The following is a 72,089-nucleotide window of genomic DNA, read 5'->3' as shown; positions in this document are numbered from 1 at the left end:
GTCGGCCTCGACTTTCTTAACGTGAGCAAGAATCGCGAAACAACCCTTGCGAAGTAGCTTTCAAACTTTAAGGCACGAAACGAGATTGAGTCCGGTGCAATTTTTGTCGCCATAGACAATCAATGGTTCACCATTCTCGATAGGAATTCGGATTGTATAAAGATCGCAAAGAATGTGAGATTTATTTTTGACCATCCAATTCATACCGATTATTACATCAAAACTCCCTAATTCCATGGGTATCAAGTCAATTTCAAATTCCTTACCCAAAATGTTCAAAGTACACCCCCGGTAATATGTGTCGGCACTTAAGAGTTTTCCGTCGGCCACTTCGATGGAATAAGTAGTATCTAAAGGGTGTGGTGGAGTGCAAAGGGTAGGAGCCAAAGTCTTAGACACAAAACATTTATCGGCACCCGAATCGAATAAGCAAGTAACATAAGAGTTGTTGAGAAGAAACGTACCCGTGACTAGTTCATTGTCATCTCGGGCTTCCTCGGTGTTGATGTTAAAGGCTCGACCTCGGTTGTTGGGGTTGGCTTTCTTTTTCGGGCATTCGTTCTTATAATGGCCCGTTTGGCCACATTCGTAACAAGTGACCGTTTTTGGAGGATTGGGCCCCTTTCGAGCAACGGGGGCGGCGCTTGTGCAATTGTTGGCCCTATGACCAACACCTTGGCAACGGTGACAAACTAGTTTGTTACATTCACCGTGATGATGCTTGTGGCATTTGTTACAAAAAGGTAAGTTTCCGACATAACCCTTCTTGCCGTCGTTGTTGAAAGGCTTTTTGGTGAAGGTGTTGTTGTTGTAGTTGGTTGATGGAGTGGCTTCCCATTTCCTTTTGTTGCCACCCGACTTGTCCTCGGCCTTAGGAGCCGGCACTACGATTTCGTCAACCGTTTCAATTAGTTGGCGAGCCATGTTCATAGCGGCTTGATGAGTAGTGGGTTTGGATGACATCACCCCTTGTTTGATGCTCTTTGGGAGACCGAGCATGTAGAGCTCAATCCTTTGAGATTCGGGGTTAACAAGATTAGGACACATCAAGGATAGTTCGGCGAAGCGTTGATTATAAGCTTTAAGATCGTTTCCGACCGCTTTCAAAGCTCTTAGTTCTTCCTCAAGCTTTCGGGTTTCTTCGCGCGGAAAATATTCAACAATCATCTTTTCCCTTAGATCGGCCCAAGAGAGGGCATGAGCTTCATCGGTACCCACCGATTGAACATAGGTGTTCCACCATGTTAGAGCAATTCCGGAGAAAGTGTGGGTGGAGTATTTGACCTTGTCTTGATCCCGACAACCGCTTATGCTAAAGACGGCCTCGGTTTGTTCGAACCAACGAGTAAGCACAACCGGTCCCCCGGCTCCATCATAAGTGTGAGGTTTGCACCCCATGAAAGCTTTGTAGGAGCACCCTTAGCTAGAGTTACCGGCTCCTTGGTTATTGTTGTTGTGGTTGGTGTTATTGTTGTTGTTAGACGAGTGACCGGCCATGGCCGCATCCACGGCGGTGGCTATCATGCGTTGTAAGGCTTGTTCGGGAGTTTCATTGCGTCGTACACGGCGAGGAGGCATTGTTCCTTCAAAACAAAAGAATACCGTTGGTTAGTATTCTAAATAATACTAACCGTGATATAGAATAATGATAGAGAGAAAATTATCCTTGACTCGCCTTAAATTCTTTATGGCATAATGTCGGTATGTTCATATGAGTCACCGTAATATATTATCCGGAAATTATATTACCCTAATTCATATGTGCATTCGACATTACATCATATAGTCAAGGTGGCGTGTCAATTAAATTATACAACACAAGATTTAGATAGAATAAGAGTAGATATGAGTAGAAGAGTTAGAGTATAAATGCACAATTTGCCAAGTAATTCCTATGTCAAGTCTATATGCCGGTTGTAGTCTAGACTCACCAATGTACCCTATGACTCGGGGTCGACACCAATGAACTCTAAATCCCTACAACCAAGGCTCTGATACCACTTGTAGCGACCCCGACAAATCGTCAAGTGACGGCGTCGTCTACGTAGGTCCCATTGCATGGTCATAAGTCTTTAAGACAAAGTTTGACCAAAATATGTCGCCTTCATTTCAAAATAAAGATGTTTCAAAGTTTACAAACGTAGTTTCCATAACAAGTACATAACAATGTTTAAAGTTTGTATAAAACACGTGCGACACGATTAAAAGTAGTCAAAAAGACGCTCCACATATGCAAGTATACTCGACATCCAATGCAAGTATCAAAAAGTATGAGCGGAAGCATGTATCACCTAAGTTCAAGGACCTGAGAAAAACATAGAGAATCTGTCAACGAAAACGTTGGTGAAATCATAGGTTTAAATAAGTAAGTGAGTAAAAGTAAGTTGAACCACAAGATTTGCAACATCGATAAAGTCATAGTACATTCTAAAAGTTAATATTCACGAGCACTCAATTATCAAAGCTTAACATTCCGTCCGTTGAACCCCGTAATAATAGTGTTAGAACATACACTGTTTCCCGAAAATATATTTCACCCGTAGACGGTAGCGAACCGTCCGAAGTGAGGGTTTGTCAAACCCATATGGCCATATAACATAAGTTCTCGCTTACACCATCTGATGTAACTAATGATAATCGAATTGAGGATTTGTGTTCAAACTCGTATGTAGAATGTTTGTTTTCCCTGTACTTGTGTTCACGTAGTTTAAAAGAACGTTTATGTTTTCTCATCCCAAAAGTAAGTTCAAAAAGAGTAAAAGTGGGACTATGATCTCACCTTTGATTGCAAGAGTGTAAAAGTACTTCAACAAGTAAACGTGCAAGGAACAATGCTAGTCTCGACCTAAACAAATAGGTTGTATCAATAACGATAGTCACGAAGGGTCAAAGATGTTCAATTAGTCCTATGGCTCGTTACGACTCGATTAATATATCATGTGAATCAATTTGTCAAGTTTCATGCACGATACAAGTAGTTAAGCATGTTAGAACGATTGTATAATCGTTTGGTTAAGTTTGACTAAAAGTCAAACTTGGTCAAAGTCAAAGTCAACGGGGTCGGGTCGGGTGTCCGACAATTTTCTCATGATGAGAAGTCATATACGAGCATAATAGTCAAGTTTCATGTTAATCGGAGTTACGGTTAAGCGGGAAACATTTTGGGAGCGTTTAAAGACAAGAAAGTTGGCATGGGCCATTTGCGCGGTGCGCAATGGGTTGCGCGGCGCGCACCCATGTGCAATACCAGGTCAGAACTCGACCAAGGGAACCATTTATTTGGTTTTTCTGATTTGCGCGGTGCGCAGGTGCACGCGCGGCGCGCATAACCTGGGGAATTGCTGATTGCAGAAAAATAACTTAAGTAACGAACCAAAACTCATTTTAACATATTTCATGCACCGAAAACACTTAAAACGCATATCATATATCATGAGAAAGGTAATTTGACAAGGAGAATAACTAAACGCATTTACTCAATCAAAACCAAACAACTTATATCAAAATCACCATTTATGCTCATCATTTATTACTCCAAGTTCATAAATGCCATATTATGATTCGGTAAATTAATGCACATGTGTAATACGCCGTTTTGAAGATAATCAAGCATACAACACAACTAGACACTTACAATTAACATTGCTAAGCATTTAATGCATCAAATATTCAATTTACTTTTATCAAACCCTAACCCAAAATCATAAAATCAACAATCTTGCTTATGAAACTAATCCATGTCAACCTACATACCAATTTGAAGCTAGTGATGTTAGGAACACAATTAAAACATGAACTTTCATCATCAACCAACATATGTACACCTAAAACTCAAGATTAAACAAGCATTCTTTCAATATGAGCTAGTTACACCAAAATAGCAAGAACAAGCATACAAAACACATAATCATACTAGACTTGAGCCATAGACACTAATTAACAACCTTTTTAACTCAAAAACTCAAGAACACATAAAATTAGTGATTTTAGAAAGTTACCCAAATTTGATGAAGCCGGTATGGAATCGAAGAGGAGATCACGAGGAGTTCAAATATGTAATTTGTTTGGCCCGAAGCTTGATCGATTGAATATGGATGATGAATTGCTTTTTGATGAATTAGAGAAAAATATGAAAGTGTTGAAAGAAAAGAAAAAAAGAAAATGAGGAAAGAGGTGGAAGATGGTTGACTAGTCAAGTGCTAGTCACCATTTTGGCATGTTGGCAAAACAAGTCCCTCTACTTCCAATCGGGTGCGTTAAATTACCTAAACAAGATAATTTAAAACGTATATTAACGGGAGATGTTATAAACATATAACGGAGTTTAAAATAGGTAAACGGAAAAGTTGACTGAAAAAGGCGGGATGTTATAACGATGAGTGATGATGATGATGAGAGATGAAGGGTGATGGTGAAGTGTGTGGAAGGTTACGGAAGGAAGGTTTTTTTTGGGGTTTATTAGGTTGTATTCTCGAGTTTTTTATTGAGCTGAAAAGAAATGAGAGGAATGGATAAAATACTAATAGATGATTCTTGAGTTTTTTTTTTTTTTAGTAAGGAAAGGAGATGAGAGGAAAGGGTTTGAAAGTAGAATATAAAACCCTTTTACCTATATTGTTATCTACCCATTTTTGGGATGATTACAATGGAAAGCAAATTATTACTACTATATGGAAGTCAAATAATTTACGTAATATAAATGTACAAAGCAACCAAACTTTTCGTTAAGCACTATCATCTTGAGTTTTATTTTTGTATAAATATATACATGATACGATATACTATATAGACTCCAATATTCTTGATTTTCCTAATATACTAGCTTTAACTGTTATTGTTTATTACCAGTTTATAAATTATAATAATTAATATTTATACTTATGATTATAATTATAATTATAATTATAATTATAATTATAATTATAATTATAATATATGTAATATAATAATATATATTTTAAATAGGTAATTAGTATCCTTTCCTTTCTGTTATTTTCCTTCCAACTCAAGTATACACGTAACATATGTAATATTACACTCATCTCCATCATTATTCTCTCTTTCCCATTCATCTCCATTCTTTTCCGCTTAAAAAAAAAAAACTCGAGAACACATGGATTTGTGAAGAGGTTGGGGGAAAAATGTGGAATTACTGAAAAGGCCATATACTATTCATCATTTTTGTCTAATAGTTAATATGATAATTAACATAAGTCAAAAGTCATTTGATTAAAAAATCTCGAGAACAATGATTACTTGTTTTAATATTTATAATAATAACTTCTTAGTTGTATTATATTTTACGTATTGAGCATATTAAGGTTTATAATAACTTATTTTTATATATCGAATATGAATATATAATAAATGAGATCCTGTATTTGTTCGACAATATATTAGCACAGACTAATTAGTATTAGCCCGGCCCATTTGTGAGATTAGGATTTATTAGGGTGTAATGTAATCTATAAATATGTAATCAATAATAATCACGAGATTATATTGTTCTACATGGTATCAGAGGGTCTGATCACGAGACCTAGCTGGCCGCCAAAAGCCGTTACCTCTAGACCGCCCCGTCTAAATCAAATCACCCAAAAACCCTAAAATCACCCCTCTGTCGTCACCTACTTCTTGTAATTTAGCCGACCAAAACCTCAATATCTTGTATAAGCCCGATCTTGCTACTACCCACCATCTCATTTATCCTAAAAAAAAATATGCAGCTGCCGCCAAATTCTTTTAGTTTCTTATTCTATTCGACGATCCCGTGAAGAGATCTCGGGATGACACCATATTTTTTTTCTCACCCGGTGCAATAACATTATTCAATACTTACGTCCTTTTTTTTTTCTTAACCCATAGTCAAATCTCAATACATCTACCGCCCCAATTAGAAGCCGTTGCATATCTCACTAAACCTTCGATATTTTCCCAATACACCTTTGAGGCTTTGATCTCTATTTTTTAATACTGTTTTTTTTTTTTAACATGTAGTTAAATGTTTAGTTAAAATAATAATCGGCGTAGGGCTGAGCCGCCTAGCTTGACTAGGTTCCAAACCCTAAAAAAAGAGGAATAAAAAAAACTCTCTTTTGCAGCGTTGAAGAATATTGTTATCGTCGACAAAAGTAGCATATCAAAGCGGTACTTGATCCTCAGGCACAGCAAGCCACGACGTAAAAAAAATGCTACGAAAAATGAGAAGCCGTCAAGAAATCTGCAACTCTATAGACGAATATCAGTCTATTTAATGTGACAAATAAGAAAAAAAAAATAGTTACTTTTATTTGTTTTATCAGTGTTTTCTTCCAGTCTCGAGCTTTCGCGATTTCGCCGCTCGGACTGCGGGTGAGTGTTAGACAATATATTAGCATAGGCTTATTAGTATTAGTCCGGCCCGTTTGTGAGATTAGGGTTTACTAGGGTGTAATGTAATCTATAAATATGTAATCAATAATAATCACGAGATTATATTGTTCTACAGTATTTAAGTAATTTTCTTCATTTAGTTGAGTGGTTATCGCTTTTTTTTGGGTGTTCGGGAGGTCTTGAGTTCCAGTGTCAATTGTGAATTTCATAATTCAATTTGCTCGCAATTTAGTTTGCAATTAATTATGGAGTCATATAGGGGTTTCTTGCAAATGGTGGGTTATGCCCCATATCTAGCAATATCCCATATCCCTCGTAGGTTTTCCATGGGTGAAATACTTAAGGTTTCTTCCTAACGAGTGTAGGAATTGAACATGACCCGTGACTTCCTGGATATAATCGGGTGGGTGGCTTATGACCCCCGTCAATTACCTTAATACCGTGGTCAAAGAAAAACGACAATGTAATTTAACTAATTAAATAGATAAGTTCATAATGGATAGTAGATGATTTACACGTTGCTCCAATAAATGGTTTCACTCCATATATTTATAATTACAATTACAGTTAGCAATTAGTACATATCTTTTATAATTACAATTAATAATATATAACAATTGGTACGAATTTTTTATTAAATGAAAAGTTTAAAATATACATGTATACTCTATTAAAGTCTATATATAAAAATGATGTAATAGATAAAATACAAAAAAAAAAAAAAAAAAAAAAAAGTAGCAATATTTTTACTTCAAAAGAGAAAGTTTATATGAAAAATGTTGTAATAGATTTCATATAAAAAATACAAAAATAAAAAAGTAACAAAATTTGAAGAGGTGAAAAGAAAAAAAAACAAATTAAAAATGTTGTAATAGATGTCATATAAAAAATACAAAAATAAAAAAGTAACAAAATTTAAAGAGGTGAAAAGAAAAACAAAACAAATTAAAGGTTACTATTATTCATCATGGTAGGGGTGTTTAATATTTGGTTTGAAATCGTTTAAACTGTTTGCTGAAATGAAATCAAATCGAAAACAATTAAACCGTTTAAGGAAACTTATCAACCTTGTGATTGTGAGTTCGAGTTATGTCATGGACAAAAGAGATGTGTATTTGTTGTTCCAAAAACAATAAATAAAATAAAAAATGATGTAAAATTGAAATCGTTGGAAGACAAAAAGTGAACTAATATTGTGTCAAGTGAATAGCAATTTCGACCATTGCCTACTAAGTTAATTATTTTAGTTTTTGAAAAGATAATGAAGGAATAAAACCCTTATATATAAATAATGTTGTCTTTAATTAGTAAAGAAGTGTGATTTGTTCGACTTTATATGTATTTTCTTTTTCAGTTGGATTAGATAAGAGGTAAATTAGATATTAGTCTTCACTTTATGTCTCGTTGCAACTTTGTTGTTTTGGCTTCTTATAACCAAGGTTCGTTTTAATATATATATATATATATATATATATATATATATATATATATATATATATATATATATATATATATATATATATATATATATATATTGATGTTTGAAATAAATAGCAAAGAAAACTTTTCTTTGACACGTAAAAAACTCACACACCTTACACTATAATCATTAATTAATATACAATTTATATGAAAATGTTCATTGTTAAACTTAAACCAACAATCTCATAGAATTAACTCAATAAAGACAGACCATTAACCTTTGATACAAAGATGATTAGCAAGACCGTTGCACAAACATGACACAAATAATTCGAAAAATAGTCCAAAAATTAACCTTCAAAAGTTAACCAAAAAAAAAAAAAAAAACTAAATCTTCTTTGCTTAAAATCAACAAGTCTGCAAGGTTGATAGAAAACCCACTATCGCATTTAATGACTTGACAATTTCAGTTATGAATCTGAATCTGAATAATTTATATATATCATAAATAGCGTAAGTGAAACAATTTTGATATATTTTCAAAGTTCAAACCAATTACATCTTCAACCCGATCCATTTTAAAATTTTTTTTGTAAGGACTAAATGCGATAAACATGGAAAATCTCAGGGAGCTAAAATGTAAATATTTTATTATTATTATTATTGTTGTTGTTGTTGTTGTCAGGGGCGGAACATTTAAGGGACAAAAGGGGTATCCGCCCCCCCTCGATTTCGGGAAAAAAATAATTTTACACTAAAAAAAAAAATTTTTTACGAAATAATAAGGTTTTTTTTAGTGTTTACCCCCCTTCGATTAGTTTCTTACTCCCTTCAATTAGTTTCGCCCCCTCTCGAGTCGGGGTCAAGTTCCGCCACTGGTTGTTGTTGTTGTTGTTGTTGTTATTATTATTATTATTATTATTATTATTATTATTATTATTATTATTATTATTATTATTATTATTATTATTATTATTATTATTATTATTATGTTTATTATGTTTATGTTTATTACTAATACTATCACTATTACTTTGCAATTTTGAAAAAGGGCTATGCAAACAATATGCATTTTAATAATAGCTTTTCATTTTCGAATAAATGCTACGAAAATTTTCAAATAATGGTTATGAAATTTCAATTTAAATAATAGTTATCCATATTCGAACAAATGATATGTTATTTCAAATAATATCTATGTATCGACTAATGACTATGCGATTTTAAATAATAATTATGCAATTTCGAAATGGCTACGCAATTTCAAATATTAGCTATGCAATTTCGAATAATGAAAATGCAGTTTGAAATTGCATAATCGCTTAAAATAAATTTCATAGCATTATGCCATTATTTGAAATATCATTGCCATTATTCGAAAATTGGATTATCATAATTCGGAATTACGTTATAATTAATGGATGTTTCGCAGACACGGTTAGAAATTGCATAGTTATTATTAAAATTTGCATTTTTTTAAAGACAAACGATATAAATTACTCACGAGAAAAGATATAAGAATACAAGGGCCAAACAAAAGGCGACCTATAAAAAAATAATAAAAAATAACAAAGCGAATGATACATGAAATTATGATGAAGAGATTGCAACACAAACTAAAACCTAAACTAAGAAAGTATCCGGTTTCGTTAACCAAGTGTTCCAATCGATGTTGAGATTTTTAACTCTTCGCGATATCCACTTGAACGTTATGACTTGAATTTCGTTAAGAGTGTAACATCCCGCCATTTTCCGTTTACTTTTCCGTTTATTTATTTAAACTCCGTTATATGATTATAACATACTTCGTTAATACGCGTATTTAAAATATCTCGTTTAGGTAATTCACGCACCCGCAACCGAACTCGAGGGACTAGTTTCGCCAAGGGAGCAAAGATGTGACTAGCTTTTGACTAGTCAACACCCACATCCTTTCATTTCTATTTTCCATTTCCATTTTCTTTTAACACTTCCACATTTTCTTTCAATTCTCCATTACAAAGATTCATCATCCAAATCAAATCGAGCAAGCATCCATCCAAACAAATTGCATATTCGGAATCCTCTCATCTTCCTCTTCGATTCCATACCGATTTCATTACATTTGGGTAACTTTCTAAAATCACTAGATTTTGTGTTCTTGATGTTTTTTAACTTATAAAGTTGTTAATTAGTGTCTATGGCTCAAGTCTAACATGAATATATGATTTATATGTTCGATCTTGTTATTTTTAGTAACTAGCATGAACATGAACTTTGGTGTGTTTGATTTGGTGATTTTGTTGCTTGAATGTTGTTAAATGTTATAAATGCATGTATTAAATGTGTTCCTAACATCACTACCTTCAATTTGATGTGTAGGTTGTTTTAGAAAACTTCATAAACTCAATTAGTGGTTTTGATGATGTTGGTTAGGGTTTGATAGATTTAAATGTGAACATTTAATGTATTGAATGCCATGAATTGTTGTTGGTAAGTGGTTAGTTGTATTGTATGCTTGATTACCTACAAAACGGCGTGTTATAAATATGCATTAAATGCCCGAATCAAGAATGTGCATTGATGAACTTGAACATTAATGATGAGCATTTATTTGATCATTTAATTTGGAAAGTTGATATTTACAAATGATGTTTTCGATTGGTGAAATGTGGTTAGTTGTATTCCTTGTCAAAATACCTTTTCAACGATATAAGATACGCGTTTTAAGTGTTTACGGTTCGTAAATTATGTTTGTTTGAAGTTTGGCTCGTTTGGAACATTTGAAAACTGCCAGACTTGCTGAACCGAGAAATGGAGCGGCGCGCCAAAACCCCGCGCGACGCGCCATTCTAGACTGTCCCAAATTCTTTTGATTTTCACGTTTTCACCCCCGCTTACTCGTAACTCCGATTAACATGAAACTTGGCCGACATGTTTATATATACTTTCTCATCATGGAAAAATTGTCGGATACCCGACCCGACCCGACCCCGTTGACTTTGACTTTGACCAAAGTTTGACTTTTGTCAAACTTAACCAAATGTTTTTGCGATCGTTCTAACATGCTTCTATACTTGTATCTTGCATAAAACTTGACAATTTGATCCACATGCTATGTAATCGAGTCGTAACGAGCCATAGGACTAATTGAACACTTTGACCGACCGTGTTTACCGATATTGATACAAACCTATTTGTTTAGGTCAAGACTAGCATTCGTTCTTGCACACGTTTACTTGTTGAAGTACTTATGTCACGACCCTACTTTTTCCGTTATCTTTTTCCGTTAATTATTTAACGACCGTTAACTGTTAGTGTGCCACGTCATTTCTATGACCTATATTATTATTTTTGTAATAATATATATATAATAATTATTATGTGTTATGTGAATATATGTATTCATATTTTAATTTATACGTTTCTACGTCTCGCGGATTTTCATCCGGCGAATCTTTTCGGTTTTTAAACCAACGGTCGAGCTTTCGGGATTTTTAAATCCTAAATATTTTAAATATGATATTTTATGACCATATTATTATTAGGTGTATTTATATTTATTTTTCGTGGCGCGTTTGTTATCTTTCCGGATTTTTAATCGCGTAAGTGTGTTTTCGCGTTTCGGGATTCGTTCGGGCTTTCGGGCCATCAGGAATTGCACGTTTTTCAATGTTGGACAAGTTGGCCCACTAAGGGGTCCACCCCTACCCAATTCGGCCGAATACTCCCAAGGGGAGGGAGTATTGGCTCCTTGTTTTCCCATTTTGCAATTTCATTCTATTTTCATCAAAAACCTACACTTCAACTTTTCTCTCCTCCTCCCCTTGCCCTAGCCGTCGCCCACCACCACCATAAACATCATCACCATCAATCAAAATATTACTTGGATCATCAAATCGTTTATACAATCGTGTTCCTCTCTTCGTTCTCTACGCGATCATATACTTTGATTCTCGATTTGGGTATAAACCCTAACCCTAGCTTTTTGATTTTTCATATATATTACTGATTTTGTATGTTATATTATTAGTATGATGTATATTAGTTGTTGTAATGTTGTTTGGATGCGTAGAATTACTCGTTTGCTTATGATTTCGGTTTGTAAATTTTGGACGGCAGCATAATTCGTATTTTCTGACTTTGTAACTGATATGAATGTTAAAATAAAGTACATAAATGAGTTTCTCTCATCAAGACATTAATTTTAGACTCCGGATTCATGTCGTTTCGATTCCCGGAGCCCTAGATATGCTTAATTTGATTTTTGTTAAAGATTGAACAGTGTTCTTGGCATGAACAAGGTTGGGTCCGACTTTGTGACCATCCTTGGTGTCTTTAGGGTGTGTCATTTGGTTAGGACTGATGGTGAGACGAATTTTCATGTTCGGGTCACCTAAATCCGAGCCACGGTTCACCCGTTGTGCCCGAATTACTGTTTTGAGTAAATTGATTTTCCCAAGTGTGGTCATGGCTGATATCCACGACCTAGGGACTGTTCTTGGAGTGTTCTTGAGTTCATAATTGTGTTGGGTGGTTTGAGTAGGCGGAAATGCATATGTGGCTCGCCCGAAACCGACACCCGGGGCTCAAGATACGACCCGATGAACTTTTAAACTTAAAACTTAGGGTTAATTATTAAACTTATGTTAAAATTAATGGATTTCATTATTAATTAATTACTTATGATAAAAGAAGTAATTATTATTATTTAAAACTTATGTTATAAATATTTATTATATTATATCATTTAATTGTTAATTATAATTTAATTAACATTTTAATTAAACTTATGATTAATAATACTTTTATTATTAAAGGAAAATACTTATGATAAGTATTAAATTTGTTTTTGAGAAATTATTAAAAGACTTATAATAAAGATTAAATAATTATTTAATTATTATAAGACTTAATTATTATTTAATTATGAGTTAATTATTAAATACTTATGATTTAATAATTTTAATTAGAAACTTATGATATAATTAATAATTCTTTATTAATTAAAAATACTTATGATTTAATTTAAAAATTATTATTATTAATAATACTTATATTATGATTAGTATTTAATTAATTTATTTAAATACTTACGTCGTACTAATTATAACATTTCAACTTATATTAACTTTAATAATTCATTTTATTTAATTAAACTTATGTTAAGACATTATTATACACTTTTGACTTTAAATAACATTATAACCTATGTTATTATTATAACTTACACTTTTAAAATTAATGTTGACTATGTTTGACCAAGGTTGACTTTTGAGTTGACTTTCGGTTGACTTTGACTTTCAGTTGACTTCTGTTGACTTTCTAAATAAGGAAACTTTCCTAACTTCAAAACTTTCTAAAAATAGAACTTTCTAAATTTGGAAACTTTCCAAAAATAGAAACTTTCCAAAAATAGAAACTTTCCAAAAATAGAAACTTTCCTAAAATAGAAAACTTTCCAAAAATGGAAACCTGCTAAAAATAGAAACTTTCTAAAAATAGAAAGTGTGTGTCCTTATGCTGTTCCAATCAAACCGATGCTTGATGAGTAATGTTCTATGTCTACTTGCAACATGTACAATAGCTATCATACTAAGACTTGACCTAAGTTAGTTATTTATATCGACCTGCTTTATTTATAGGTCGGCGTTGTGGTCTTTCTTGATCACTTTACTTTACTTGCTGTTCGCTTGTTTGTGAGATTTCTTCAGTTGCTATTTAAGGTGAGTTATAGTCCCGTTTTTACATACTTTTCAAAGTATACTTTTTAGGATGTGATTACATGCATATTTTTATTTACGGTTAGACACAAGTAACAGTTAAATTTAATTATTCATTGTGAGTTGGACAAAAATATTCCCTAGTCTGGTAACTGTAATCATTGGTTTCTACCGGTGAACGCGAATCATACGGATAGATCTATCGGGTTTGACAACCCCATTTCGAGCTAGTCGCGCTAGCAATTTATAATCGGAATGTTTAGTCCTTCGTAATTTGTTGTAGATACACTGTCCAAGTGTATATTGTTATTGTGTTTGGCAAGGGTAAATAAAGGGTTAAGTGGTTACCAGGTGGCTCATTGATAATGGAATAATGTTTAATGTTTTCTAACATTTTTAAATCTTGTGGTCTAAAGTTCACTTATTTATTTAAACCTATAATTCACTCAACCTTTGTGTTGACAGTTTACTTGCATGTTTTCACAGGTACTCGAGTTATTTGATGCTTCCGCTGTCGTTAGAAGAGTCTGCATGCATTTGGGCAGATTTTATGAAACTATTTATGAAACTTAAGTTTGCATTCTATTTTGGATAATTTAAATTGTGGGTTTGTTGGCAATGTTTTGTGTCAACTTTTGGTTCATTACTATGGTTGGTTGATTTTAAACTACTTAATTGGGTTTGTTTCCTTTTTGGGCAACATTTTGAAATAAAAGAATGCAACTTTGTTTATTTAATTCATTTAAGTCCGATCAAGCTATGGGACCAACTGACGGATCCGTTAAGTGTTTTGACGGGGTCGTCACAACTTATACCTACGTGCACACAAGGTGAGATCATAGTCCCATCTTTCAAACAACTTTTATGCTTTAAACTATGGGATGAGAAACATATACGTATCATACTTTTACACTTTGAACACAAGTACGAAAACAAACATTCCACGTAAGGGTTTGAACAAAAATCCTCAATTCAATTATCATTAGTTATACTTGCAGGGTGTAAACGAGAACTTATATTATGTGATCACATGGGCTTGACGAGCCTCATTCGGACGGTTCGCTACCGTTAGCGGATGAAATATATTTCGAGTATAGTGTATGTTCTAACACTACGTAACAGGGTACAAAACAGTTAAGTTTGATAATTGGGTGTCCGCGAAACAAATAACAACTTGAGAATGCAAATGATTTTGATAATCATCTTATATTAAATCTTGTGGTTCAAATGCAACGTTTACTAAAACACCTATGATTTCACCAACGTTTTCGTTGACAGTTTTCTATATGTTTTCTCAGGTCCTTGAATGCTTAAGGATACATGCTTCCGCTTACTTTTTGAAACTTGCTTGGATGTCTAGTATACGTGCATAGTTGGAGCGTCTTTTGACTACTTTTATAAATTGTGTCGCATAGGTTTCATTTGTACGTTAAACAATGAAATGTAACTAGTCATTGAACTACTTTTGTAAACTTGAAACATCCTTTTACTTATGAAATGAATGCGACATATTTTGGTCAAACGTCTTGTTAAAGACTTACGACCACGTAACGGGACCTAAGTAGACGGCGCCGTCAAACATGATTTGGTCGGGTCGCTACAAAGAGCTACCGGAGCATTCCATGACTTTCCTTGGAAGGCCATATTGTTCCGATTCTTCCAAATTAAGTACGTACTTACCCCAATCGAGCGATAACTCTGTTGCTGCTCCTGCTCCACCGTCTCCTGCTAGACGCCGTGCTAATCAACCAGAGATCGATGATCCTGTTCATTACTATTTTTATACCATTACTCATATGAACCGGGCTTATAATGAGGTGACACGTATTAACGCCCTTAGTGATTGTTTGCGCACCTTGCCACATAATGAAGTTATGGACGAGATCCGTGCCGACATGGGTAACTTTATCACTTTCAAGCATAGGGTTGAGGATGCGAACCGTAAGCGTGATTGAGAAGTTAATGCTAAGTTCGAGGCTCTCGAGAGCACTGTTCGTGTGTTGAAGGAAGAGTTGGATGTTGTGAAAGGGAAGTTGCGTAAGTATGAGGATCCTGCTGAGACTCATGCTGGACCAGCTTATCACACCCGCTCTAAGCGAATGTGATGTGATTATTCATATTGATTATCTATTTCATCAGACTTAATGTCCTTTTTATACATACATTTTGGGTTATGTACGGCGTTTTGCCGAGGATTTTATTAAGATTTTGTTATGGGATATTTTTTTCATTATGTATGGATGGTTATTTTTATGACATCTATTATCATTATCATGTTTTACTTCTAATGTTGTGGCTCTTGGCATGTTATATTATGCGTAATATATGTTCATGTATGTTAGGTGCTATGTATGTTGTATGATGTTATCATAAAATATGTATGCATGTGATGGTTATTTCTATAACAATCATAACTGTCATGTTATTACTCATAGTGTTAGTTGACTAATATATTAATGGTTAGTCTTTTCGTGTTTTGATCTATTCCTTTATGACACTAGTATTATTCTTGGTACTAACGGATGTGTTATTCTATTTTGAAGATCATGCCTCCAAGAGAGTCCACTGAAGCGCGTATGCAACGCCTGATCAATGAAGGAATTGCTGCTGCTATGGCAGCAAATGCTAATGTTAACGCCAATGTGAACAACAACGTGGGATGCTCCCACAAAACTTTTATGGCTGGTCGACCCCAAGAATTCAATGGTACGGAAGGACCAATAGGGCTTACTCGTTGGTTCGAGAAAATCGAATCTATTTTCAGGGTCAGTCGGGTCCGTGAAGAGGACAAAGTTAGTTTCGCTAGTTGCACTCTCAAGGATAGTGCCTTGACATGGTGGAACAATCTGGTTAGTAGTTTGGGAAGCGATGTAGCTTATGGTTTGGCCTGGAATGATTTTAAGGAAAGATTGATCACCCGCTATAGACCTCGGGGTGAGCTTAAGAAGCTAGAGGTTGAGCTCAAGAATTTAAAAATGCATGGCACCGAGTTAGATGCCTATGAACGAAGGTTTTTCGAGTTAACTTTGCTGTGTCCTAGGGTTTATGCGGATGAGGACCGCAAAATTGAGGCTTACATTGATGGTTTGTCCGAGAAGATTGAACACGGGGTTGAGTCCAGTGAACCCCAGACTATTGAGGCAGCTATGTCTATAGCCCACAAACTTAATGACAAGGTGTTGAGAAGAAGCAAGACTACAGTTGTTGAAAGTAGTGAGGAGGTTGTCAAGAAGGCTGATAATGGAAAACGAAAGTGGGATAACAACCGCAATCAAAACCAGGGTCAGCAGAAGAAACAGGATACCTCAGGTGCTAATAACAGAAATCAGCGTGTGTGTCCTCGTTGCTATAAAGCTCATGATGGTTACTGCACAGTTACTTGTAAGAGGTGCTCTAAGCAAGGGCACATTTCTAAAGATTGTACAGTGTTTTGCCGGGGTCTGCTACTCCCGCGACTGGTGGTAATAATAATAATGTTGGTAATAGAGGTGGTAACGGTAACGGTAATGGGAAATCGAATAATGGAGGTAATCCAAGGGTTTGTTATGAGTGTGGAAAGCCGGGGCATTTTCGAGATGCTTGTCCCAACAAGAAGACTGCAGAGACTGCACGCGGCCGAGCGTTCAACATTAATGCTAAGGATGTGGAGGAAGATCCTAAGCTTGTTACTGGTACGTTCTCAGTCAACGATTTATCAGTTTATGTATTATTTGATTCAGGGGCTGATTTAAGTTTCGTGTCGAGTAAATTAAGTCCGAGAATCAAAACGCCGTTAGCTCTCTTATACAATACTTATGTTGTTGAAGTAGCTAATGGTAAGGAACTTACTGCTAAGACTGTACATCGTAAGTGTAACATTAATCTGGGTGGCAGGGATTTCGAGATAGATTTGATACCGATTGAACTTGGTAGTTTTGATATTGTTATTGGTATGGATTGGTTGTCTGCGAACCGTGCTGAGATCGTGTGTTATGATAAGGCTATTCGTATTACTGATGTGATTGGAGAGCCACTGATGGTCTTTGGAGATAAGAAATGCGCACAGTTAAACCTTATTAGCTGTATGAAAGTTCGTAAACATCTCCGCAAAGGCCGTCATGCTATCCTTGCTCATGTTGTTGATCCTAGTAAGGAAGTAAAGAACGTTGATGACGTTCATATTGTTAGGGATTTTCCCGAGGTGTTTCCCGATGACTTACCTGGCCTTCCGCCGCAACGCGCGGTAGAATTTCAGATTGATCTTGTTCCTGGCGCTGCTCCTGTAGCACGTGCTCCTTATCGTCTTGCGCCTTCTGAACTTCAAGAATTGTCAAGTCAACTCCGTGAGTTGTTAGACAAAGGTTTTATTCGTCCTAGTTCGTTCGTCCCCTTGGGGAGCTCCTGTTCTGTTTGTTAAGAAGAAGGATGGTTCTTTTCGTTTATGCATTGATTATCGTGAACTGAATAAGCTCACTGTTAAAAATCGTTATCCTCTTCCGAGAATTGATGATCTGTTCGATCAGCTTCAGGGTTCTTCTGTTTATTCAAAAATTGATCTTCGTTCTGGCTATCATCAGTTGCGTGTTAAAGAATCTGATGTTTCAAAAACTGCTTTTCGCACCCGTTACGGTCACTTTGAATTTCTTGTTATGCCGTTCGGATTGACAAATGCACCTGCTGTGTTCATGGACCTCATGAACCGTGTGTGTAGACCCTATCTGGACAAGTTCGTTATTGTTTTCATCGACGACATCCTTATCTATTCTAAGAGTGATGAAGAGCACGAAGAACACTTGAGGTTAGTGCTTGATTTGTTAAAGGAAGAAGAGTTGTACGCTAAGTTCTCTAAGTGTGCTTTTTGGTTAAGAGAAGTTCAGTTCCTTGGTCATATTGTTAGTAAACAGGGAATACAAGTTGATCCTGCTAAAATTGAGGCGATTGAAAAGTGGGAAACCCCGAAAACTCCTACTCAGATTCGTCAGTTCTTAGGGTTGGTAGGTTACTATCGAAGGTTCATTCAGGATTTCTCTCGTATTGCGAAACCTCTGACTGCTTTAACGCATAAGGGGAAGAAGTATGAGTTGAAGGATGAACAAGAGAATGCTTTTCAGATTTTGAAGAAAAAGTTGACTACCGCTCCGATTTTGTCACTACCAGAGGGTAATGACGATTTTGTTGTTTATTGTGATGCTTCGCGTCAAGGCTTTGGTTGTGTTTTGATGCAACGAAAGAAAGTTATTGTGTACGCATCACGTCAGTTGAAGATTCACGAGCAGAACTATACAACTCATGATTTAGAGTTGGGGGCCGTTGTTTTTGCACTTAAGATTTGGAGACATTATTTGTATGGGGTCAAGAGTACTGTGTACACAGATCACAAAAGTCTTCAACATATCCTCGATCAGAAATAGTTGAACATGAGACAACGAAGATGGATTGAGACGTTGAACGATTACGATTGTGAACTTTTGTATCATCCGGGTAAGGCCAATGTGGTGGCGGATGCATTGAGTCGTAAAGAAAGGGCTGAACCTCGCAGGTTTAGGGCCTTGAATATGACAATTAGAACAAACCTCGCAAGGCAGATTCTTGAGGCACAACAAGAAGCCTTAAAGGAAGAGAATTTTGTGAAAGAGAACGTAAGAGGTATGGCTAAGAAATTTGAGATTCGAGCAGATGGTACTAGATACTTTGTAGGACGTCTTTGGGTTCCGAAGTTTGGTGAACTGCGACAACTTGTTTTGGATGAGGCTCATAAGTCTAGGTACTCCATTCATCCTGGTTCAGGAAAGATGTATCATGATCTTAAGGAGCTGTATTGGTGGCCAAATTTGAAAGGTGATGTGGCTACGTATGTGGCTAAGTGTTTGACCTGTGCTAAGGTTAAAGCTGAACATCAAAAACCGTCTGGACTGTTGGTACAACCCGAGATTCCCGAGTGGAAGTGGGAAGGAATTACAATGGATTTTATTACTAAGTTACCGAGAGTTGCGGGTGGCTATGACACTATCTGGGTGATTGTAGATCGACTCACTAAGTCGGCTCACTTTTTGCCAATCAGGGAAACAGATTCAATGGAGAAGCTCACTCGTTTGTACTTGAAGGAGATTGTTTCTAGGCATGGTGTTCCTGTGTCCATTATTTCGGACCGAGACAGTCGTTTTGTATCGAGGTTTTGGCGATCTTTACAGGAAGCCTTGGGAACTAGATTAGATATGAGCACCGCTTATCATCCTCAAACGGATGGTCAAATTGAGAGGACCATTCAGACATTAGAAGATATGTTGCGAGCTTGTGTGATTGATTTTGGGAATGGGTGGGATAAGTATTTGCCGTTAGCTGAGTTTTCTTATAACAACAGTTATCACGCAAGTATTAAAGCCGCACCGTTTGAAGCTTTGTACGGTAGGAAATGTAGGTCTCCTATTTGTTGGAATGAGGTTGGGGATGCTCAACTTGCAGGTCCAGAGATTATTCACGAGACTACTGAGAAGATTGTGCAAATTAAAGAAAGGTTGAGAACTGCTAGAAGTCGGCAAAAGAGTTATGCCGACAAAGGAAGGAAAGATGTTGAATTTCAAGTTGGTGATCGTGTTATGTTAAAAGTTTCGCCTTGGAAGGGTGTTATTCGTTTTGGGAAAAGAGGGAAGTTAAGTCCTCGTTTCGTGGGACCGTTTGAGATCATTGAAAGAGTTGGACCGGTGGCTTATCGTTTGAAGTTGCCACAAGAACTCAGTGCTGTTCACGATGTTTTCCATATTTCGAACTTAAAGAAGTGTTTGGCTGAATTTGATCAGACTATTCCTTTGGAGGAACTTCAAGTTGACAAGCAATTGCATTTTATTGAGGAGCCAGTTGAGATCATGGACCGAGAGGTTAAGACTCTTAAACAGAGCAGAATTCTTATTGTTCGGGTCCGATGGAACGCTAGACGCGGTCCCGAGTTCACTTGGGAGCGCGAAGACCAAATGAAGCAGAAGTACCCGCATTTGTTCTCAGATGCCGAGTCAACCCCTGCGCCTGCTTAAATTTCGGGACGAAATTTCCGTAACGGGGAGGTACTGTCACGACCCTACTTTTTCCGTTATCTTTTTCCGTTAATTATTTAACGACCGTTAACTGTTAGTGTGCCACGTCATTTCTATGACCTATATTATTATTTTTGTAATAATATATATATAATAATTATTATGTGTAATGTGAATATATGTATTCATATTTTAATTTATACGTTTATACGTCTCGCGGATTTCCATCCGGCGAATCTTTTCGGTTTTTAAACCAACGGTCGAGCTTTCGGGATTTTTAAATCCTAAATATTTTAAATATGATATTTTATAATCATATTATTATTAGGTGTATTTATATTTATTTTTCGTCGCGCGTTTGTTATCTTTCCGGATTTTTAATCGCGTAAGTGTGTTTTCGCGTTTCGGGATTCGTTCGGGCTTTCGGGCCATCAGGAATTGCACGTTTTTCAATGTTGGACAAGTTGGCCCACTAAGGGGCCCACCCCCTACCCAATTCGGCCGAATACTCCCAAGGGGAGGGAGTATTGGCTCCTTGTTTTCCCATTTTGCAATTTCATTCTATTTTCATCAAAAACCTAAACTTCAACTTATCTCTCCTCCTCCCCTTGCCCTAGCCGTCGCCCACCACCACCATAAACATCATCACCATCAATCAAAATATTACTTGGATCATCAAATCGTTTATACAATCGTGTTCCTCTCTTCGTTCTCTACGCGATCATATACTTTGATTCTCGATTTGGGTATAAACCCTAACCCTAGCTTTTTGATTTTTCATATATATTACTGATTTTGTATGTTATATTATTAGTATGATGTATATTAGTTGTTGTAATGTTGTTTGGATGCGTAGAATTACTCGTTTGCTTATGATTTCGGTTTGTAAATTTTGGACGGCAGCATAATTCGTATTTTCTGACTTTGTAACTGATATGAATGTTAAAATAAAGTACATAAATGAGTTCCTCTCATCAAGACATTAATTTTAGACTCCGGATTCATGTCGTTTCGATTCCCGGAGCCCTAGATATGCTTAATTTGATTTTTGTTAAAGATTGAACAGTGTTCTTGGCATGAACAAGGTTGGGTCCGACTTTGTGACCATCCTTGGTGTCTTTAGGGTGTGTCATTTGGTTAGGACTGATGGTGAGACGAATTTTCATGTTCGGGTCACCTAAATCCGAGCCACGGTTCACCCGTTGTGCCCGAATTACTGTTTTGAGTAAATTGATTTTCCCAAGTGTGGTCATGGCTGATATCCATGACCTAGGGACTGTTCTTGGAGTGTTCTTGAGTTCATAATTGTGTTGGGTGGTTTGACTAGGCGGAAATGCATATGTGGCTCGCCCGAAACCGACACCCGGGGCTCAAGATACGACCCGATGAACTTTTAAACTTAAAACTTAGGGTTAATTATTAAACTTATGTTAAAATTAATGGATTTCATTATTAATTAATTACTTATGATAAAAGAAGTAATTATTATTATTTAAAACTTATGTTATAAATATTTATTATATTATATCATTTAATTGTTAATTATAATTTAATTAACATTTTAATTAAACTTATGATTAATAATACTTTTATTATTAAAGGAAAATACTTATGATAAGTATTAAATTTGTTTTTGAGAAATTATTAAAAGACTTATAATAAAGATTAAATAATTATTTAATTATTATAAGACTTAATTATTATTTAATTATGAGTTAATTATTAAATACTTATGATTTAATAATTTTAATTAGAAACTTATGATATAATTAATAATTCTTTATTAATTAAAAATACTTATGATTTAATTTAAAAATTATTATTATTAATAATACTTATATTATGATTAGTATTTAATTAATTTATTTAAATACTTACGTCGTACTAATTATAACATTTCAACTTATATTAACTTTAATAATTCATTTTATTTAATTAAACTTATGTTAAGACATTATTATACACTTTTGACTTTAAATAACATTATAACCTATGTTATTATTATAACTTACACTTTTAAAATTAATGTTGACTATGTTTGACCAAGGTTGACTTTTGAGTTGACTTTCGGTTGACTTTGACTTTCAGTTGACTTCTGTTGACTTTCTAAATAAGGAAACTTTCCTAACTTCAAAACTTTCTAAAAATAGAACTTTCTAAATTTGGAAACTTTCCAAAAATAGAAACTTTCCAAAAATAGAAACTTTCCAAAAATAGAAACTTTCCTAAAATAGAAAACTTTCCAAAAATGGAAACCTGCTAAAAATAGAAACTTTCTAAAAATAGAAAGTGTGTGTCCTTATGCTGTTCCAATCAAACCGATGTGTAACAACCCAAACCGTAACCGACCAAACACGACGAAATTTCAAACAAAAAAAAAAATTTTGGTGCAGGCCATCTGCGCGGCGCGCCAGGTGGCCGCGCGGCGCGCCAAACCACCTGGACAGCCCGCTGTCCCCGGAAGTCAATTTAATGAAAATGTTTGACTAGTTCCCGACACATTTAGCTAAAACGCTTTTAACCATGACTTCATATATGAAAAACTAGCACGTTTAATTAATAAAATCAAATTTACGAAGCGGGTCCCACATCGACCCAAATTACCCCTTGAGTACCAAAATACAATATTTGACCATAAGACTTTTAATACAAAACGAAGCCGAGCATGGCGATTGGGGATACGCTACCCAATCCTAAACAATCCAAAAGCAAGTCTCTAAAGCAAACTATGCAAGTCTTCTAGTCCTCGCGCTTACCCGAGCCACCAAACCGCATGCAATCTATAAAAAGAGTCAACAACGAGAGGGTAAGCTAATGCTTAGTGAGTAGAATAAATATATACATGCATATACAACTTACCTACTCGCATCCACGACATCACATAAATACACATAAATCACTTACCTCATCGTACCAAACGCTAGTATCATCAAATCGTATAACTAGCAACCTCATAAGCAATCAATAGCTAGTAACGTCAAACCGTACAACTAGCAACATCATTAGCATAAATAAATATATATAATAAATCAAATTAAATGCTAGCATCAACAATTACAATTCATGGTTAACCAATCTCTTCGCTAGGGGAACGACTTCGCGAATCAAGTCATCGATGTTCATAACATTCGTTAGCTTCCAAAAACGGCTATGGCATGCTAACCCCCCGAGGTGTTCCAAAAACGGCTATGGCATCACCCCTCAAGTGTTCCAAAAACGGCTATGGCATCACTTGCTCAATGTGAGTAGAACACGGCTATTACTCACGCTTTCGTACACCAACACGGCTATGTGTACGGGTAACTCAAATAACAACGTGGGAGTAAAACACGGCTATTACTTGCCACTAAATACACAAACACGGCTATTACTTGCCACTAAATGCACAAACACGGCTATGTGCCTTAGTACAAAACATGGACTAATACGGCTAAGTCCCACAACCTTGGTCACAAAACGGCTATGTGACACCATCAACACGGTACATAAATCATATACATACATATATACATATTCCACTCACAATAATCATTATGGACAAGAACGGCTATGTCCCACCACTACGGTCACAAAAACGGCTATGTGACATCATTACTACGGGCAACTATCAATGTGGACAAAATGTCTATATCTCACAACTATGGTCACCAAACGGCTATATCCCACAACTATGGTCACCAAACGGCTATGTGACACCATTTCCACGGGCACATAAATCATATACATACATATATAGATATTCCACTCACAATAATCATTATGGACAAGAACGGCTATGTCCCACCACTACGGTCACAAAAACGGCTATGTGACATCATTACTACGGGCAACTATCAATGTGGACAAAATGTCTATATCTCACAACTATGGTCACCAAACGGCTATATCCCACAACTATGGTCACCAAACGGCTATGTGACACCATTTCCACGGGCACATAAATCATATACATACATATATAGATATTCCACTCACAATAATCATTATGGACAAGAACGGCTATGTCCCACCACTACGGTCACAAAAACGGCTATGTGACATCATTACTACGGGCAACTATCAATGTGGACAAAATGTCTATATCTCACAACTATGGTCACCAAACGGCTATATCCCACAACTATGGTCACCAAACGGCTATGTGACACCATTTCCACGGGCACATAAATCATATACATACATATATAGATATTCCACTCACCTTGAAGTCTTGAAGAATGCTTCCAAGTAATCCGCAACTCGCCAATGGAAAGTACCTATTCCATTACCACAATTACAATAATACACTTAGAGTGGATTTACAAATCAACCCAATTCGTCACTAAGTTCAATTTCGACCCAAATGCACATCCAAGCACAAACCGTGCCCAAACTAACCAATAGTCACTAACACAAGTGAGAATGGTCCTAATATGCCAATTAAACCCGAACTCAAGTGTTAAACACGTGTCATACCCATTTTGACACTTAAACCCTAATTTTGACCCATAAAGGTCAAAATCTCATTCTTTGCAAGTTTTGACACCAAAACACATTTAACTCGGTTTTATACTTCAACTTAATCCATTTTAAGTTTATAAACTTCATTAAATCGCCAATTGGGTCATAATCACCACGAAACCCTAATTTGACCCAAAGTCAAAGTTAGTCAACCAAACAACCTAAAATGGTTTCCAATACTTCCATAATCACTAACTTAAGTGATTAAACTCAAATTAAAGTTCTAAACATGGCCAATTAGTTCACCAACCCAAAATCCACCAACAATTAACAATAAACCCGATTACTAGTATCACTAAACCCATTTCATCACCAAAAAGGGTATTACAACAAATTAACTCAAAACCCTAACTTGAATATCAAATTAAATAGATGAAATTCGGAGTTTGAGCTTACCAATACTATCACCGTGTAGCCGAGAACGAAAGGAACAACTTCAAAACCCGAGACTTTGAACGATTCGAGCTTCTTCTTCACCAAAACCTCCAATCTCTCTCTAAATATTTGGAAGGGATGAATGGACATGAAAAATGATCCAAAACTGATCCAAAGTAGCTAATATGGCACACAAATCCGGCCCCATGTGATTTTACCCTTTTACCCCTCATTTAATTTAAATAAAAACAAGGGAGTTCTGTCAGCAGCAATCGGCGCGGCGCGCCCCTACCCCGCGCGGCGCGCGGCCTCTCTGAAACAGATTCTTTTTCATTTTAAACTTTATATAAATAATCCGCGAAACCCAATCTCGAATGTCTTAATGCACAAACAAGCAAGATAAATATTCGGGTCTTACAACTCTCCCCCACTTAAAATCGATCACGTCCTCGTGATCCTCGTCACTTAACCAAACGGACCACACTCCACGGTCCTCAACATAAGTCTCAATCCGACTTTCCTAAGCAATTCTTCCCGACGAATCGCCTTCCACAACTAAATCGTCATCCACGATTTTTCTCAAATCCACAATCCGAGCACTAAAACCATACTCATTCCCTCGCATCGGGAAACTCATCCCATCTCTAACCGAGATATCACTCCTCTAGCGTACCATTACCAAGTACCGTGCTAAAGCAACCAAGTCTCAACCTAAGGTCAACAACCCGAAACGATGAAGACCGAACCAAACGAATCCTTACGGATAACACCAATCACTAAACATCCCTTGTAGCGCATAATACAACCAATACGCAACTACCGTAACATCATAAGCGAACGAATAGAACCGCTAGCGTCCAATCGACTATAACAACTTAAAACCCTAGGCGTACAAAATCGACCATTGTCACGCCCGTAACGACATGTGAGCGAAATACGGCTATCTCATCACTAATCATACCACGTGGTCCTCACGACCCCACCATCGACGCATAAAACGACCGATAGTTCCCACAACACAACCCTCTTGATGAAGTCAGCGGACCCCGAAGGTCATGCTCCACCAATCTCATTATCGGATGAAGTCAGCGGACCCGAAGATCATGCTTCACCGATCTCAATACCGGATGAAGTCAGCGGACCCGAAGATCATGCTTCACCGATCTCAACACCACGCTCATGACGAAGTCAGCGGACCCTAAAGATCATGCTCCATCAATCACGTACTCCCATGATGAAGTCAGCGGACCCTAAAGATCATGCTCCATCACGCAACCATACTATAATGAAGTCAGCGGACCCCGAAAGTCATGCTTCATTAATCATCAATACCACGATGAAGTCAGCGGACCCCGAAGGTCATGCTTCATCAACTACATACCATAATCGAGCAAGAACCACCTATATCAAACATAGGTACCGAACAAGAATTCTCCAAAAGAGAACCCGACACACACCTTCCTTAACCGAAGGATTTCACCTTGCTCACCAAACACGTCCATTATCTCTCAACGAGATTTACCACATTACCGCCTCGGTGGGATTCCAATCCAAACCATAAGTACAATTTATCCGAAATCGCACTCTACCACGAATCGACCCAAAACTAGGTCTCGGTAAAAATTCCAGATCTACCAAAATCATCATCCGAAATATCACACTAACACTTTCCTCGCGCAGGAGTGCGACTCCCCCACTTGGAAACACGTTCCTATATCACAACTCGTACACCCGTACGATGCTACCAAAGGTAGACTTTACCAACAATTGGGTACACACGACCCATCACCACACCTTGCTCTAACCTTGAGCACACGAAGGATTTCAATCAATCCTTAAACACTTCGAACGAAAAGTGTACCACGATTACACAAACCATACCCTCGCAATTATCCAATTGCTTTAGTTTGTCAAGTTTCACCTAGTCACTCATGTACCTACGGGTTTCTCCCGGTACCCTAAGTACAATGTAACCACAACACAATCGGAGTCGACACCACGCTAGTAGGTATAAAAGAGGCACCTAATGTCGCGTCATAAAGACTCCATTACCAACACGCATCGAGATTTTAAACACTCGGCCTCAAAGGTTCCAATCACCCGACGAACCTCATGGTTCATCACTTCAACACCAAAAGCGAACACGCGCTAAACAATCGAACACCAAAACCATTTCCGTGGCTTGGTAGTAACATTCCCCAAATACTAAGGAATGCTTGGTTACACCAAGTCTTACGCCCTTCGTCCAACAACCAAACATCACCATAGGGTACTTCCGTTAGGAACGTCACCCTGAACCATAACATGCAAATTACTATGCAATTAACAAGTCCGAACATATATGCCACGTAAATAAATATTCAAAGACATATTTATTAAAACGAAACGTACCTCAACGTCTCCTTGCGGCATTCGCCGCCGCCAACTCGGGACAATCCGGCTTGCGATGTCCCTCTTTATGATAATAGTAGCACATTCCGTCATCACTCCTCGGCATTGTGCATTCCCACAACTTGTGACCCCTAACGCCACAATTAAAACATCTAGGCGCACGAGATTCCACCGCGCCCTTTACCACTTTACTCGTACTCGCACTCGGACCCTTAGTCCTCTTACTCGGAGCACCATAAGAAACAACCCTTATCTCCCTTGAAGGTTCACCCTTCTTCGATCGTGTATGCGACTCGAAACCCCTAGCCAAGTCGAATAATTCCGAAAACGATTTCGCTTGACCACGACTAATTTTTACTTTTCAAGTCGTCATTCAAAGTCCAATAGAAATCCCCCATTAACAAACGATCACTTCCCAAATACTCCGGACAAAAACGAGCCTTCGCCATAAAGGTCGTCTTGAGAGTACTCAAATCCATAGATCCTTGTCGCAAGTTTCGCAACTCATTACGCAATTCCCACAAATCGGCCGAAGTCCGGAACTCCTCGAAGAATTCCTCCTTAAACTCGTCCCACGATAAGACCATAAACGTTTCACCACCAACAAGATCAATCTTACCATCCAACCAATCCCTTGCCCTACCCCGCAACAAACTAGTTGCGAGCCTCGTCTTCTTCTCGGGAGGGCAATCAATCGTGCGAAAACGCCCTTCGACATCCGAAATCCAAGTTGTGCTTACCAATGGATCCGGTTTCCCGTCGTACATCGGTGGTTTAGTCCTCATGAAGCTCTTAAGATAACGCTTCATTTCGCCACTACTTTGAAGTTTGGAATACTTCCTATCCATTTCTTCTCGAAACGCTCTCATTTGCCCCGCAACGGCGGCCGCAACTCTAGCGTTAAACTCCACGTTATTCGCCTCGATCTCGTTTCGCGTCGTCAATCTCAAAATGCAAAACGATTAGATCACGAACGTATAAAATCGCACGCACAACTCCATCCCATCTTGCTATACACTCGTCGTACATCACTCGTTAGACACGATTTGCACCCGTAATAAGGTCTGCAAGTTCTTATTACGCACACACGCCGCATCGACTTGTTAGTACAACGACCGCCTCGCTCGATGATATAAACAAACACAACCAAAATTCTACGCGGTACAAGCACACGCGAGAATTACTATCACAACACAAGAGCATATTAATAATATCCGCATTACTAATATAAACGTTAGTCAACCTATAAACAAGGCACTAACTAAACCCATTCCGACCCGTAATCCTACAAGTCCCGCAACAAATTAAGCACACACAAAAGTCTAAGTCTAGGCACCTATCTCAAGTCACCTAAATCCCTTAGACCATGCTCTGATACCACTTGTAACAACCCAAACCGTAACCGACCAAACACGACGAAATTTCAAACAAAAAAAAAAATTTTGGTGCAGGCCATCTGCGCGGCGCGCCAGGTGGCCGCGCGGCGCGCCAAACCACCTGGACAGCCCGCTGTCCCCGGAAGTCAATTTAATGAAAATGTTTGACTAGTTCCCGACACATTTAGCTAAAACGCTTTTAACCATGACTTCATATATGAAAAACTAGCACGTTTAATTAATAAAATCAAATTTACGAAGCGGGTCCCACATCGACCCAAATTACCCCTTGAGTACCAAAATACAATATTTGACCATAAGACTTTTAATACAAAACGAAGCCGAGCATGGCGATTGGGGATACGCTACCCAATCCTAAACAATCCAAAAGCAAGTCTCTAAAGCAAACTATGCAAGTCTTCTAGTCCTCGCGCTTACCCGAGCCACCAAACCGCATGCAATCTATAAAAAGAGTCAACAACGAGAGGGTAAGCTAATGCTTAGTGAGTAGAATAAATATATACATGCATATACAACTTACCTACTCGCATCCACGACATCACATAAATACACATAAATCACTTACCTCATCGTACCAAACGCTAGTATCATCAAATCGTATAACTAGCAACCTCATAAGCAATCAATAGCTAGTAACGTCAAACCGTACAACTAGCAACATCATTAGCATAAATAAATATATATAATAAATCAAATTAAATGCTAGCATCAACAATTACAATTCATGGTTAACCAATCTCTTCGCTAGGGGAACGACTTCGCGAATCAAGTCATCGATGTTCATAACATTCGTTAGCTTCCAAAAACGGCTATGGCATGCTAACCCCCCGAGGTGTTCCAAAAACGGCTATGGCATCACCCCTCAAGTGTTCCAAAAACGGCTATGGCATCACTTGCTCAATGTGAGTAGAACACGGCTATTACTCACGCTTTCGTACACCAACACGGCTATGTGTACGGGTAACTCAAATAACAACGTGGGAGTAAAACACGGCTATTACTTGCCACTAAATACACAAACACGGCTATTACTTGCCACTAAATGCACAAACACGGCTATGTGCCTTAGTACAAAACATGGACTAATACGGCTAAGTCCCACAACCTTGGTCACAAAACGGCTATGTGACACCATCAACACGGTACATAAATCATATACATACATATATACATATTCCACTCACAATAATCATTATGGACAAGAACGGCTATGTCCCACCACTACGGTCACAAAAACGGCTATGTGACATCATTACTACGGGCAACTATCAATGTGGACAAAATGTCTATATCTCACAACTATGGTCACCAAACGGCTATATCCCACAACTATGGTCACCAAACGGCTATGTGACACCATTTCCACGGGCACATAAATCATATACATACATATATAGATATTCCACTCACAATAATCATTATGGACAAGAACGGCTATGTCCCACCACTACGGTCACAAAAACGGCTATGTGACATCATTACTACGGGCAACTATCAATGTGGACAAAATGTCTATATCTCACAACTATGGTCACCAAACGGCTATATCCCACAACTATGGTCACCAAACGGCTATGTGACACCATTTCCACGGGCACATAAATCATATACATACATATATAGATATTCCACTCACAATAATCATTATGGACAAGAACGGCTATGTCCCACCACTACGGTCACAAAAACGGCTATGTGACATCATTACTACGGGCAACTATCAATGTGGACAAAATGTCTATATCTCACAACTATGGTCACCAAACGGCTATATCCCACAACTATGGTCACCAAACGGCTATGTGACACCATTTCCACGGGCACATAAATCATATACATACATATATAGATATTCCACTCACCTTGAAGTCTTGAAGAATGCTTCCAAGTAATCCGCAACTCGCCAATGGAAAGTACCTATTCCATTACCACAATTACAATAATACACTTAGAGTGGATTTACAAATCAACCCAATTCGTCACTAAGTTCAATTTCGACCCAAATGCACATCCAAGCACAAACCGTGCCCAAACTAACCAATAGTCACTAACACAAGTGAGAATGGTCCTAATATGCCAATTAAACCCGAACTCAAGTGTTAAACACGTGTCATACCCATTTTGACACTTAAACCCTAATTTTGACCCATAAAGGTCAAAATCTCATTCTTTGCAAGTTTTGACACCAAAACACATTTAACTCGGTTTTATACTTCAACTTAATCCATTTTAAGTTTATAAACTTCATTAAATCGCCAATTGGGTCATAATCACCACGAAACCCTAATTTGACCCAAAGTCAAAGTTAGTCAACCAAACAACCTAAAATGGTTTCCAATACTTCCATAATCACTAACTTAAGTGATTAAACTCAAATTAAAGTTCTAAACATGGCCAATTAGTTCACCAACCCAAAATCCACCAACAATTAACAATAAACCCGATTACTAGTATCACTAAACCCATTTCATCACCAAAAAGGGTATTACAACAAATTAACTCAAAACCCTAACTTGAATATCAAATTAAATAGATGAAATTCGGAGTTTGAGCTTACCAATACTATCACCGTGTAGCCGAGAACGAAAGGAACAACTTCAAAACCCGAGACTTTGAACGATTCGAGCTTCTTCTTCACCAAAACCTCCAATCTCTCTCTAAATATTTGGAAGGGATGAATGGACATGAAAAATGATCCAAAACTGATCCAAAGTAGCTAATATGGCACACAAATCCGGCCCCATGTGATTTTACCCTTTTACCCCTCATTTAATTTAAATAAAAACAAGGGAGTTCTGTCAGCAGCAATCGGCGCGGCGCGCCCCTACCCCGCGCGGCGCGCGGCCTCTCTGAAACAGATTCTTTTTCATTTTAAACTTTATATAAATAATCCGCGAAACCCAATCTCGAATGTCTTAATGCACAAACAAGCAAGATAAATATTCGGGTCTTACACGATGCTTGATGAGTAATGTTCTATGTCTACTTGCAACATGTACAATAGCTATCATACTAAGACTTGACCTAAGTTAGTTATTTATATCGACCTGCTTTATTTATAGGTCGGCGTTGTGGTCTTTCTTGATCACTTTACTTTACTTGCTGTTCGCTTGTTTGTGAGATTTCTTCAGTTGCTATTTAAGGTGAGTTATAGTCCCGTTTTTACATACTTTTCAAAGTATACTTTTTAGGATGTGATTACATGCATATTTTTATTTACGGTTAGACACAAGTAACAGTTAAATTTAATTATTCATTGTGAGTTGGACAAAAATATTCCCTAGTCTGGTAACTGTAATCATTGGTTTCTACCGGTGAACGCGAATCATACGGATAGATCTATCGGGTTTGACAACCCCATTTCGAGCTAGTCGCGCTAGCAATTTATAATCGGAATGTTTAGTCCTTCGTAATTTGTTGTAGATACACTGTCCAAGTGTATATTGTTATTGTGTTTGGCAAGGGTAAATAAAGGGTTAAGTGGTTACCAGGTGGCTCATTGATAATGGAATAATGTTTAATGTTTTCTAACATTTTTAAATCTTGTGGTCTAAAGTTCACTTATTTATTTAAACCTATAATTCACTCAACCTTTGTGTTGACAGTTTACTTGCATGTTTTCACAGGTACTCGAGTTATTTGATGCTTCCGCTGTCGTTAGAAGAGTCTGCATGCATTTGGGCAGATTTTATGAAACTATTTATGAAACTTAAGTTTGCATTCTATTTTGGATAATTTAAATTGTGGGTTTGTTGGCAATGTTTTGTGTCAACTTTTGGTTCATTACTATGGTTGGTTGATTTTAAACTACTTAATTGGGTTTGTTTCCTTTTTGGGCAACATTTTGAAATAAAAGAATGCAACTTTGTTTATTTAATTCATTTAAGTCCGATCAAGCTATGGGACCAACTGTTTGATCCGTTAAGTGTTTTGACGGGGTCGTCACAACTTATACCTACGTGCACACAAGGTGAGATCATAGTCCCATCTTTCAAACAACTTTTATGCTTTAAACTATGGGATGAGAAACATATACGTATCATACTTTTACACTTTGAACACAAGTACGAAAACGAACATTCCACGTACGGGTTTGAACAAAAATCCTCAATTCAATTATCATTAGTTATACTTGCAGGGTGTAAACGAGAACTTATATTATGTGATCACATGGGCTTGACGAGCCTCATTCGGACGGTTCGCTACCGTTAGCGGATGAAATATATTTCGAGTATAGTGTATGTTCTAACACTACGTAACAGGGTACAAAACAGTTAAGTTTGATAATTGGGTGCCCGCGAAACAAATAACAACTTGAGAATGCAAATGATTTTGATAATCATCTTATATTAAATCTTGTGGTTCAAATGCAACGTTTACTAAAACACCTATGATTTCACCAACGTTTTCGTTGACAGTTTTCTATATGTTTTCTCAGGTCCTTGAATGCTTAAGGATACATGCTTCCGCTTACTTTTTGAAACTTGCTTGGATGTCTAGTATACGTGCATAGTTGGAGCGTCTTTTGACTACTTTTATAAATTGTGTCGCATAGGTTTCATTTGTACGTTAAACAATGAAATGTAACTAGTCATTGAACTACTTTTGTAAACTTGAAACATCCTTTTACTTATGAAATGAATGCGACATATTTTGGTCAAACGTCTTGTTAAAGACTTACGACCACGTAACGGGACCTAAGTAGACGGCGCCGTCAAACATGATTTGGTCGGGTCGCTACAAAGAGCTACCGGAGCATTCCATGACTTTCCTTGGAAGGCCATATTGTTCCGATTCTTCCAAATTAAGTACGCACTTACCCAAATCACCGCTTGCAAATAGAAGAACCCCCGGATGGATTATCTTTAAGAAGCTCGGTAATTGAGAGGTTATTAAAGGTTACACGATTCCACCATTTGAAGACACTATTCCATACCATTTGTGCATGACTACAAAAGATTAGTGGATGAACAACCGATTCTAATTCGTCATCATAAAGTGGGCACCGAACGTTGTGAATACTGATTCCTCTTTTATCCAACTCAATTTTACGGGCAATCTGTTTTTTAGAGCACACCATACAAATAACTCGACTTTTTTTAGAATGAGAGGATACGACACGTTCCATCTACCACTTGATTATTACAATTCAACAAAATTTGGTTGTAAGAGAAGATAATTTTTGAACCGTGAATTTACCGCATGACGAAAGCCTCCATATCCAATTCTCCGATTCCGAATGATTCAAAACTGTATTTTCGATGAGCTGAACTAGATCCTGTAATTCATTGTTGGTTCTACATGTTAGTTCTGTAATCCAATCCCATGAAAATGCACCGATATCGCCAAGGTTTGCCGCATCAGTAACCGTCCATGTTAATCGCTCGCTGACAGAAACATTGGGTCTACTTTCAAGCCGAAACAGTCTGGGAAAAGAACTCGAAAGCTGCTGCTACCAACCCAAACTTCGTCCCAAAAGGAAGTAGAAGTACCGTCTCCAATTGTCTTCTCAAAGGATGTTAAGAAAGACACTTGTAAGTCTTTGCATATCGAACTTGCATTGTCATTTATTTAAATTTGAGTACACTATTTTAAGGTGGTGCATAAGCAATTTGAAATCGCGAATTAAAAATTTTGCGATCCGCGATTAAACGGGTACTTATTCCTAGTAGTTTAGTCCAATTATTGTTAGTTATTTATAATTGATAAAATTAAGGTCAAAATAGGGTAAGCATAACAATGAATTAACCCTTATATACTAAAAGTCATGGCCAATTGTGTAGTTTCAGTTGTTTCCTTCATGGCCAATTGTGTAGTTTCAGTTGTTTCCGATTGTAGTTTTGAGTTTGGTTCACACTACAATTGATCCCTCAACTTCGGTTCAATTTACACAACAACCCCTCAGGTTTACACTTTTCCAAGAGTAGAATATGTAAACATATAATTTTATTAAAATGAAATAAACTAACTCCCTCGGATTTATAACGGGCCCTATCTTCTCGCTCAGTGCGAGTTAAATTTTTCCGAGACCACCGTTCAACTCGAAAGTCTCACGAACCCAACGGGACTAACTATACGCAAAACAGACACTTTTTAAAAAACGTTTAACACAACGACAACCCGTATTTTTCTGTTCGCCGCAGGTTAAATTTTTCCGACAGCACCGTACACTCGAAAATTTTTTATGAACAAAACGAAACTAACTACGTTCGAAATGGACACTTTTTAAAAAACGCTTAAGACAACGACATCTAAGACGGCGCTTAAGACATGGGCCGTTTCCCCACTGTAAATACACAACGCTACGTTAAATATGAATAAACAGGCCGAAAGCCCCCGCCGCATCGCGCTGGCCGGATCCGGACTAGTTATTATTGTATCTATGAATTTATGAATATGAAATATGGTGGTCCCCTTCTCCAACTAACTATAACGTGCGTAATTGAAAGGGATGTAAAAAATATTCTTTCCACCAACAAATTCGAGCGGTACGTTAACCAAACGTAAACTCAAATTAAAAAGTTCAAACAAAACCCATAAAAATTACTACTACAAAACTTTGGAAATATTAAACTATAAAGAACTTTGTGTGACTAAGTTCATACCACTCTCCCCATTCACCCCTATTTCACAGTCAGCAAAGAATCGATCTAAATCTTATATCTACGCTGATAATCAAAACATCTCTTACCGTCCGATCAATGAAGGAATTTGGGTTCAGGTCGATCGTAACAATTGCCAATCGTCACCTAGTAACCCTAACCTTAATCCCATGAAAAACAATACCACTAATAACAACCGACAGACTCCTCATCCTAACCCTACAAACACTAGATTAAAGTCTTCATCCCAACAGATCTATAAGAATTTCAGACATCGAGAACACAACATCAAACTTGTAAAACGTTTCGGATTCCCCATTACTGAATCAGAGAAGGCTCGTGTTACAGATAATAAGGCATCACCTGACCCAATTGATAAAAAGAGAATCACCTCTCATCTTTTCCACAACTTCCCTGATGACTGGCGTTCTTTCGATTTCTGGTATATTTTCAAAAAATATGGCAATATTCATGAGGTCTATATCCCTAGAAAGACTTTAAAAAGTGGAAGAAAATTTGGTTTCGATCGTTTCCTTGATGTCCCTGAATATCACAAGGATTCCCTTGCTAGGAGACTTAGTCTCATTGTTGCAGGTGACTACTTACTTAAGGTGTATAAGGCTCGTGACATTGAGGTTAAGTCGAAAGATACAACTCAGAATTCGACCAAATCGGGCAATGGTTATTTCGCAAATACGGCCACCTTCTCAACGACCGATGGCAGGAATTTCAAAGATGCATTCCTCAATCGACCGGCCACAAACAACTATCTTCATACGGTTAAGGTAAAATCTAATGATGAACTTATTCAAATCTTAGGTCAAGCCGTTATTACTAAAGTAAAAGACCTTGAATACCTTGAGTATTTTAGTGAAATTTGTGAAAGAGAAAATCTTAGCGGTTTTTCTATAAAGTATTTAGGCGGCCGTGACATAATGCTCATATTTGAGGAATCCAACCCGGCCCTTGACTTGATAAACAATTCGGAGCACCCTTTATGGAAATGGTTAGAAGATATCAACCCATGAGACCCCGAAGTGTACAAAACCTCCGGTAGACTCGCATATGTTAATATCCTTGGGTTGCTATAACTTGTTGGTTAGAAACTACATTCAATGACATCGCTTCAAACTGGGGTGAGGTTGTCGATACGTTCAATTGTTCGATTACCAACGAAAATAATCAAGACTTATCTTATGGCTCGGTCATCATCAAAACACATAATTTTTCACCGATAAATGGCCAAGCCTTAATCAATCCCGGGGACACTAATCAATCCTTGGTTTACATCACCGAAGTTCAAAACTTCTCAATGTTTAACATATATGGTGATATTGATATTTCATCTAATTGGGATGATGACATTAGCTCAGATGATCAAATCTCTGATGAAGAATCGCATTTAGACTGTGAAAACTTTGTTGAAGGTAACATTGATTTGGTTAACGAGACAAACAATCACACCTCAGGCAAACCACACCTTGACATCCCTTCCGAAAACCACAACTCACCTAACTCTTCTAAACGTATGGAAACAATTCACCTTTCGAATAATGGGGTTAATCGGTCTCAACAGTCCCATAATTTATCAAAGTCTATTAATTGCTATGATACTCCCACCCCACAACCCCATAACTCACCAGGATTAGTTTATAGTCCCAAGTCCTCTAGCCCATCAAATGATAATGTTAATGATGAACCACCCCCTATTCCCATGTTCACTGTTTACGAGCCCGTTTCTAATAGCCCAAGCCCATCAAATATGGTTGAATCCTTGCCTAGTGATACACATACTTGTGATTCCCACAACCCATCAGACCACTTTAACGTTGATAACAAATTACCATGTGATACGCACGCTGTTGAACCCCACAACCCACCAGACCACTATAATGTTGATAACAATTTACCAAAGCCTACCCACGTGAATGTTGACCTGTCTACTCCCAACATTGATGTTGATTCCCACGATACCCCTTCTGATCACCTTCCAAATATAGTCGAACCCACCAAAAATCCTTTATCCCCACAACCAAATTCCCCGTTAAACTTTATGCCTGCTCCAAATGACACTCAACAAACCAACTCCGACCCTTTCGACCTCAACGCTTTACTTTTTTCAGGTAATACCAAGGTCAAAAAGAAAAAATACCCCAACACCGGCAACAACCCTATACTTAACTCCAAAATCACATCACAATCCTTTAAAAAGATACGTAGAGACGACTCATCCAAAACAACTTCCAGCACCTCCCAACACCTAGAGAAAAAAAGACCACGATCCAACATGATGTATATTAAACACCTTGCGAGAAGTGGCCAAAAACTCAGAATTTCACAATTGGCCAAACGAAACAAACTTTCATCTCTTGCGGGCGGTAACGCACCTTGCTATTCTAGAGGTTCTATTAATGATGCGGCACGTAACAAGAATAATAACAAATCAGGTTCTAATACCAGCAACAGTTTGGACACAAATGAGTTCGGGAAATGTATCGGGATCCGGCGAAACATCCAATGATCCCACTCCTCGTTGCATCGCTTTCTGTAAGTTTTTTAATGTGTACGATTTCTTTAAATATTCGGGGTATTGGGCAAACGGGTAAAATAAGTTGGCTTAAACGTATTTGCAATAAAGAAAAACCTTCTATTTTAGGACTCCAAGAAACCAAATGTGGACTAACACGTGATAATATCATAGAATCTTTCTGGGGAAATCCCGACTTCAAATTCGTACAAAAGGACTCGGTTGGTGCTTCCGGTGGTATCCTAACCATTTGGGATACCAACATCTTTTCGTTTAATTATGCAATTGAGGGTGAATTCTTCCTCGCAATTCGCGGTACATGGGCGGGTTATGATTCCGAGATTGCTCTCAATAATGTCTATGGTCCCCACTCCAACTCGAAAAAAAGAAGATTATGGAACGAACTTTCATCCCTCGTTAATTCTCTCAACATTCCTCACATCATTTTTGGCAACTTTAATGAAGTCAGAAATAAAACAGAACTCATGAATTCGGAATACAATCAACACTGGGCGGACAGCTTTAATAATTTCATTAACAGCCATGGTTTAATTGATCTCCCACTAGGTAGTAAAAGGTTTACTAGGATTTGTGAAAAGACAATGAAATTTAGTAAACTTGATCGATTTCTAATCTCCGATAGCATTTTTATTATCTGGCCTAACATCTCCTCCAAAACTCTTGATCGTGATCTCTCCGATCACTGTCCTATCATCCTAAGAAATAACCTTCTTGACTCCGGACCTAAACCTATACGGGTGTTTGACACATGGCTGGACCTTAAAGACGCCGCCACCGTAATTGAAAAGGCTTGGTCGATCCCAACTTCTGGTAATAGACCCGACTGCATCTTTCGTAATAAACTAAAAAACGTTAAAATGGAACTTAAAAAACTTAGCACCCAACTTGATAACATAGACTCACAAATCCAAGATCATCTTACCGAATGTAATAATTGGGAACAAATTGCTGAAAACAGACCACTCTCCGAATCAGAAAAACAAAAATGGATTGAAGTTAAAATGCTACACACTAATAAAGAAAAAAAGAAATCTAACATGCTTAAACAAAAATCACGGATAAAATGGGCACTCGAGGGCGACGAAAACTCCAAATATTTCCATAATTATATTAAACGAAGAACAAGTAAAAACAACATCCACGGTTTATCTGTAAATGGTACTTGGACTGAAGATACCAATCTAATAAAACTCGAAGCTTACACATACTTTAATAACATCTTCCAATCCAAACATCTCCGAGACGAATGCCCCTTCGATAACATCCCACATCTTGAATACATCACTTCTTTAGATAACCAACTCCTTGAAGCCGAATTTAGCGAAAAAGAAATTTGGGACGCCCTAAGCAATTGCGACAGCTCCAAAACACCTGGCCCGGACGGCTTCAATATGAAGTTCTTTAAAAAATATTGGGACTTAACAAAAGATGACCTTCTTAAATCTCTCAAATGGTTCTGGGCCAATTCGAAAATCTCCAAAGGTTGTAACGCGTCTTTCTTCACCTTAATCCCGAAAAAACCCAACCCTATCGGCCTTAATGAATACGGTCCGATCTGTCTAATAGGTAGCTACTACAAAATTCTCACCAAAATTCTCTCCAATCGTCTTGCCAAAGTCATACACAAAGTCATAGGATCTGAACAAACCGCCTTCCTCAAAGGTCGCAACATCCTCGATAGTGTATTAATCGCAAATGAGATAATAGACGAACTAAAACGTAAAAAACAAAAAGGATTAATCTTTAAAGTCGACTTCGAAAAGGCTTTTGACTGCATTGAATGGGAATTTTTATTTAAAACCATGCAATTCATGGGATTTGGTCCAAAATGGATTAGCTTCATTCGAGCATGTCTCACCTCTTCTTCTATCTCCATACTGATCAACGGCTCACCCACAAAAGAATTTATTCCCGGAAGGGGAATTCGCCAAGGTGATCCCATTTCGCCCTTCCTTTTCATCATCATCGCTGAAGGTCTCAACATACTTACCAAAAGAGCACTAACTAATGGTCAATTACAAGGATTAAAAATCGGTCACGACAATCTCATAATTACTCACCTCCAATACGCAGATGACACAATTTTTTTCGGCGAATGGAACAAAAGAAACGCAAAATATATCTCTAAACTCCTAAAATGCTTCGAAAAAATTTCTGGTCTCAAAGTCAATTTCCTCAAAAGCAGACTCTACGGTATTGGCACATCCCCTATTGAAACAGAGCTAATGGCCAGTTACATAAACTGCTCTGCGAGCTCTACTCCATTTACTTATCTCGGTCTCCCTATTGGTGTTCCCACCTCACACGCCTCCTCTTGGCAACCGATTGTCGAAAAATTCGACACAAGACTATCAGATTGGGCTGCGAAATCAATATCTTTCGAGGGGCGTCTCACGATCATTAAATCCATCTTAACCAGCATCCCACTGTATTACTTCTGCTTATTCCATGCACCAACCGCTATCCTTAATGTACTTGAATCTAAACGACGGAAATTTTTCTGGGGAGGTTCCTCGAATGATAATAAAATCAACTGGATTAAATGGAACCAAATTATTTTACCATACGAAAATGGTGGTTTAAATATCGGGTTCCTTTTTGCTAAAAACATATCACTACTATGTAAATGGTGGTGGCGTTTTAGAAACGAAAACAACGCTCTATGGGTAAAAATCATCAAAAGCATTTACGGGTCCGGGGGGGGGGGGGGGGGGGAGGGGGGTTGGACTCTAATGTTGTATGCAGGAACATTTTAGGTCGCACCATATGGAAAGAGATTATTAAAGCTGGAAAAGTTGCGGATAACTTAGGCTCTTCCTTCTCTTCCTCGATCTCAAAGAGTATTGGCAACGGCACATCCGTCAGTTTTTGGCACGACATATGGATTGGTTCTGAATGCCTCAAACTTGTTTTTCATAGATTATTCATGCTGGAATCCCACAAAGATGCAACTCTCGCCGAAATAATCTCGAATGTCAACTCCACCTCGCTTGGAAATTGGAATTGGTCCCGGTCACCGAGTGGTCGTGCAATAGATGATCTTACGGAACTCAATAACCTTATTTCATCCGTAAGCCTCTACGACCGCCCCGACTCATGGAAATTCACTCTGGACTCATCCGGCACTTTCACAACATCAACAATGTCAAAATTGATTAATGCATTAAAATTTGGCGTTCACTCAAAAAGTATAACACTACCTCGCAATAAATTTGTCCCTCAAAAGGTCTTCATATTCTCATGGAGAGTCATCCAACAAAAAATCCCGGTTAGATGCGAACTCGACAAAAAAGGAATCGACTTACACACCATCCTATGCCCTTTATGCGATCAACATACTGAAACCATTGATCATGCCCTGATTAATTGCCACAAAGTGACCTCAATTTGGCTACAAATACTAGACTGGTGGAATCAAATTAACACACCAATATCCAACATCAACGATGCCATCATCCCCGACCAAGGTCTCTCATATACTTCCATTGGTTCCTCTCTATGGCAAGCTACAAAATGGATTACTTGCTACATCATATGGAAACATAGGAATCTAAAAGTCTTCACAAGAAAAGAATGGAATCCCGCTTGGATCATTTCAGAAATTCAAACGCAAAGTTTTAGTTGGATCTCAAACCGAGCGCGAAAAAATCCCCAATAGAATGGCATCAATGGCTCATCAACCCTTCATCTTATGCGGTTTCGTCTACAAACCGCACGGGCATTGGTTAATACGTCATCTTGATTAATTTGGTAGTCTGGTAGTTTCTAATTGGCTCATGAGGGTTAGATTAAATGGGTTGGTTGTCCGTCAACTTTGTCGCCGCTTGATCGGCACGGTTTGTCTCCTCCTTCCCTGCTTGATTTCTCATGTTCGTTCCCTCATGGCGTTGATTAGTCTACGATGCTCCTGATTATTTTCACTTAGATTAGAATCCTCCTTCTTCCGATTCATGTTTATGTTTATAATATTGTATAGATGTGTGTAGGGGATGTAATGCTATATTCCGGGTTATAATAATAATTACTTTTGCTTTAAAAAAAAAAAAAAAAAAGGTTCATACAAATGTGAAAAATAAATTAGATCTAAGGCTAAAGTAAATATGTTTAAGTATAAAATCGAACTTATCTTATTCGTTAATATGTGCACATATTTAGCCAAAAAACTTGTGAACATTTTATATAACGGCTAATTTTACACCAAGTGAGGATAGTGAAAGCTATTTCGGAGATGAGTAGAGGAAGGAGAGGCCCTCGTAGTATAAGTTGTATGTGTTTGTGTGTCGTAAAATTTGCAATAAGCTATTTATGTAACAAGTTAAAACGAGAAGAATCAACACAAATCCTCTTATTTGTTCATGATGCTTTAGTGAAATTGGCTTCTATTAGATGCATACTAATTTTAGGATGAGTTAAAACAAAATGATTAAGCACTAAATTACTTAAATTACGAATTATTCAAATTATGAATTATTTAAATGTTATGATTGAACTTAGTATTGAAATGAATTATTCAAAGGTTCTGATTAAAATTAGTATTGAACGGAAAAAGTTTTTCTGATAATTGTTTTGTATGAACTATATGAATGTTGTAAAAAATCAATGTACTAATCTTTTAAATGAATAAATAAAAGAATATAATTGTTTGAATAAATAAAATAATATAACTGTTTGACAAGTAATATAATTGTTCAAAAAATGAGTGTGACTAGAGGGTGCACATAATACGCAATTCACCCGCTACCAGGTCTCGTGGGGCTTGATTACCCGATGTTTTACCTTCTATGGGGGAGCCAATGTGCTCGTTCATAGAAGGGTTTCCTCGCTTACCAAATATATATATATATATATATATATATATATATATATATATATATATATATATTGAATGGTTCAACAAAATTTACTCGTCGTTTGTAAATTCTCACCCAGCATTTCTATATTTCTATTTATTTGTTTGTATCTAATCTTTTTGAGGATGTTATTCTCGGGCGGATATTTTAAACACACGATGAGCCGACTACATTGCTATTCCTGCTTCTAGAATAAAGTAAGCTTCTCTTCTTTCTCTGTCTCTCCTCTGGTTTAGAAACCCTTGTTCTATTGGTTTGATGCTATCAAGACAACTTCTTTATGCCCATCAAAGGACCCCAAGATGCTAATCCACGAAAAACGAGATGATAAAAAAATATTCTAGGAGAGGGCTCGTAATGATCTTCTCAAATATAACAAGGTGCTGAAGTGGCAGGATAGGGGGTCGATCAAGTAAAGCACATGTCAAGGGGTGGAGTGGATATAAGACCAAGGATGGAGTCCACCATAACTTTGGAATCAGGTTCGACGTCATTCACTTGGATGCCCTTATCAGAACATAGTTTGAACCCATCTCTGAGAGCTCTAGTCTCAGCCATCATGTTAGTACCATTGTGACAGAATGAAGAGAAGGAAAAAAAAATTGACATCTGAAGTTTAATGCTTGAAGGAAGAAATGTTCTTGGTGGATGCAGGACTTGGGACCGCCAGAATGAGTATGCAAGATGAGCCTAAAGGAGTTCCAATCAACCAAGCCGTCAGGTTTAATGATTTGGTGGGAGCAAGTTACCTTTTTGTGAAAATGAAATTTGGGAAGCCATCAAAGATTGTGGGGGTACAAAAGCGCCGGGTCCCAATGGTTTCAACTTAAGCTTATACAAAAAATATTGGGATATAATTAAAGGTGATTTGGTTAATGCTATCCAACGTTTTTGGGATAAAGGAGAGTTCTCAAAGGGGTGTAATGCATCATTTATTACACTTATTCCAAAAGTCACGGATCCAACTTCCTTGAATGAATATCGGCCTATTAGTCTCATTGGGAGCTACTACAAGATTGTTGCTAAGTTACTCTCAAATCGGCTTAGAAAGGTAATACCTTCTCTTGTGGGGTCCGAACAAAGTGCGTTCATAAAGGGTAGAAATATTTTGGACGGGGTTCTAATCGCAAATGAAACTATAGACTATGTAAAGAGGAAAAAGTCAAAATGCCTTATCTTTAAGGTAGATTTCGAGAAAGCTTTCGATAGTGTAAGTTGGGAATTTCTCATGGAGGTAATGGGTATCATGGGTTTTGGGGTAAAATGGCGACAATGGATCCTTGTTTGTCTTAATTCCGCAACAATCTCTATCCTTGTTAATGGCTCCCCGACTCTTGAATTCAATTTAGGACGTGGTGTTCGTCAAGGAAATCCTCTTTCTCCTTTTCTTTTCATAATTGCCGCCGAAGGTCTTAATGCACTAACAAAGATGGCCGTGAGTCATAATCTTTTTTCAGGTATTGAAGTCGGTAAAGATAAAGTTTGCATCTCACATCTTCAATATGCGGACGATACGATTTTCTTTGGTGAGTGGACTCCTCAAAATTTTCGAAACCTCATGAAACTTTTAAAATGTTTTGAGCTCACGTCGGGTCTAAAGATCAATTATGGGAAAAGTAGTTTGTTTGGGTTAGGAGTGGATCAACATGAGATAGCTTTTTTGGCCAAGTGTTATAATTGCAAAATTGGCTCGGTTCCCTTTAATTATCTCGGTCTTCCAATTGGTGCGAATATGAATAAGTTGAGTAGTTGGAAGCCGGTCATTGATAAATTTGATAAACGTCTTTCGGATTGGAAAGCGCGTTTGGTGTCTTTTGGTGGTCGTGCGACTCTTGTTAAATCGGTGCTTAATAGCCTTCCGTTGTACTTCTTCTCGCTCTACCGTGCCCCGCCATGTGTGTTAAACAAACTTGAAAGTGTGAGACGATCTTTTTTGGGGGGGGGGGGGGGGGTCGGGAAATACTTCTAAAATTGCTTGGGTAAAATGGGATGAGGTGCTTTTACCTTATGGAGAGGGTGGGTTAAATTTGGGTTCCTTGAAAAGTAAAAATTTGGCTTTGATTGGCAAGTGGTGGTGGAGGTTTAAAACCGAAACTTCCTCTTTGTGGGTCAAAGTTATTTCGAGCATATATGGGTCATCGGGTGGGTTGGGCGTTCTTAATAAATTTACACATAATTCTACTTGGGTGAACATTATTAAAGCAGGTGCGAAGATTGACGAGACGGGAATCCCATTCTCAAACTCCTTCGTCAAAGTGGTTGGTAACGGCTCGGGCACGTCCTTTTGGCATGATTTATGGGTGGGTGAGATGAAGCTTTGCGACAAATACAAGAGATTATACAAACTCGAATCAAATTCAAATGCTATGGTTGCGGATAGATGGGTTTGGAATGGTTCTACATGGGGCGGCTTTTGGGAATGGGTCCGTACACCGAGAGGACGAACAGGGGCTGATCTCGCGTCATTATTATGCGACCTTAGCTCGTGTATTTTAGTTCAAGATAAACAAGACTCATGGCGATGGCAAGGTTCGAATAATGGCTTCTTCACTACAAAGCGTCTTTCTTGGTTGATTGATTCGAAAGTGTTAAATGTTGGTACTAATATTGTGGAAACATTGAGAAATAATTTCATCCCAAAGAAAGTTGAAATCTTCATTTGGAGGTCAAGGAAAAAGCGTATTCCCACTTTGGTAGAGCTAGATAAGCGTGGGATCGATCTTCACTCCGTTCGTTGCCCTCTTTGTGACGACGAGGTGGAATCGGTTGATCATGCCTTGCTCTTTTGCCAAAAAGTCTTTGGAATTTGGGAAAAGGTGTTCAAATGGTGGGGATTTAATGTATTCTCTTCGGCTAGTTTGTGCGAGATTCTTCAAGGTTCTTCAATCGGGAATATGACGGCTTTAGGCTCCAAGATTTGGCAAGCGGTTCTTTGGTCGTGTTGTTATCTCATATGGTGGAACCGGAACCAAATGGTCTTTAATAAAAAATGTTGGACCACCCCGGTAGCACTATGTGAGATCCAACTCAAAGCATTCGAGTGGATTGGGAAAAGATGCAAGTCACTTCACCTCGATTGGCATTCTTGGCTACACAACCCTCAATCTTTTATTATGTAAATTTTTGTGAATTTTTGTGAGTTTTTGATGTATGTTGGCTTAACGGCTTGTTTAGTTAGCATATATTAAAGAGTTGTACAATTTGGTTGATCAATAAAATTTGTTGCCTTTCAAAAAAAAAAAAGTAGACTTACTGCAGACTGGCTTCCCCCCATATACCCCCGCGGATGCAGATTTCCTACCATTGAAGGAAATATATCAAACTGCTAATCCCACCCCGTAAATGGATGCCATATCTTATCCATCTCAAATTTATTATTCAAATGGTATTAATGAATGAACTGAATGTTAAATAAGTTATAACTCAATGATGAATTATTCATTAAATATGCTATGAAATGCACCCTTATTAACCAAAATAATATTTCATTTCTTCGGAATTCTGAAAACACTAGATTATGCGTAATAACCTTAATCTACTTACCATGGTTTGATTCTTAATTGGCATCATTTATCGAACACAAAAGATAAATTATATGTGATTGTTGCGACGTCATTTTGGCACATATGGAAATACCGGAATAGCATAGTCTTTGCTTCCACATTCTTAAAGAAGGAGCTAGTGTTCGACTCGATCCGTGTTTATTCTTTTAACTGGTTTGTAATAGAAGTAAACTTTATGTCACGTGAAATAATTAAATAATTAAAGCTAGTGTAATTTGTAATTTGACTTCCTAACTGGTCATTAAAGAAGGGGGGGGGGGGGGGGGGGGGGGGGGGGGGTGCTGTTACAAAAAAAAAAAAAAAAAAAAAATTAATCACGTTTTTATTTACTCCTTTTTAAACATGAAAATCAATCAATGCTGTGTTAAATTCTCTTCTACAAAATAATGAAAAATGTATGAAAAGGGGTTATACATCCAATAATACAAAGGACAAATGGCATGAGTCCAAAGGCCGAAAGCACTATGCCGTGGTACTTGCAGTCAACATCATCATTTTTAGAAGAAACTTACTTTTAATTGACACCGAAAGGGTGGTCCGTGTTTTAAATAATGTGTCAAACCCATTTTTAATGGTTCGTATCGAACGTCATTCGTGTACCTTACAAGTTTGGATACTCAACTAATAATTAAGGTATAAACATAAAGATACTAAATTTATGTCATTATAAGTGTTCATGGTTTATTTTTTTTAACGGTTATTTCGGATCACTCAAAAGGAAATAAACCACCTTCGTGATCATTGTCATTCACGCTACGTCGAAACCCTACACGAAAACCGGGAAGGGAAAACTCCCGAGGAGATTTAAACCCGGGAAGATCTTCAAAGTTTTCCTCTCCTAGAATTTGAACCCGGGACAAAGTACTCAAAGTTAAGCCTCCCATACCACCAAAGGCGGAGCCAAGATGGTTGGGGTCACAAAATATATCGAGTCACACAAATATAATCTACACGTTATGATTAACTATCAACATAATCAATTAAATTACCTTTTTAAACATATGTTCACTAAATAATTCTTTAGGTCGAAACTGTATATAATTGATTCATTTATAACACTTATGCTGCTAAAAGTCTAAATTAATTAAAGAGATGTATAATTTGATTAAAATGAGATTTTACCATCTTGTGGCCGTATATTAACTCATTGGAGTATTTTTAAACTTATATGATATGGGCCGGTAACAAACATGTATGAACTCATACTTGGGCTTCAAAAACACCAACTTTTGCTGATGGATAAATTAATGGGACACCAACTAATGGACTTCTTGTAACGTTAATGAGGTCATTTAAATGAAAGTCCAAACATCGTACTTCATATAAGATACTTCACTAGTGTACTAGATTGATCAATGGGGTCACGGGCCCCCTTAATTATTAATTATTAACCCTTATATACTAAAAGACATGTGTAAATGTATAGTTTTAGTTGTTTTTGAGTGTAGTTTCGAGTTTGCGTTCACACTACAATCGGTCCCTCAACTTTGGCTCAATTTACACAACAACCCCTCAAGTCTACACTTCCTTAGGGGTACAAAGTGTAAAAATATAATTTTATTAAAATAAAAGAAACTACGGTCCCTCAACTTTGGCTCAATTTACACAACAACCCCTCAAGTTTACACTTTCTTAGAGGTACAAAGTGTAAAAATATAATTTTATTAAAATAAAAGAAACTAACTCCCCCCGAATTTATAACGGGCCCCATCTTCTCGTTCGGTGCGAGTTAATTTTTCCGAGACTACCGTTCAACTCGAAAAAGTCTCACGAACTCAACGGGACTAACTATACGCAAAACGGACACTTTTTAAGAAACGTTTAACACAACGACAGCCCGTATCTTTCTGTTCGTCGCAAGTTAAATTTTTCCGACAACACCGTTACACTCGAAATTTTTTTATGAACAAAACGAAACTAACTACATTCAAAATGAACACTTTTTAAAAAACGCTTAAGACAACGACAACTAAAACGGCGCTTAAGACATGAGCCATTTTTTCCTCTGTAAATACACAACGCTACGTTAAATATGAATACACAGGCCGAAAGCTCCAGCCGCATCGCGCGGGCCTGATCCGGACTAGTTACATACTACATGGTTCCGCCCCTGTGATATCACAAAGTCAAAGCCTCGATGATAGTATTCATGGATTATTATCAGTTTGAGTTGTACCAATTAAGTGCGCTACGAAGTATCTAATATCTAATATCTATATCTACTATCTACTATCTATAATCTATAATCTATAATCTATAATCTATAATAATAATAATAATAAACATAAAAATAGGTCATCTAAATCTCTAACAATTAATCCTATCCATTCATTCATAAATCATCACTAGATCTGAACCATTAAAAAAATCATATAATAATTATGACCTCATAATCTTCAAAATTAAAAATAATAAGACTAAAATACCCTCATAATTAGAAAAAATACTGGATAAAACAAAGAAAATAGGGTATCTTTACAGTTTCATTCATTCACCTTATTTTCTCTCTAAAAAACCCTAACTTACGCTCTCAAATCTTAGACCACAATCAAATTCAACTCTAAAGGGTCGTCACTAATTTCAATCCATTTGAATGTTTAACATGAAGATCAATCGGTTCATGATATAGATCAAATAATCGTCATGTATTTTTCACTTATTAATGATTGACAGTTTGGAGCTCAGGTTACCTGCATATTTGTTACTTGTGGCATATAACCCGTCTACCCATTTGACTAAGTGGGTGTTTAAATGTGATGAGGATTAACTCAAGATTATAAGTTTTGTCTTCATGTCAAATTGATTATATGACTGAGATTCTTAGGTTAATAAAATCTCAATTGTATACTTGGTTTTGCTCCCATGGATCACTCCATTTATATGTGTGATCTGATTATGGTTAGTAACTAACATGTATTAGTTTATTAATTTGGCAAAGTGGAGCCTATTGGGGGGTGAACTTGGTCTGAATAATGAGAATTAAAATGGATATTCTTATATTTCGAAGAAAGTATATTAGTGATCCACACCAGCAACTGTTGGGGTTTTTAAGTCTTGTAAAGTTCTGCAAAGATGATCTTAAGTTGATATGATGTGATTCATATCGATTAGGTTATTTATATCGATTCATATCAATTAAACTATGGTATATTGCTGTTCTGCGTGATGTTACAGGTGGCAATATAGGCGAGTCACGATGACTACGTGAGGTTTCAAAACAGGTTCGTTTTGCTTTTTCCTTTATAAATTTACATTGTTTTAACTTTCATAAAAAATAAGAAAGGGTAAATTGGGCGGGTCATCTGAGTATGGAACAAATTTACATAATTAACTTTAACTTTCAATATGATATACCTCAGTTTTGGTTACTCTGAGGGAACTTGATGCAGTATAATATGAGGAAATCGTCAGGAGTCCATTAAACATTCCAATCTTCAAAATCAAGGTAACTTTTTACAATCAGCATACTGGTGTCATTTTCAGGCTCATTTTTACATATAAGGCGTCAAATTAGTTATATTAGATATACATATTTAACAGTCTAAAGGGTGGCGTTTACACTTACTTAAAAAAGAAAATGGGTTAAATATGAGCAATGTTTTCCAATATATTAGATCCAAATTACTAAATTATATAATAATAATATTTATGAATATGAATATTAAGTTTAGTATCGGATAATAAAGAGTGTTGACGTTTCAGCATAGTATGATTTTGTCAGGTCATGGTTAGTATTATAAAACAACTGTTTTGACCTAACAACTAACCTTCTCAATTTGAATAATATTCAACTCCGTAATGAAAACTCTGGAATTGGATAATGCTTATGACTGGAAAGACTATGCTGACGTGGCGATATGTGATGCAGAAATACTAGATGAACTCACTACACGTAGAGGGGAGCTGAAGGTCCGAAATTGATATAGCAATGAAGATAGACACTCACAGGTAACACTAAATATGATCAGTTGAATTGCCTTTTAAACTCAGACTTATTATCTATTTAAAGCTTATTGAATACCTTGTAGATCATAAAGTGATGATCTTATTATTGAAATTTTGCAGCAAATATATAATAGCGACTATATCTCACCTGAGTAAAAAACATACATAACTGAATTGTTGACACATAAAGAATAATTTGCTGCAAATTATCCAATAGTTCAGTGACTCACAAAATCAACTGTTGGTCAATCTCCCATTAAATTCACAAAGTCTGCCATTAAATTCACAAAATTAACTGCTACGCATCTTCCTATAAATGATGAAACTTCAGGTAACCTCCAGTGATTCACAAACCTTCTGATTTGGTAACTACCGATAGTGGATTATTTTCAGTATATGCTTCTGTTTTAGTAGTTGCATAGTATTGTTAAGTAAGAATAGATTTGTCGTTACTGATTTTGAGTTTCACGATAGTTACTGAAAAACCAAAGTTCTCCCGGTGTGATAGGAGGTGAATTTCAAGCCATCGTTGAAGACATCCATTCTTCCTAGCTGATGGAACAATGGTTTTTTCAACTTCGGTTTGATTGTTTTCTTCTATTGCATTAAACATTGTTGTGTTTCGTTGTGGGTTAGTTTTCAACCGGAGAAATAGACCGTTGACTCAAAAAGTTGGAATTTCAGCTGCTATATTCAGTCCTTACAAGTTAGTATATAAATGTAACATTATCTGTTTTTAGTAAGTTACCAATAATTTGTATGTGAACACATATGTTGTAAATGTCAATATTTATTTGTGTTGTAAAGTAATTTTGGAACCATATGCTTTAAAGTTTCAGTATTAACAAAGTGAAGTTTGAATATTAGGTTAGTATTATTTTTGTGTGACCATACAGTTGCATTAAATATAGTTTGATTGTAGTCAAATTATAACTTTTATCATAATCATAATGTTCTTATAAGGTTTATACTTTATGAGTAAAATGCAATGTCTATTTGTCGTAGTTATTAGTCTTGTGATTTTAATCAATGAGCAACTTTATACTTTATACAGTATTGTCTCTTCAATGTCTTACTCAATTTTAATATAATTTCTTACAAAACCTTGAATGTGTCACTCCATTAGTCCATTATAATGAAATTGCTTACAAAACTGCGTGTGAATTTGCGGTGTTTTTATTTATTTATATTTTTTAATATTTGAACTTTTTGATTATGGTTTTAATTAGGGTTAGTGTTCAGATTTATAGTTTAGGGTTTAGAGTTTATGTTTAGGGTTTAGATTTAGGGTTTATGGTTTAGATTTTAGGGTTTAGAGTTTATGTGTAGTGGTTTGGGTTTAGATTTAGGGTTTAGGGTTTATATTTTAGGGCTTAGGGTTTACGGTTAGGGTTTAGAGTTTTTAGGGTTTAGAGTTTAGGTTAAGGTGTAGGGTTTAGGGTTTAGATTTTAGGGTTTATAGTTTACGTTTAGGGTTTAGGGGTTAGATTTAGGGTTTAGGGTTATGGTTTAGAGTTTTTAGGGTTTAGATTTAGGGTTTAGGGTTTATAGTTTACGTTTAGGGTTTAAGGTTTATATTCTATGGTTTAGATTTTAGGGCTTATGGTGTAAGGTTAAGGTTTAGAGTTTTTAGGGTTTAGAGTTTAAAGTTTAGGTTTAGGTTTAGGGTTTAGGTTTGGGGTTTAGATTTTAGGGTTTAGATTTTAGGGTTTTAGATTTAGATTTAGGGTTTTGTTTAGGGTTTAGAGTTTTTATGGTTTATATTTAGGGATTATGGTAGCGTTTAGGATTTAGAGTTTAGGTTTTGGATTTAGGTTAGGGTTTAGATTCTAGGTTTTTTATTTTAGGGTCTAGGGTTTAAAGTGTAGGGTTTAGATTTTAAGGTGTAAGATTTAGATTTTAGGGTTTAGATTATAGTGTTTAGGGTTTATGTTAGGGTTACCTAATATTATCATATGTTATTTGTAATTTGTACATTGGTTTTACTAATTAAATCTGTAGTCCGTATATTATGATATATTAGATGTACATTACATATATTGCATGTTTATAAATTGATAAATTAACTGTATAAATTTACCAATTCATCAATGCAGGTAACTCTTCAACTGCAAAAGCTTCGAGATTAACCTTGAGATGTGCACCTTTCAAGTAATCTATTATTAGGGAAAAAGGTACTTTTTCAGCAACTCCAACAATTGATGATCAGTGTGACGACCCGGAAATTTCCGATCAAATTTAAACTTAATCTTTGAATGATTCCGACACGATAAGCAAAGTCTGTAATGTTGAGTCTCAAAAATTTTGAAACTGTTTTCATAAATGCATTTAACCTCGACCACTTTCGACGATTCACGAACAACTGTTTATATATATATATATATATATATATATATATATATATATATATATATATATATATTTGTGTGTATTATGTTAATGTATCTATAGTCTAAACCAACACTTTCAATTATCGGGCTATATTTAATTAGTCTCATCTAATGATATTTATGCTACTGAATATTTTTGGCTGCATATTATTATTTAAAGTGTCTTAAATTCAAAGTATATATAAAGGTAAATCTTTGGCACAATCTTATTGGCTAATGAATGAAACCAACATGCTTAATTGACCCACACACCTACACACTAGATATGCAAGATACAAATCAACACCCACTTGAGCTATCTTTCTGTTACCTTTCTTTTTCTCAACCACTTCTATTTTAATTTTACGTACAATCAACTAATCAATCCACTTACAATTCAATCATTCACACTGCTTTTCTATTCCTAATTGACATCACACCATCTATCCAATCTATACATTCTCTTTAGATAATAAAGACATACACCATGCACAAATCATTATCAATGAAACATAATTTCTCTCTTTATTAGTTGTACAATCAAACCAAACACCTCTTTCATCAAATACCAAGAACCACGAAAACCTATAATCATCATTCGATCACCAACACCTTGAAACCATCGATGGACTGCTGCTGTTATCCTCTTGTGTTTCCACTTTCTATTCTGAATCAAAACACCACCAGTTCGATCACTTTATCCTTGCTGCTACACCCATTCTTATGTTTCTTTTTGTTGATAGAACTCAAACAAAAATCCACCAATTTAATAACCTGCACGACACCTAATAAACCACTGTAGGCTGCTGTTATTTTGTCCCGTTTCACTGTCAATCGAAGCTAACCCAACTGCCACCTACATTTATGTTTTATGTTGCTCACTGCACTACTCCTGTCTCCTGTTCAGCTGCAAAAACAACCACCCATACAAACATCATTGTTACATACTCCTGTTTCTGTTTTGATATAAAACCAAACCAAACATTTTTTTTCTTGTTAAACCAATACTTTTGTTTTTATTTATGTTATCTGTCTAACAAGATCAAGGTTCAAAAACTCACTTGTTTTCTATTATTGCAGTTGTAAATGGCACCATATAAACCGCCACTTTCACCATAAAAACATCAAGCAATCACCTCGATCTTAAATGTTGATTTAAACCTCTGACATCTTTTCGAATAATACCAAGAACACCATCACCTCCACCACACAAACCACACCTGCAACTCCCTTCTTGAACTACTGCTATTACTTTTCCTCCTCTATTTCTATATTCAAACAGACCTGCACTCACTTGCTTTATGTTACTGTTTGGAAATCAATAACAAAAATCATCGAATTAAGTTGCTACTAACCATTTCTGTTTTCGGCTAAGTGTTGCTATTATTGTGTTTCTGTTCTGTAATCAAATCAAAAACCATCAATAAAAACTGATTCTACAAATTTACGAAGACCATTGAGAACCATACCTGAATGGTTACTTAATAATTTCTGTTTTTGGGTTCTACATCCGATCTATTCTGGTATTCAACAACCATTACCAAACCTGCAACCACATAATGCTGTTAAACGCTTGTTGTTTCTATACAGGTTTTTCGTTCAATCAAACCTCCCAATAAATCACCATCACCACCCATTTAAAATACCATGATTCATTATCCGCATCAATTAAAACCTTCTAACTGTTACTTATGGTGTTCGATCCAATTAAAATAATTATACAGAAAATATAGAGGGATTGAAGAAATTAAAAGAATATCAATGGATCGATTACCTAATGGATCAATTAAATAACCGATTACCTACTGTTCCGATGGAGATTGCTAAATCGATGACCTGCTTGTTTGATCCAATCGAATACAACAGAAAAGCTTAAAAATCACTTGAGATTTATTGAATTCGATGTTTGTTGGTCGGGTTATAAACGAGAGGATCGGACATCAAGCAAAATGGTGCAACTCCTGCTCGTGCCTGTCGATCGAACACCATAAGCCGTGTTTGTTCCTGGTTCAGATCGATGGATAACAACCGAAGGTCTTCATCTGTTATTTATTTTTTTATTTTTTATTTATTTTTTTTATTTATTTAATTTATCTTATGTTATATGTTATTGCTCGTATTATCTTTAAAACCAAAAGGACAAGGTTGGGCCTGATCTTTTATTTTGGGCTGTTTCTATTTAATTGAACTATAATTAGGCCCAATTTGACTAATGATATAATTAATATGGATAATATTATTATTATTACTAATTACTAATGTTAATATTATTGTTATGTTATTATTTATAGTATTAATATTAATATTAATATTAATATTAATATTAATAATATTATTACCAGAAAAAGTATTATTATTATTATTATTGTTATTATTATTATTATTATTGTTATTATTATTATTATTATTATTATAAAAATAATACATTTTTATTATTAGAATCATTAATATTAATAGGATTATCAAGATTATTATTTTAATTATTATTATTATTATCAGAAGTGTTAGTATTAGTATTATTATTAGTAGTATTATTATTATAAGTATTACTAAAAACATAATTTTTACCATTTTAGTATTATTATCAAAACTATCAATTTTAACAAATAAATATTTGGTACATAAGACATACTCAATACATATACTACAATTATATTAATAAGCCATAAAACTATATAAAAAACATATTAACATTTCTTATATAAAAACTTATATACAACAAATTAGATATTTTTCAGTTATAGACATATTAATATAACTATATAAATAATAATCATTCTAAAATATATATACAAACTAAATATATAATATATAAGGTTACAAGATATGAAATTGTTCGATTACGAGTATATATTTTAACATATATATATACAAATGATATAGGTTCGTGAATCCGAGGCCAACCCTATACTTGTTCAATGTCGTCATATGTATTTTTACTACAAAATACAGTATGGTGAGTTCATTTGATTCCCTTTTACTCTTTACATTTTTGGGATTGAGAATACATGCGCTGTTTTTACAACTGCTTTATTAAATGCTTTTGAAATATATTTTGAATTGCGAATACATGAAATGCTTTTATAAATGTTTGACGAGATAGACACAAGCAAAACATTCCTCGAATGAATTATTATGCAGACAGAAGTTCTGCGGATTATTATTGAATTATGTGGACATGATAATTGCCACTATTGAATTATGTGGACATGATAATTGCCACCATTGAATTATGTGGACATGATAATTGCCACCATTGAATTATGTGGACATGATAATTGCCACCAATTGATATGAATGTTATGTATCGAGAGAATGATTTTATACACAGGTTATGTGTATATTATTTTTGTGCACGAGATATGTGTACGGTTACTAAGATTTACGAAAGATGATTTCGTACACGAGAAAGGTGTACTGTATTTAAAAGATATCGCATGTACATTACAGGTGGGTATAGGATTCGGGCCCATTTGTACCATGCAGCATTTAAATCTTGTGGTCTATCAAAATGATGAATTTTATTGTTTTATGATAAACTTATGAACTCACCAACCTTTTGGTTGACACTTTAAAGCATGTTTATTCTCAGGTATTAAAGAAATCTTCCGCTGTGCATTTGCTCATATTACATGGAGTTGTTCATGGCATATAGAGGTCAGAACCTCGCAATGGGACCAACTGTTGAAGACTTCGTCCAGATGGATTAGGACGGGTCACTACAGGTGGTATCAGAGCGATGGTCTTAGCGAACCAGGTCTGCATTAGTGTGTCTAACTGATAAGTCGATAGGATGCATTAGTGAGTCTGGACTTCGACCGTGTCTGCATGTCAAAAGTTTTGCTTATCATTTCGTGTAAAAATTATTTGCTTATCATCCTTAAAGTCTAGACATGTCTTACTGCCTCTATTGCATAGACAGTGTATAGATATATTCATATCTTAGTGTATCTGTTATTGTTACCTTTACCTGATAGCTTCCGTAGATTCCTCCGTAACTTATGGAATTTTAGTATTATATGCATATGTAAATTATGTATTGCAGGATACTAATCTACATCCTATAATCTATTTCTTATCGAAAATCCTTCATCTGATCGTACGAGATGAATCCCTCAACCAGTTCGAATTCCTCAGATTCCGACAGCCATTCCGATATAGAGTTTCACCTATCAGCGTCACCAGAATGAATCAACCAATCAGTCATCTCCAATTCATCTGATGAGTTCGTAGCCTCCTCAATCATTGGAGACGAGAAGAAGGTGATCCTTTCCATCCGCCACATTGCCCTCTTGGCGAAGAACCTGAAGCACTTACCGGCGAACCAGTCCGAAACACCATTTTCACCCTCATTTCCCGAATATCTCACCACGATTGTATTCTATCTAAAATTCTAAACCTTATTCATCCGCTCGTTCCGACCGACAATCAACCCGAAATAATGGAAGAAGTCCACGAGCTTCGCACCCGAGTTATAGCCTTGGAAAATATGGTGCAAGATGTATCAACTTCAGCAACATCATCGGTACCAACAGTACCATCAGTAACAGCACCAGTACCATCAACAATCCATACCTCAACATCTCATTCTGTACCTCGAGCATAATCATCCATCTGCGAATCGTACTACATCATTTATCTTCATTCGACATGGCGATTATGTAATCTCTAATGTTTTAGAGATTATATATTCTTGTTCTAAACGGTAAATCAAATGAGTTTAATATCATATTGAATCATTAAATCTATGATTACATCTGAAGGAAATATATATGTATATATATTTTCATAAAGATTGTAATTAAAAATTCTTTTGTACAAACTGTTAATGGTGAAAATATTTTAACGAGTAGGTAATACCCGAGGAATATTTAAATTTCACATTAATAAGTTACACTTTATATTCTTCTAATCTGATTCAACAGTCATTCACTATCCTACTTACATCCACCGGTATCCGTATCCGTTCACCGCAGAATAACCATTTTCATTCCATTTTAAATTTGGATTTTGACCTATCAGAATCCAACAAGTGGCATAATGAAGAAAACGTTGGACAAAATAAAAATTGTTAGGAACAAACAAATTAACTATGAAAATTTTTGTTAAGAATTCGCGCTAACAAAATCCTAGCTAACTGTTAATTCCTTATTGTACATTTAATTATCGCATTTTATTTTATCGCAATTTAATTCTCGCAATTTTATTTATTGTCATTTACATTCTGTTATTTATTTTACGCACTTTATTTATCGTCATTTAAAATACTGTTATTTACGCATTTTAAATATTGGGACACGTATACAAGGTTTTGACATATCATATCGACGCATCTATATATATTATTTGGAATAACCATAGACACACTATATGCAGTAATGCTGGAGTTAGCTATACAGGGTTGAGGTTGATTCTACAATAATATATATAGTTTGAGTTGTGATCAAGTCTGAGACGTATACGGGTCACGACACGTATTAATTAATTCGAATATAATATATTAAACTATATATGAATTACTGGACTGTAACTGTGGACTATCGACTGTGGACTAATAACATTGGACAATTAAAATGAATTAAAATATTGATTATAACATATGAAACTAAATATTTCTTCAAGTTTGCCACTTGATTTCAACTTAAACCTCATTTGTATCTTGATGATTCCAATCTGCGTTCACACCTTTCATGATTCTTGAAAACACCTTAATCGAGAGGATGAACCAATCGCATTTCATCTATGGAAGAAAAGATTGATGCATAAAGTTATGTACCTGAAAACACTCAGAAACTGAGTAAACGTTTAACACATATCAGTGCTAGCTCCTTTGGCGTTGTTATTACCGAAAATAACATTTCAATTCTTTTCAAATTAGACAATTTTGTCACAGCTCCAACAAGTCAACTTCGACTTTTCGTTCTAAACAACCTTATTATAACCTTGATATATATGCGTGCTCTTTTATTGTTACCGGGGAACCTTTTATATTCCATCATATTACCAGCAGACGTACCAGCAACCTAGTTGCTCCTTGGTTTAAATCCCTCCGACAAGTCACTATATTTATCTATTGAAGTCTCATCATGTACTCAACCGCATCTTGTAACAAGAATTGCCATATCAATTACCGGGAATCAGCAAATCTGTATTGTGAGTCTCGCAACGTTTCCACATTAACAGTTATATGTATCCATATAATATTTATCTCTTAGAACTATGATCTTCCATTCTGAAATTCTGAAAAGCACCCATTCTGCGAATTAATACTCTGAATTTTGAAAAATTGAATGAAACAACAAAAACGTAAACGACCTTAACAGTCAAAAATTTGACGATAAAGAATAGTATGTTGGTAAGCTCAGAAATGTTGGAACTGGAAAATGGATTGAGCTAACCACGAAGAAGTCTCTGAACAAATCACAAGGACTAAACTTGTACATTAAGAATCCTGATGATTCTGTTTCTGATGAAATCTTTAGCGAATACCTTGCTTCTGACTCCAAACTCTTGCGGACAAATTTTCTTCACCATCTTTCGATATTAGAAATTCCAAGATATCATAGTATCTTTCATTATAAATATCCTCCATATTTCTGAAGATATTTTCATAACTATTCTTATCTGAAATCAATAATCTCTTCGTGCTATCAGTGTTCCATCATATAGAAACTGTTAGTTTCTATATTCTGTAAACTTTCGAGCTTAAAATAAGAATGTTATTGAAGTAATGTTGGGAACTGAAGCATGAGTTAGTATGATATAATGACACTTGATCAACGTAATTATATTACAGTAAGTCATGCTGAGTTTCTAATGGAACGTGATGATTCACAGATCATAACGTCATCATGTGCCATGTTACATAACTCTTTCATTCTGCTTAATTTCTGAACATATCAAGAAAATATATTCTTGATAGTTCTATTCTCAGTGATTCTGGTAATTTGATAAATCAAATCGTGCTATTACGTTCTTCCTTGTTTAGAACATTAAGTTCATTCGAAATTTCATACTTACGAATTCTGGACTGTTACTCACTTTACTAGAGGTCGAGAAGATAATAAAAAGGCAAAGAGCTCCAAAATATACGAGAAAATATAAAGCACAATAAAAACACGGAGGTTACAAACTGTGGATATTAATACAGATAGCAATATAAAGACATGGTATAATTAAGAATAGTATCACCCCAAGATAATAGTAGAAGTAAACAGATTCTTCTGATGGAAGATTGAAAAGAAGGATGACATAAATGATAATTAGAAAAATATCAAGGATTAGAACTGGACTAAGCATTTTCACAATCTTTTGAATGTATGAACTAAGAAAGAAAGTATAGGAATGGTGAGAATAATTGAACGGAGGAGTTTAATTTATAATGGAAATATCAGACATAGTAATCGAGGCAGATCATTGTATTTAATTATAGAGATCTTAATCTCCTTATTTGCCGAAGAATCAAATCTCTTAGATTTCGAAGATTTTCTTTAAATCCCTTGAATTCCAGAAATCAATTGTGACTACGTCACCGATTAAGACAAACCTGCATTTACTCATTTCACTCTTTTGTGATAGCTTCACTCGTACTCTTCGAGTAATCGAATTATCTTATCCATATTACTCAACAGTAATAAAATTCTATTTATCAGCTCATATTCGTCATGGAAACATTTTTGTGGTTAACCATGACGACCTTACTCAAATTTCGGGACAAAATTTCTTTAACGGGTAGGTACTGTGACGACCCGAAAATTTCCGATCAAATTTAAACTTAATCTTTGAATGATTCCGACACGATAAGCAAAGTCTGTAATGTTGAGTCTCAAAAATTTTGAAACTGTTTTCATAAATGCATTTAACCTCGACCACTTTCGACGATTCACGAACAACTGTTTATATATATATATATATATATATATATATATATATATATATATATATATATATATATATATATATATATATGTATTTGTGTGTATTATGTTAATGTATCTATAGTCTAAACCAACACTTTCAATTATCGGGCTATATTTAATTAGTCTCATCTAATGATATTTATGCTACTGAATATTTTTGGCTGCATATTATTATTTAAAGTGTCTTAAATTCAAAGTGTATATAAAGGCAAATCTTTGGCACAATCTTATTGGTTAATGAATGAAACCAACATGCTTAATTGACCCACACACCTACACACTAGATATGCAAGATACAAATCAACACCCACTTGAGCTATCTTTCTGTTACCTTTCTTTTTCTCAACCACTTCTATTTTAATTTTACGTACAATCAACTAATCAATCCACTTACAATTCAATCATTCACACTGCTTTTCTATTCCTAATTGACATCACACCATCTATCCAATCTATACATTCTCTTTAGATAATAAAGACATACACCATGCACAAATCATTATCAATGAAACATAATTTCTCTCTTTATTAGTTGTACAATCAAACCAAACACCTCTTTCATCAAATACCAAGAACCACGAAAACCTATAATCATCATTCGATCACCAACACCTTGAAACCATCGATGGACTGCTGCTGTTATCCTCTTGTGTTTCCACTTTCTATTCTGAATCAAAACACCACCAGTTCGATCACTTTATCCTTGCTTCTACACCCATTCTTATGTTTCTTTTTGTTGATAGAACTCAAACAAAAACCCACCAATTTAATAACCTGCACGACACCTAATAAACCACTGTAGGCTGCTGTTATTTTGTCCCGTTTCACTGTCAATCGAAGCTAACCCAACTGCCACCTACAGGTATGTTTTATGTTGCTCACTGCACTACTCCTGTCTCATGTTCAGCTGCAAAAACAACCACCCATACAAACATCATTGTTACATACTCCTGTTTCTGTTTTGATATAAAACCAAACCAAACATTTTTTTTCTTGTTAAACCAATACTTTTGTTTTTATTTATGTTATCTGTCTAACAAGATCAAGGTTCAAAAACTCACTTGTTTTCTATTATTGCAGTTGTAAATGACACCATATAAACCGCCACTTTCACCATAAAAACATCAAGCAATCACCTCGATCTTAAATGTTGATTTAAACCTCTGACATCTTTTCGAACAATACCAAGAACACCATCACCTCCACCACACAAACCACACCTGCAACTCCCTTCTTGAACTACTGCTATTACTTTTCCTCCTCTATTTCTATATTCAAACAGACCTGCACTCACTTGCTTTATGTTACTGTTAGGAAATCAATAACAAAAATCATCGAATTAAGATGCTACTAACCATTTCTATTTTCGGCTAAGTGTTGCTATTATTGTGTTTCTGTTCTGTAATCAAATCAAAAACCATCAATAAAAACTGATTCTACAAATTTACGAAGACCATTGAGAACCATACCTGAATGGTTACTTAATAATTTCTGTTTTTGGGTTCTACATCCGATCTATTCCGGTATTCAACAACCATTACCAAACCTGCAACCACATAATGCTGCTAAACGCTTGTTGTTTCTATACAGGTTTTCTGTTCAATCAAACCTCCCAATAAATCACCATCACCACCCATTTAAAATACCATGATTCATTATCATCATCAATTGAAATCTTCTGATTGTTACTTATGGTGTTCGATCCAATTAAAATAAGTATACAGAAAATATAGAGGGATTGAAGAAATTAAAAGAATATCAATGGATCGATTACCTAATGGATCAATTAAATAACTGATTACCTACTGTTCCGATGGAGATTGCTAAATCGATGACCTGCTTGTTTGATCCAATCGAATACAACAGAAAAGCTTAAAAATCACTTGAGATTTATTGAATTCGATGTTTGTTGGTCGGGTTATAAACGAGAGGATCGGACATCAAGCAAAATGGTGCAACTCCTGCTCGTACCTGTCTATCGAACACCATAAGCCGTGTTTGTTCCTGGTTCAGATCGATGGATAACAACCGAAGGTCTTCATCTGTTATTTATATTTTTATTTTTTATTTTTATTTTTATTTTTATTTAATTTATCTTATGTTATATGTTATTGCTCGTATTATCTTTAAAACCAAAAGGACAAGGTTGGGCCTGATCTTTTATTTTGGGCTGTTTCTATTTAATTGAACTATAATTAGGCCCAATTTGACTAATGATATAATTAATATGGATAATATTATTATTATTACTAATTACTAATATTAATATTATTGTTATGTTATTATTTATAGTATTAATATTAATAATATTATTACCAGAAAAAGTATTATTATTATTATTATTGTTATTGTTATTATTATTATTATTATTATTATTATTATTATTATTATTATTATTATTATTATTATTATTATTATTATAAAAATAATACATTTTTATTATTAGAATCATTAATATTAATAGGATTATCAAGATTATTATTTTAATTATTATTATTATTATCAGAAGTGTTAGTATTAGTATTATTATTAGTTGTATTATTATTATAAGTATTAGTAAAAACATAATTTTTACCATTTTAGTATTATTATCAAAACTATCAATTTTAACAAATAAATATTTGGTACATAAGACATACTCAATACATATACTACAATTATATTAATAAGCCATAAAACTATATAAAAAAAACATATTAACATTTCTTATATAAAAACTTATATACAACTGATAATGCTAAAAACGAACATATATTTCATAGCATTATCCCTCAAGAAAGACAAGCTTTTAGTTGCAATTGTTCTATTTACTAGTGATATTCGTTTAAATAATAAAAGGTGAAGACAAAAGACAGATTCGATGAATTGAAGACGCAAACGACCAAAAAGCTCAAAAGTACAAAGTACAATCAAAGTGGTTCCAATTATTGATGAGAAACGTCTCAAAATTACAAGAGTACGAGCCGCAAAACGCAAAGTACAAGATATTAAATTGTACGCAAGGACGTTCGAAAATTCGGAACAGGGACCAGAGTCAACTCTCAACGCTCGACGCAACGGACTAAAAATTACAAGTCAACTATGCACATGAATATAATATAATATATAATTAATTCTTAAAATTAATATATATATTATATTATATTATAAAAACCGTCGGCAGAAGAAAACAACAACATGTGAGCCTCCCCAGCTGGCCATGCGATCGCATGGCCTTGAAGAGCAAAACTCATGCGATCGCATGAGCCCCTTTTACAGCCCACAGGCCTATAAATTTCGAGCTTTGGTTCATCATTTAAACATCTTTTTTTCTCCTCATTCATCATACGATATATATATATATATATATATATATATATATATATATATATATATATATATATATATATATATATATATATATATATATATATATATATATATATATATATATATATATATATATATATCTTAATTTTAATTTTAATTTTAATTTCTAATAATAAGGGTATGTTAGCGAATGTTGTAAGGGTGTAAGTCGAAATTCTGTCCGTGTAACGCTACGCTATTTTTAATCATTGTAAGTTATGTTCAATCTTTTTACATTAATGTCTCGTAGCTAAGTTATTATTATGCTTATTTAAAATGAAGTAATCATGATGTTGGGCTAAATATTTAAATTTGGGTAATTGGGCTTTGTACCATAATTGGGGTTTGGACAAAAGAACGACGCTTGTGGAAATTAGACTATGGGTTATTAATAGACTTTATATTTGTTTAACTAAATGATAGTTTGTTAATTTTAATATAAAGATTTACAATTGGACGTCCCTATAAATAACCATATACACTCGATCGGACACGATGGACGGGATATTTATATGTACGAATAATCGTTCATTTAACCGGACACGGGAATGGATTAATAGTCTATGGAATTATTAAAACAGGGGTGAAATTATGTACAAGGACACTTGGCATAATTGATAACGAAGTATTAAAACCTTGGGTTACACGCAGTCGATATCCTGGTGTAATTATTAAACAAAGTATTAAGACCTTGTTACTGTTTAAGTCTCCAATTAGTTGGAATATTTGACTTCGAATATAAGGATAATTTGACGAGGACACTTGCACTTTATATTTATGACTGATGGACTGTTATGGACAAAAACCAGACGGACATATTACATAATCCAGGACAAAGGACAATTAACCCATGGGAATAAACTAAAATCAACACGTCAAACATCATGATTATGGAAGTTTAAATAAGCATAATTCCTTTATTTTCATATTTAATTGCACTTCTAATTATCGCACTTTTATTTATTGTCATTGTATTTAATTGCACTTTTAATTATCGTACTTTTTAATTATCGCAAGTTTATTTTATCGCACTTTTATTTATCGCAATTTCATTATCGTTATTTACTTTACGCTTTAAATTAAGTCTTTTATTTATTTAATATTTTACATTAGGTTTTAACTGCGACTAAAAGTTTTAAAAATCGACAAACCGGTCATTAAACGGTAAAAACCCCCTTTTTATAATAATAATATTACTTATATATATTTGTATTTTTATAAATTAAAACTAATATAGCGTTAAGCTTGTTTAAGTGTATCCCTGTGGAACGAACCGGACTTACTAAAAACTACACTACTGTACGATTAGGTACACTGCCTATAAGTATTGTAGCAAGGTTTAGGTATATCCATTCTATAAATAAATAAATATCTTGTGTAAAATTGTATCGTATTTAATAGTTTTTCCTAGTAAATTATAAGCTATTTCATATACACCTCGCATAACATCAAGTATTTTTGGCGCCGCTGTCGGGGAACATTCTTGCTTAAACGCCGGATACGCAACGCTAATTTTATAAAAAAAAGATTTTTATTAATTTTTAGTTTACTTTTATAACAATAATTTTTTGTAAAAATACGTTTTAAATATTCAAAAATATAAAAAGAAAAACAAAAATATAAATATTTTTTAGAGTTTGCTAAATATATAAGTTCTATAAAAGTTTCTTTATCTTTATTTTATAAAAAAATAAGTTTTATTTAATTTATATAAATATATTATAATTATATAAAACAGAAAATTTAAAACAGAAAACTGAAAAAAAATATATTAAAACTCGAGGCCCGTACAGTAGCAGCCCGTAACCTGGCCCAAAACCCTGGCTCATGCGATCGCATGAGCCCGAAGGCAATTTCTCATGCGATCGCATGAGTGTGTCTGACACGCCAACAGAAAACCCTATTCTGCATTAATTACGGAGTATATATTATTATTATTATCTAAACCCTAATTAGGGTTGTTTTTTTAATATTAATATTTAGTTTAAGTTTTTATTAATTAATTTATATATTTAGTTTAATTAGTTTTAATAAATTACAAAATTAATAGTTTTATAAAATAAATAATATAAAAATAATATTTTTATAAAAATTGTACTTTTTACAACTTTAAGTATATTTTTATATTTTGTACCCCTTTTTATCGTTTTAGCGTAATTTTTGTATTTTTCGCTCGTATTTAGTTTTAAGATATAGTTTTTACCATAGTTATTTTTTACTTCTAGATTTTTAAGATTTGCCGTAAAATCCCTTAAGTGCTTTTTCTTTAGACTAAGATTTAGGTGCTTTAGAATTTTGCGACGCCTTTTTAAGTTTTAGTACTTTTTTAAGTTATTGCCATTTGGGATATAGTATTTCTTTTAAGCTTTAATATTTTTAGACGCAACTTTTAATTCTTAGTTTTTAGTTCCTTTTTAAGTTTCGACGCGCTACTTTCTTATTTTTATTTTTCGACGCCTATTATTTTTCAATCTTTTATTTTTCGACATTTTTCGACGCGCTCTTTTTCTTTCTTATTTCTCGCCATTCTAGTTTTTAGGACATAGAATTTTCTACTTCTTCTCTAAATTTCTTTAAATTACGAAAATTTATTTTAAGTGGTTAAATTGATAGACATCAAAATTTTCTGGTTCGTAGTAATAGTTGGATTTGTACGTGGACCGGGTTATTGGAGCCAAACAGTACTCAATTATATTGAGACCAAACGAATCCTGCCCCTCTGCTGCATCTTTTGGCTATTCGAAACGTGGGCAAAATCAGAAAAGTCTATTAATTTGATAACTTATATAATTTTTCTTTCTTTTTAAAAACTAATAGGATATTCAGTGAATGCACCGAGCAAAACGTTCACCACCTTTTGTACGTTCACCACCTGTAACTCGATCAAGACATCTAGCAAATATTGTCGCCGCTGATTTTGCTTTAGAATCGTCATCCAGTCGACCAAGTACTCCAATTCAAATTTCCGATAATCCATTTTTAAACCCAACCTCACAATTGAGAATCCGGAGAATATTCAGGGACAATTCGTAGATCCTGAACCACTAATCTTTCCTCCGGAACCACCAATCATTCAAACAGAGATTGTTGAGGAACCTACCATTAAATTAGAATCCTACAGTGATTCAGATTTAACAAATTCAATCATGGAGAATCTGGAACCTCTAAGTATGGAAGACCGAATGAGAGCTAAACGCACTGGCCAAGGTCACGCAATTACTCAACCTGACATAAATGCGTCAGATTATGAAATCAAAGGACAAATTCTACACATGGTAACTAATCAATGCCAATTTAGTGGTGCGCCGAAGGAAGATCCAAATGAACATCTTCGTACCTTTAATAGGATCTGCACTCTATTTAAAATAAGAGAAGTTGAAGATGAACAAATATATCTCATGTTATTTCCCTGGACTTTAAAGGGAGAAGCCAAAGATTGGTTGGAATCATTACCTGAAGGGGCGATTGATACATGGGACGTTTTAGTTGAAAATTTTCTTAAACAATTCTTTTCGGCATCTAAAGCCGTGAGACTTCAAGGAGAAACTGTTACGTTCACACAAAAGCCAAATGAAACTCTATATGAGGCTTGGACAAGATTTGGAAAGTTATTGAGAGTATGTCCGCAACATAGTTTAGACACCTGTCAAATAGTACAAATATTCTACCAAGGATGCGACATCACTACAAGAAAAGACATAGATATAGCAGCTGGTGGTTCTATTATGAAGAAAACAGAAACTGATGCTTACAAAATTATTGATAACACTGCTTCCCACTCACATGAGTGGCACCAAGAAAAAGATATCGTTAGATCATCTAAAGCAGCTAGAGCCGATTCTAGCCATGACTTAGATTCCATTTTCGCAAAGATAGATGCTGCCGAGAGACGAATGGAAAAGATGACTAAAGATATTCACTCAATACGAATTAGTTGTGAGCAGTGTGGAGAACCACATTTGACAAAAGATTGTCTCAGTATTGAACTAACAATGGAACAAAGAGAGAATGTTTCATACATAAACCAAAGGCCTGGAAATAATTATCAGAATAATTATCAACCGCCAAGACCGATTTACAACCAAAACCAGAATTATAACCGAAATGTTCCTTACAACAACCAACAAGGTCCTAGCAATCAACAAGTATCCAATAATGCTTACAATCAGCAAAGACCTAATTTTCAATACAAACCACCACAAACCGATGATAAAAAGCCAAATTTAGAAGATATGATGACGAAGCTAGTTGAATCTCAAACACAGTTTTTCACATCTCAGAAACAAACCAATGAACAAAATGCTCAAGCATTTAGAAATCAACAAGCTTCTATTCAAAATTTAGAACAAGAAGTAAGTAACCTAGCAAGGTTAATAGGTGAAAGAAAACCGGGAAGTCTACCTAGTGATACAAATGCTAACCCCCGGAATGAAACAGCTAAAGCCATTACCACAAGAAGTGGTATTACACTTAAACCACCTGAAATACCTGTAATTTCTGAGGAAGCTATTCCTACTCTACAAGAACCACAACCTGATCAAGATAAGAAAAAAGAACCGGTAGTTGAAAAGGTTAATGAAGATAACACATTTAAGGCTAAACCTTATGTTAAACCATACCAACCACCACTTCCTTACCCGAGTAAAATGAGAAAAGAGAGACTTGAAGCCGAGCAATCCAAATTCTTGGATATGTTTAAACAAATAAATGTCAATCTTCCTTTCATTGATGTGATTTCAGGAATGCCTAGATATGCTAAATTTCCGAAAGATCTAATCACGAATAGAAAGAAATTGGAAGAACTCTCGGCTGTTACTATGAATCTTAATTGTTCTGCAGTGCTGTTGAATAAGATACCAGAAAAATTATCAGATCCAGGAAGTTTCAAAATTCCATGTTTTCTGAGTAGTCTTAGTTCAATAGAAGCATTGGCAGACTTAGGTGCTAGTATAAATCTGATGCCGTATTCATTATACACTAAACTAGACCTTGGAGAATTGAAACCAACAAGAATAAGCATACAACTAGCCGATCGATCAATAAAATATCCTAGAGGGATAATGGAGAACATGCTAGTTAAAGTTGGTACTTTAGTATTTCCAGTAGATTTTGTTGTTCTGGACATGGAAGAAGATTCTCAAGTTCCTCTCATATTAGGAAGACCATTCTTAAACACGGCTAAAGCAATGATAGACGTGTTCGGTAAGAAACTGACCCTAAGTATAGAGGACGAGAGTGTTACCTTTTTAGTTGATAGAGCAATGCAACAACCGCAATCTGCAGATGATACATGCTATTATATTCAAACTATAGATTCACATGCAGAATTGTTAGAAGAATTTCCAGAATTACAAGGAACAGGAGAATGTTCTTTAGGAGAAAGAACTGAATCAATTGATGAAACTGAAATGTTAGCTACACTTATGGCTAATGGATATGAACCAACAACAGAAAAAATTCAAATGCTAAAAGAAGAAGACAGATATCGATATAAATCATCGATAGAAGAACCACCGACATTAGAGTTAAAGCCACTTCCAAACCATTTGGAATATGCTTATTTACATGGTGAATCTGAATTACCTGTAATAATATCGTCTTCTCTTACTGAAAATGAAAAATCTCAGCTCATTTCTGTGCTAAAAGCTCATAAACCAGCCATTGCATGGAAAATTCATGATATTAAAGGAATAAGTCCTTCGTATTGCACACATAAAATCCTTATGGAAGAAGGTCATAAAACGTATGTGCAACGCCAACGAAGACTAAATCCTAATATGCAAGATGTTGTTAGAAAAGAAATTATTAAACTGCTGGATGCAGGTTTAATATATCCAATCTCTGATAGTCCATGGGTAAGCCCAGTTCAATGCGTGCCTAAGAAGGGTGGCATGACTGTCATCACAAATGAGAAAAATGAGCTTATTCCTACTAGGACTGTAACAGGATGGCGTGTTTGTATTGATTATAGAAAATTAAATGACGCCACCAGAAAAGATCACTCCCCCTTACCTTTTATTGATCAAATGTTGGAAAGATTAGCCGGAAACAGTTACTATTGTTTTCTTGATGGTTTTTCCGGATATTTTCAAATTCCAATAGCACCCGAGGATCAAGAGAAAACCACATTCACGTGCCCTTATGGTACTTTTGCTTACAAACGCATGCCATTTGGACTTTGCAACGCCCCTGCAACCTTTCAAAGGTGCATGATGGCGATTTTTCACGACATGATAGAAGAATGCATGGAAGTTTTCATGGATGACTTTTCAGTCTTCGGTGATACTTTTGAAACATGTCTAATTAATCTTGAACGAATGCTTATTAGATGTGAACAATCAAATCTAGTTCTTAATTGGGAGAAATGCCATTTCATGGTTAAAGAAGGCATCGTTCTTGGTCATAAAATTTCAAAAGAAGGAATTGAAGTGGATAGAGCTAAAGTAGATGTAATTGCTAAACTTCCACATCCCACCAATGTTAGAGGAGTTAGGAGTTTTCTAGGGCATGCCGGTTTTTACCGACGTTTCATAAAAGATTTTTCTAAAATTGCCACTCCTATGAATAAACTCCTAGAAAAGGATGCTCCATTCATCTTTTCAGATGAATGTATCAAATCTTTTAATATTCTTAAAGAGAAACTTACTAATGCGCCGATCATGATAACTCCAAATTGGAATCTACCATTTGAACTTATGTGCGATGCAAGTGATTTTGCAATGGGAGCCGTTTTAGGACAAAGGATTGAAAAACGATTTCAACCTATATATTATGCTAGTAAGACGTTACAAGGAGCACAAACGAATTATACAACTACTGAAAAAGAACTCCTTGCTATTGTCTTTGCTTTTGCCAAATTTCATTCATATCTCGTTCTAGCTAAAACGGTGGTCTATACCGACCATTCTGCTCTTAGATACCTATTTTCGAAACAAGATGCTAAACGAAGATTAATCCGTTGGATCTTACTCTTACAAGAGTTTGATATTGAAAGGACCCGTCCTAATCCATCCGGACGAAGTCCGTATCAATTATAAATGATTCACAATAGTTGATTACATCGCGAGATACTTGACCTCTATATGATACATTTTACAAACATTGCATTCGTTTTTGAAAAGACATTATTTCATTACATCGAAAGTTGACGGTATGCATACCATTTCATAATATATCTAACTATAATTGACTTAATATTAATCTGGATGAACTCAACGACTCGAATGCAACGTCTTTTGAAATATATCATGAATGACTCCAAGTAATATCTTTAAAATGAGCAATTGCACAGCGAAAGACTTCTTTCATACCTGAGAATAAACATGCTTTAAAGTGTCAACCAAAAGGTTGGTGAGTTCATTAGTTTAACATAAATAATCATTTCATAATTTTAATAGACCATAAGATTTCATATTTCCATTTATCATAAACATACGTCCCATGCATAGAGACAAAATATCATTCACATGGATTGAACACCTGGTAACCGACATTCACAATATACATATAAGAATATCCCCATCATTCCGGGATCCTCCTTCGGACATGATATAAATTTCGAAGTACTAAAGCATCCGGTACTTTGGATGGGGCTTGTTGGGCCCGATAGATCTATCTTTAGGATTCGCGTCAATTAGGGTGTCTGTTCCCCAATTCTTAGATTACCAGACTATAAAGGGGCATATTCGATTTCGATCATTCAACCATATAATGTAGTTTCGATTACTTGTGTCTATTTCGTAAAACAGTTATAAAAAGTTGCGCATGTATTCTCAGCCC

The 72,089-nt window shown here is 35.5% G+C and overlaps 1 long non-coding RNA gene across 1 annotated transcript; it reads left to right on the top strand.

The window, feature by feature from the left end:
• The first annotated feature begins 49,252 nt into the window (after nt 1-49,252).
• LOC139899002 (uncharacterized) lies at nt 49,253-51,491 on the top strand. The gene is made up of 3 exons (XR_011777257.1): nt 49,253-49,950; nt 50,089-50,174; nt 50,598-51,491. It is a non-coding gene; the product is annotated as an uncharacterized lncRNA (long non-coding RNA).
• Nucleotides 51,492-72,089: the final 20,598 nt, after the last annotated feature.

The sequence above is a fragment of the Rutidosis leptorrhynchoides genome, chromosome 3, assembly GCF_046630445.1.
Source record: "Rutidosis leptorrhynchoides isolate AG116_Rl617_1_P2 chromosome 3, CSIRO_AGI_Rlap_v1, whole genome shotgun sequence".
Classification (NCBI taxonomy): domain Eukaryota; kingdom Viridiplantae; phylum Streptophyta; class Magnoliopsida; order Asterales; family Asteraceae; genus Rutidosis; species Rutidosis leptorrhynchoides.
Note: the sequence above shows the minus strand (reverse complement) of the source record. Positions and strands in the feature narration are given on the sequence as shown.